Source organism: Salmo salar, chromosome ssa01 (genome assembly GCF_905237065.1).
Source record: "Salmo salar chromosome ssa01, Ssal_v3.1, whole genome shotgun sequence".
In the NCBI taxonomy this organism is placed as follows: domain Eukaryota; kingdom Metazoa; phylum Chordata; class Actinopteri; order Salmoniformes; family Salmonidae; genus Salmo; species Salmo salar.
This window is the reverse complement of record NC_059442.1, coordinates 161,632,805-161,700,370: the sequence shown is the minus strand read 5'-3', so window position 1 is coordinate 161,700,370 and position 67,566 is coordinate 161,632,805. Positions and strand designations below refer to the sequence as shown.

At 42.1% G+C, this 67,566-nt stretch overlaps 1 protein-coding gene, 1 long non-coding RNA gene and 1 pseudogene across 3 annotated transcripts; 1 reads left to right on the top strand and 2 right to left on the bottom strand.

Annotated features, from left to right (window-relative positions):
- Positions 1-20,743: 20,743 nt before the first annotated feature.
- On the bottom strand, positions 20,744-23,623 carry LOC123726235 (uncharacterized). The gene is made up of 2 exons (XR_006758613.1): positions 21,011-23,623; positions 20,744-20,803 (listed from the first exon to the last, which is right to left on the bottom strand). It is a non-coding gene; the product is annotated as an uncharacterized lncRNA (long non-coding RNA).
- Positions 23,624-26,848: 3,225 nt separating this feature from the next.
- On the bottom strand, positions 26,849-41,537 carry LOC106571116 (zinc finger protein 665). Of its 2 annotated transcripts, XM_014143800.2 has the most exons (4): positions 41,343-41,537; positions 40,453-40,744; positions 40,004-40,099; positions 26,849-28,920 (listed from the first exon to the last, which is right to left on the bottom strand). In XM_014143800.2, exons 1-4 carry the CDS (start codon positions 41,511-41,513, stop codon positions 27,167-27,169), a joined length of 2,313 nt encoding a protein of 770 aa, XP_013999275.2. In that variant the 5' UTR covers positions 41,514-41,537; the 3' UTR covers positions 26,849-27,166. The 2 variants fall into 2 exon arrangements, with proteins under 2 accessions (XP_013999275.2, XP_013999283.2); XM_014143808.2 differs by lacking the exon at positions 40,004-40,099.
- Positions 41,538-46,963: 5,426 nt separating this feature from the next.
- LOC106571101 (GTPase IMAP family member 7-like) lies at positions 46,964-49,638 on the top strand (annotated as a pseudogene).
- The last annotated feature ends 17,928 nt before the right edge of the window (positions 49,639-67,566 follow it).

Sequence of the window (67,566 nt, the reverse complement as noted above, 5' to 3'; positions counted from 1 at the left end):
ACACACTGGTGGACGAGTGCGGGGAGCCGGCACAGGATGTACCGGGCTGGGGAGGCTCTCTGGAGGCCTGGTGCGTGGAGCCGGCACAGGTTGCACTGGACTGATGACACGCTCCTCAAAACGCCTGAGCTGCAGGATACGCCTAGCCAACATCTCTCTCCGATATCCCTCCTCAAACTGCTCCATCGACTCCCAGACGGTCTCTGGCTCTCTCCTCGGCTCGGCCAACCGCCCCTTGACCGTCGTATAAATAATTGGACCAAGGCGCAGCGTGAGTGGAGTTCCACATTTTATTGATAGTGAAACTTCCAAAACAACAAAGATATAACGATCGTGAAATACGTAGCGCACATAGGCACTCATACCAAAACAATATCCCACATAGCAGGTGGGAAAAAGGACACACTAAGTATGATCCCCAATTAGAGGCAACGATATTCAGCTGCCTCTAATTGGGAACCATACACACACCAACATAGAAATATAATACCTAGAAACCCCCCTAGTCACACCCTGACCTAAAACACCATAGAGAACCCTGAGGGCTCCCAATGGTCAGGGCGTGACAGGTGCTGCTACTGGCATCCCCACAATGAGACTGTGATACCGACTCACGTCTACTACACCTACTGTTGCAAAATATTTAAATACAGTATTATTTCATACAGTACAATGACCCTTTTTGATCACAAAAACATAATATTCAGCAATATTTATTCAACAAACCAATATCCTCAGAATGATCTGTTTTCTTCATCCATCTGATGTTCCAGAGACAGTTTATCAAAAGTACAGTAGATGGTGATATTGTATCTTATATATTTGCACAATGACCTGTAATACTGTAACAAGACAAGACTTGTTCTCAACTTTTAACATATCTAATTGGAGGTTATGCACATAAGAGAAAGCCTATTACTAACTTAATACAATCCCACTCACTTTCAAATGTCTCATTTGGGAGTATCAAAACCAACTGTTTTCGCAATGCCCTAGTTTAGCTCCCCTGTCAGAATCATAACTACGGAGTCCACCCACTCTGCCCTTACGTTATAAAATACATTTTACTGGAGGAAAGGAAAAACCCACACTCACTGAAATATTATTGAAGTATTATTGTCTTATTCTTTATAGCAGAGGTCAAAACAAACTGACGCGTTTTGGCGGCAGCCTTCGTTAGCATTTGGAGAACAATAGACATCCACCCATATATATAGAGGATGGCACATTGTAGTACTGCATCTTTCTTTTTTCTCAATCATTATTTACGTTAATTTTCTGTTTCCCATAAGAGCTTAACAATAAATAATAAGCAAAGAAAAAGCTCACCTGTTGTTCACAGGAAGCAAACTAACAGGAGTTCTAAGGCCTCTAGGGCTCTCTGTAAGGCATGGATATAATATGACACTCTGTAACAGCAACTGTTCTCTATCACCTCCTCTGTTAAGTGGGTGTACAACTTCTAAGCCCTGGAACCTGTTGGCACACAGGTGCGACTGCCTTAAAATGTCTGGCTACAGGGGACTTATCTCACCAGTTCTGATGTTGCTCTTGTGTTCTGTAATACGAACTTTTATTGGATAATTGTGTTTCTAAAGTACGTAATGTTACACAGGACAGCTTATTGACCCCTAAACCTATCCCTCCTAATGATCAACCTACTGTATTTGTGTCCACTAAAAAGCATTGGTATGTTCTGTTTCCGGACCCCTCTGCAAGCAGGGCTTTTCAGAATATCACTCCAGTCGATTTTGAACGTGCTAGAAACCTATTTTACCGTATGTGTACATTAGTATGCGGTAAAATTGCCACGTACTGCTCCGGCCGCCCAGAGTGGTTCGCCTGTGGGTGGGCTGGCAGCATATAGCAGCACGTTCGATTAGGCATAAAAAATTCAACATAACAATGAAGTATATAAAGGTCTGGTTATTAAATTGGTAAATTGTTTAATCCAGTCTCCATTTCATGAATTTATTCACAGGTAAATAGTAATATGCTCTAACATTTCTAAAAACCAGTGTTTTTCTTTGTCATTATGGGGTATTGTGTATAGATTTAGCTCAATCTACACACATTACCCCACAATGACAAAGCAATTTATATCGCACATTTCTAAAATAAAAATAAATAAAAAATGAAATATTAAATTTACATAAGTATTCAGACTCTTTACTCAGTACTTTGTTGAATTACCTTTGGCAGTAATTATAGCTTTGAAGCTTCTTGGGTATGACGCTACAAGCTTGGCACACCTGTATCGGGTTCAAATTTGGGGAGTTTCTCCCATTCTTCTCTGCAGATCCTCTCAAGCTCTGTCAGGTTGGAAGGGAAGCGTTGCTGCACAGCTATTTTCAGGTCTCTCCAGAGATGTTTGATCTGGTTCAAGTCCGGGCTCTGGCTGGGCCACTCAAGGACATTCAGAGACTTGTCCCAGAGCCACTCCTGTGTTGTCTTGGCTGTGTGCTTAGGGTCGTTGTCCTGTTGCAAAGTGAACCTTCGCCCCAGTCTGAGATCTGGAGCAGGTTTTCATTGAGTATCTCACTGTATTTTGCTCCATTCATCTTTCCCTCGATCCTGACTAATCTCCCAGTCCCTGCAGCTGAAAAACTTCCCCACAGCATGATGCTGCCACCACCATGCTTGGCATTCAGGCCAAATAGTTCAATCTTGGTTTCACCTGAAAGTCTTTAGGTGCCTTTTGGTAAACTCCAAGCGGGCTGTTATGTGCATCTTACTGAGGAGTGGCTTCCATATGCCCACTCTACCATAAAGGCCTGATTGGTGGAGTGCTGCAGAGATGGTTGTCCTACCGGAAGGTTCTCCCATCTCCAAAGAGGAACTCTGGAGCTCTGTCAGAGTGACCATCAGGTTCTTGATCACCTCCCTGAACAAGGCCCTTCTCCCCTAATTGCTCAGTTTGGCCGAGCGGCCAGCACTGGGAAGCGTCTTGGTGGTTCCAAACTTCTTCAATTTAAGAATGATGGAGGTCACTGTGTCTTGGGGACTGTCAATGCTGAAGAAATGTTTTGGTACCCTTCCCCAGATCTGTGCCTCGACACAATCCTGTCTCGGAGCTCTACGGACAATTCCTTCAACCTCATGGCTTGGTTTTTGTCATGTCCAATCAATTGAATTTACCACAGGTGGACTACAATCAAGTTATAGAAACATCAAGAATTCTCAATGGAAAAAGGATGCAGCTGAGCTCAATTTAGAGTCTCATCGCAAAGGGTCTGAATACTTATGTAAATAAGGTATTTCTAAATAGCTGTTTTCACTTTGACATTGTGGGTATTGCATGTAGATTGATGAGGAAAAACATTTATTTAATCAATTTCTGAATAAGCCTGTAACGTAACAAAATGTGGAAAAAGTGAAGGGGTCTGAATACTTTCCAAAGGCACTGTACATGCAGACACAGCAGCATTCAAAGACTGGTGTTTGATACTCCTGGTATTGGATATGACTGAAAAAGAATGTCTCACAGACATTCATACCTGAACCGCACCTTTATTCGCCAAGGTAGGATACATGATCAGTGAATATATTCAATGTACTGGCTACAATGTGGGGATCTCATTCTTGGTAATAACTACATGTATATACAACTCGCATCCTTGGCACAATAAAGTTATATTATATTCTACTCAATCCATTGGCTTCATGGATGCCATTCAGACTGTTTTGAAGTCGATACAACCGGCTATGAGAGCTGAGGTTCATAGCTAGATTCTGAACTAATATTTATACCAAACATTTTAGGGTCCCTACACAGATTGGCTACATAGCCAGCTACACATCCATACGCATACAGTTATTTTAATCCTCCACTACACAATAAGTAAGAAAATAGTTAGTTAGCTACGTTACTTCAGCTGCATTGCATGGCAAGTATCAGCAAAGCAAGCTTACAAAATTGTATGCAATTTCAGTAAATGCTTTAGCTAGCTAGATTCTTTACATCCACTGTTTAACAAGACAACCTGGTTTGGTGGTTTTCTCAGGAATCCCGAAAACATTAAACAACACAAATTACAATTTCATAACCTACTCAATGCCCATCAAGCTAGCTAGCTAGCTGGCTAATGTTAGCTAGTCAGCTAGCTTGCTAAATAGCGATTTTCGTAACTTAACTTTATAACAAAAAAATATAAATAATTGTTTGTCTCTACATTAACAAACATATTCCTCTCGACTGTAAATGTTTAGCACGATTCCTTATTTAAGTGATAATGCCCGAGAAGCCGGTGTTTGGAGGATAAATTGGTACGGGTTCGTCTCGGGCCAGCAAACCGTGCCAATATATCCTCCAAACACTGGCTTTGAGGGCATTATCACTTTTAAACAACGGGTTACCAACATATTCAAATAAGGATTGATATATTTTCATAATTTTAAAAATTTTGATTAATTTAATCATACAATTTCATCCTTCCACAAAATGTAATCCCGACAAAAATCTAGGGTTGCTAGAGATGAGACTATTTTTTCCATTGCCATACTGGCTGGCAACGTTCTTATCCCTTGCTTACTAGCTAGCCAACTACGGCTAACTTAGTCATCAAAATAACAGCCAGAATAACAGCAAAGTAGCAGTATTTGCATAACCTGTTTTCTAGTGACATTTATGAGGGATTATGCAACTTCGGGCACTTTGGCCTTGCAAACTTTCAGAAATTAAAACTTATTCATACACCATTTTACCAGTTTTGGACTTGTCTTTGACTTGTCTAGAAACTATATCTGATAATGGCTGCGATTGTACTATTCAGGAATGTATATATTTTTGTCATTTTTCCCAGACAGCCATAGACAAATGTCATTTCCATCACGTCATTAAACATCCATTTTAGTTGAAAATGAAATATCATACAATTGATTTATAACGGATGTCTTATACATTTGTACATGAACTTGTATTGAATATTATTTAAAAGAGATTTTTAAGGTTTTCCTAATATTAATAATTCAACACGATGCGTGAATGTATAAACTTGCATTGGTGACAGCTGAAAACATTTATTTATCATGAAAAATAAAAATAAGATATTTCCACCCAACCTTTTTGTGAGATTATGATAACCATATGATTTCCATATCGAAAAAACAAATAAATGTATGTAAATTATACATAATATATTCATTTACCTAAAAAATATGGGTTGTGATGGAAATTACAAGGTGTGGTGGAAATGACAAGGTGTGGTGGAAATGACAAGGTGTGGTGGAAATGACATCTATGTAAAAAAAAAACGTATGAAAACAATATTTTATTGCAAACATTTTGAACAACAACCATTGTTAAACATTTCATTAATATAAGACAAAGTAAGATTCCAAAACACTGGAACTTGCTCTTGAGAACAATGTGTTACAGATGCTACAAATATAAATTCTAGCACATATATGAAGGGAAGAGTTAATTGAGAGCTACACATGTTTTATTTAATGTAGGATTTTATGCCCTGCTTTGTATGTACTGTATAGTGAGTTTCCAAGTGTATCTAAGGCTTAGAAAGTTAGAAAGTTTCTCCCAGACCAAGGCATCCAGCTCCATGTGCCGTTTGGTCACTGGATGGGGCTCAGGGACTAGTCCAAGCACATGCTGTGGTCTGTACCATATGATGTCGTCTCTCATTGGACAAAAAAAAACGGTTGGGGCCAATGCGACTCATGGTTTTCACAAAAGCACCACTCTCTGCGTGAACGTCTTGCACAATACCAGGGTAAACGTCCTGATCATACTCAACCACACACCACTTTCCAATCAATGCTTCACTTAGATCTTCAAATGGGCTGGACGGTGCTTTGAGATGAGTTGAATTTTCCATCTTGGTCTGCCTCAGTTTTTTCAACCAGAGTCACAGTCTGTGGGTTGAAACAGCTGCAGTGATGTGGAAAGGAACAGAAGCAACTGAGTATTCTCCAAGTTATCTCCCCTGGACTGTCGGTGACGATCTGGAAACACAGGAAATTCAAAAGGTTATGCACATTCGGAATATGTAATCATAGCACAGTCTAGTGATACATAGTGTAGTGATAATATGTTTGTATAACAAATGTGAAATTCGACATAAAATAACCCACAATTATTACCTGGTGTATCTTCATTGTCCCACGGATTGTCTCCAGGTGATCCGGTAGGAGGGCCTCGATGCTCTCTATCTCCTCCTCTGAGATATATAAGAGCTTGATAGCTGACTGATCTTTTGACAGTTCCTCAAATACAGTTTTTCCATTTGGGAGGTCCTTGCCTTGTGCCACAATTTCATCCGCTCTTCGTTTCACAGCCGCAACTACCCCATCAGCAGGGCCTTTTCCATGTCCGGCTTCTAGGAAATTCCATGTAACTCTCTGGAAGCCCATTTCAAAGGGAAGGGTGGAGAGATAGTAAAAAGTATTTTTAGACCTATACTGGGTTGTAGGCCCATCACTCACAAAGTGTACAGCAGTAGCCGATGGGCAGAGCTCAAGGAAGTAGCCCAGTGTTTTTGAGAGATGGGCCCAGATAGCAGAGGAATCATGCCGCATAGAAGAGCTCAGTGAGCAAAGTGAAACTGTATCATTTGTGGTATATCCAACACAGGTGTGGAGGGTCACCTGCTTGTGAGAATCACCAAAGTGAACCTCCTGGATTTCACTGGTGTATTTACACAGGTAGTTCTCTGCAAAGTCAATATGCACAATGATCTCCTCTTTCCCCAGATTCTCTTTTAATTCTCTCAGTTTGGAGTATTGATGTCAAATGTTGTACACGTGTTTCCCCAACTTCACTTTCAATCCTTTGGAAAAGTCCTCCAGTAGAATCTGCAGTGTGCTACATACCTTTTATTTTACTGTCAAGTGCACAGTGAACTTCTCCATGTTTCCCTCTTTGTTTTTCTTCTCTCTCTCTTCAGCTTTGTTTTTCCACTCAAACCACCATGTCTGCTCACCAGCATCAAAGTCAGATGTTTTAAGCTCTTTTGCTTGACAAAGGGAGCACTCTCTATAAATGAGCTCTTTCTTCAGGTTCTCACAGCACAAAGACTCAAAAACGTTCTCAATGTTGCTGCAGCTGATCACTTTGTGATGCTGTAGTTTGTCTGCCATGAACTGGAGGTTGGCGTGGGTTTTGCAGAGACATGTGTCCCTTTCCTGGACTGTTGGCTTCACAACCCAAAAAGGACGTCTTTTGCAGAAATCACAGTAGGACATTTGAATTTCTGAATATTCCCTCTTAAACTTCTGATAAAGGTTCTGAATTGTGCCATTCAAGAAGCGCTTCTGCTTTTTCTTCTTGTCCCTCGTTAGTGTGTCTTTTTCCCCTATTGTTGCTCTGCTGTTGTCATCACGTTCATAGAATGTAGTGATTTTCTCTTCTGTGGCAGTGCTAATTCTGTTACACTGATTTTTCCTGGAGTATTGAAGACTTGATGGCCTGTTTTCATTGGCCCTCATTGCTTTTGCTGAAAATCCAAATTCTCTGTTTGCGGCTTTGACCAGGCCATACTTTCTCAGGATCTTGCCTCTGAGCATTTTTAAAGCCACTTGTTTGTCCTTGGCACTGCACATTTTTTATAATACTTTTGTTTTAACTCTGCAATGATGGCATTTTGAAACAATAAAATCCTTCTCAAGTTATTCGGCATTCCCTTCATTTGCTGTTTTGTCTTTGTCTTTGGGGAATCTTGTCTCTTAATTTTGTTCATCAGTCAATCATACCTTTTTTTGTATTTCTCAGCTTTCCGTAAAGCATGATCAAGTTTGACATATTGTCATACTAAGATCTCTGTATGCTTTTGAGCGACCTCTTCCAACCTTTTTTCTTCCAGCAAGTATTCGACTTCTCATTCCTGTTGCAGACGATGAGGAAGGGGTATCAGGATGTGCATCAGGGGCAGGTAAGTTAGGGGCAGATATGTTAGCCTCATGTTCTGGTTGCAAGTCATCTGGTGACTGAGGTGTTGTGTTGCCTGATAGATAGGTCTCCATTGCAACTGTTCTCTTTAAAGTCTGTCTTCTATTCCGTTGGTTACATTTCCATTGCCATCTCTTGTTTCTCTGTTCTCGCTATGTAAGCTCAGAGATAGATTTCACTTCTCCCTTCTCTTTTTTCTTCCAGTATCTCTCCCTGTCTTTTTGCAGATGTTCCTGGTATCGTATAGGATCATTTTTTATTTTGTTTCTATATGTCTGTCACGTCCTGACCATAGAAAGATGTTATTTTATATGGTAGTAGGTCAGGGCGTGACAGGTTTTTTTCCCCCCATGTTTTCTATTTCTATGTTTAGGTTCTAGTTTTGTATTTCTATGTTGGGGTTTTGTTTGGGATGATCTCCAATTAGAGGCAGCTGGTCCTCGTTGTCTCTAATTGGAAATCATACTTAAGTTGGGGTTTTTCCACCTGGGTTTTGTGGATGATTAATTTTGAGTTGTGTATGTGTTCATCTCTGCGTCACGGTTTGTTGTTTTTTCATTCAGTATATTTATGTATTGCATAGTTTCACAGTATAAATAAAATGTGGAACGACACACACGCTGCACTTTGGTCCTCTTCTCCTTTCGACAGCCGTGACAATGTCTGTGACCTCTGTGCTGTTTTATGTGGCATCTTCTAAGAATAAAAACAAATACTACTTAGTTTTCAACTTGTGCACGCACACCTTGGAGCATTTTCTAGATTAAATTAATTTAAAACATGATTAAATAAGCCTAAAGTTAATAAAAAACCGTAAAGTAAAAACGAATAAGATAATGAATATGTGTTTCCACCACTTTCTGTCATTTCCACCACACTTAAATTTGTGATGGAAATTATATTTCTACAGTTTCTGGAGAAAATTTACAGACAGCTTAGCATGCTTTGATTAGTATTACAGCTAGCATATCGTTTACACTAAATACATAAAAAAATAGAAAAAAATATAAAGTTCTACCACAAATGAAAGAAATTATAGCCTGTTTGGAAATGACTGACAATTAAAATATTCTCTACACAAGCAATATTTACCTACATTGTTCTTCAACTTCTGGACATCACATCTGGAACAACTGTTCACTGCAGCCATGTGCTTCAGTGTCACAATATATTTCCATGGTAACTAAATTAACATTCTCTTGAAAAAACGTTATTAATTACGAATTTGTCCTCAGTGGTGGAAATGACACCACTCCCAAAGGACAGGTATATTTTGTGTAAAAAACAATATAAAGGGCATACTCACAATAAATCTTGATATAGATTTTATTTAATTGACTCTTTCTGTAGTACATAACATTATATAATGTGTAATTATGAATGTTTTCTCACAGAAAAACATAGTAGAAGCTTGAAAGTGTGGGTAAGGGACAAGGGCAAAATAGTGAAATTGAGTTATAAATGCATCTGAAAAGTAGCTAAAATACTTGATAGAGAGGTGTTTAAAAAAAGTATGGGGTGATTCCAGTGTGAACTTAACATACAAGTATTTGTTTTATTTTTTCATAAAATCCCCAAAATTGACCCGAGGACATGGAAGTGCCCGTAGTTGCAGAATCACCCTTATTTGGATACATCCATAACAATGAGCTAATGAGGCGCAATTTCGCCTGGCATAGAAAATGTGCTCACTCGTCAGAGGAGCTAGCCAACAACACAGCTAGAGTAACACAATCACTTCAAACTGAAGAAAGACTGCAAATTAGCTGCGTTTCGTTTTACCTTTTTTCAATTGACCTTTTTTGTACATATCCATAAAAATTAAGCCAGTTGATTCATGATTTCGACTGGCTAAGAAATGCTGCCTGCCTGTCTGTCTGTCTCGTCCCAACTCCCGGCACGTTCTTTAATACAACAGGAGATCGAATTTCAATATTGAAACAATGTTGCAAATGTCAGAGAGACAGACAGAAAGGTTTATACAAATGTCTGCTGTTGAAATCTAAATATTAGTCTAAAAGAAATGTGAGATAATGTCTAGATGCTTTTTATAGTGGAGATCAAGTTTATAAATTGCCTGGCTGGGCTGATAAGACAGTGGATTGCACAGTCAGACGGAACAGAGTAATTAGGCATTTTCAATGTCATAGATTTAGCCAGTGGCAACTGGTGGAATAGACAACGGCTGGAATGCGGTTTTAACCAATCAGCATTCAGGATTAGACCCAGCTGTTGTATAAGATGTTATAATTACTAATATTTGCTTCCATCCTAGTATTTTTGTCAGCTATCTTTGCTAAAGAAAGTCTCCAGTGTTGGGTCGCATAGCGTCAAATTCATCATGGGAACCACTCAATATGATTGGTCATTGCCCAGCGGTCGCTGCTGGTGATTTGCATAAAGCTGGGAAATGCTGAACTTTTTCAGTGGTGTAAAGTACTTAAGTAAAAATACTTGAAAGTAATACTTAAGTCGTTTTTGTTTTGGGTTATTTATATTTGACAACTTTTAGTTTTACTTCATTACATTCCTAAAGAAAATTCTGTACATTTTGTTTTGTTTGTTCCTTGTATAATAACAAACCGGGCGTAGGTTTAACATTTAATAAACAGATACTTCAGCTAGTAATATCCTTGTATAGCCATGTAAGGCATACTTCAACTCCCCCACCCTCACATAGCTTGCTGGGTAATGTAGTCTTAATGTTATTAACACATCTTCCTTCCTATAAAAGAAAACATATTTTTCTCTGTAACTAAACATGTCACATATCAAATCTCACATTTGTTTACTCAACCTGAAAATATGCAATTTTCAATAAACACATTTCTTTCCCCTTTTTTTTATAAATGTTTTATCGCTCTTTATCACTTAAGTGGCAAGAAACATATTTTGAGTGTGTTTATCTATTTTTTTTTACTAAATGCAGTCTCTGTCCAACAGTAATCTATTGTGGCTCTATTTGTTTACACATAAACAAAAACATTCAGTCCAGGTGCTTTTTTTGTTGTTGCAATTATCAATAAGCCTTTCAGGGGCTCTGACAGTCCTTTTTGGTCTTTCTGCTGCTTACTGGAGCAGTTGGAGAGTGTTCATTGTCAGTCAGGGTGTTCTGACTGAATTATCGATTGCTAAAGGCATTTGACGCTTCAGCAGTATCCTCCTGATGAACCTCAATCCCTTGAGTGAATGACTGAAGCCTTAGATCCACTCGGTTTTGTTTCAGTTGTGATCCATGCTCCATTTGGATCTCACAGGGTCGTGGTGCAACTTCTCTCTGCACGCGCCCTTGCTGCATCCAGGTTCCTGTAGTGATGTCTCGGAGTTGTACATGATTTCCAGGTTTCAGTTCAGGTAAGTTGCACTGTTGTCCTGTCTCCGTTTTTGTTTGTCTTTCTGTTTTTCCTTTGCGAGTTTGACTTTTGGGTGTTAGCTTTTGTTCCTTTGCGAGTTTGTGAAAACCTCTGGGTGTTAGCAAGTCCTCATGGATGGGTAGGTTGGTTCGTTCCAATGCAACGTCCCATTAACATTTGTGCAGGTGAAAGTCCATTCTGCAGCGGTGCGCTGAAGTAGATCAGACTTTTCAGGAAATCCTCCTTTCCATCGTGTGCCTTTTTCCATCAGACCTTTGACAATTGTGGCTGAACTCTCCGCTAAGCCATTGGACCTTGGGTAGTTGGGGCTAGGGGTGTTGTGTTGGAATCCCCAGTCGTTAGCAAATGATCTGCGGGCCATTGTCCGAGTACAGTTCAGATGCAACCCCATGTCTTACGAAGACTGATTTCAGGTAGGTGATTACAGCTTTGCTGGAGGTAGTTGGCAGTGTTGCTACTTCAGGGTAGTTTGAGTAGTAGTTGGTCAAAATAATGTGACTTTTGCCATTGCAGTCAAAAAGGTAAACTCCAAATTTGTAGTAGGGTTGTTTGGGTACTGGATGAGGCATTAGGGGCTCTGCTTGCTGCTTTGGCCTGTACAATTGTGGCCAAAAGTTTTGAGAATGACACAAATATACATTTTCAAAGTCTGCTGCCTCAGTTTGTATGATGGCAATTTGCATATACTCCAGAATGTTATGAAAAGTGATCAGATGAATTGCAATTAATTGCAAAGTCCCTATTTGCCATGCAAATTAACTGAATCCCCCAAAACATTTCCACTGCATTTCAGCCCTGCCACAAAAGGACCAGCTAACATGATGTCAGTGATTCTCTCGTTAACACAGGTGTGAGTGTTGACGAGGACAAGGCTGGAGATCACTCTGTCATGCTGATTGAGTTCGAATAACAGACTGGAAGCTTCAAAAGGAGGGTGGTGCTTGGAATCATTGTTCTTCCTCTGTCATCCATGGTTACCCGCAAGTAGACACGTGCCGTCATCATTGCTTTGCACAAAAAGGGCTTCACAGGCAAGGATATTGCTGCCAGTAAGATTGCACCTAAATCAACCATTTATTGGATCGTCAAGAACTTCAAGGAGAACGGTTCAATTGTTGTGTAGAAGGCTTCAGGGCGCCCAAGAAAGTCCAGCAAGCGCCAGGACGTCTCCTAAAGTTGATTCAGCTGCGGGATCGGGGCACCACCAGTACAGAGCTTGCTCAGGAATGGCAGCAGGCAGGTGTGAGTGCATCTGCACGCACAGTGAGGTGAAGACTTTTGGAGGATGGCCTGGTGTGAAGAAGGGCAGCAAAGAAGCCACTTCTCTCCAGGAAAAACATCAGGGACAGACTGACATTCTGCAAAAGGTACAGGGATTGGACTGCTGAGGACTGGGGTAAAGTCATTTTCTCTGATGAATCACCTTTTCCGATTGTTTTGGGCATCCAAAAAAGCTTGTCGCGAGAAGACAAGGTGAGCGTTACCATCAGTCCTGTGTCATGCCAACAGTAAAGCATCCTGAGACCATTCATGTGTGGGGTTGCATCTCAGCCAAAGGAGTGGGCTCACTCACAATTTTGCCTAAGAACACAGCCATGAATAAAGAATGGTACCAACACATCCTCCGAGAGCAACTTCTCCCAATCATCCAGGTACAGTTTGGTGATGAACAATGCCTTTTCCAGCATGATGGAGCACCTCGCCATAAGGCAAAAGTGATAACTAAGTGGCTCGGGGAACAAAACATCGATATTTTGGGTCCATGACCAGGAAACTCCCCGGATCATAATCCCATTGAGAACTTGTGGTCAATCCTCAAGAGGCGGGTGGACAAACAAAAACTCACAAATTGTGACAAACTCCAAGCATTGATTATGCAAGAATGGGCTGCCATCAGTCAGGATGTGGCCCAGAAGTTAATTGACAGCATGCCAGGGTGGATTGCAGAGGTCGTGTAAAAAGAAGGGTTAACACTGCAAATATTGACTCTTTGCATCAACTTCATGTAATTGTCAATAAAAGCCTTTGACACTTATGAAATGCTTGTAATTATACTTCAGAATTCCATAGTAACATCTGACAAATATATCTAAAGACACTGAAGCAGCAAACTTTGTGGTAATTAATATTTGTGTCATTCTCAAAACTTTTGGTCACGACTCAATCAAATCAAATCAAATTTATTTTTATATAGCCCTTCGTACATCAGCTGATATTCTCAAAGTGCTGTACAGAAACCCAGCCTAAAACCCCAAACAGCAAGCAAAGCATGTGAAAGAAGCACGGTGGCTAGGAAAAACTCCCTAGGAAAAACTCCCTAGAAAGGCCAAAAACCTAGGAAGAAACCTAGAGAGGAACCAGGCTATGAGGGGTGGCCAGTCCTCTTCTGGCTGTGCAGGGTGGATATTATAACAGAACATGGTCAAAATGTTAAAATGTTAAAATGTTCATAAATGACCAGCATGGTCAAATAATAATAATCATAGTAGTTGTCGAGGGTGCAACAAGCACGTCCGGTGAACAGGTCAGGGTTCCATAGCCGCAGGCAGAACAGTTGAAACTGGAGCAGCAGCACGGCCAGGTGGACTGGGGACAGCAAGGAGTCATCATACCAGGTAGTCCTGAGGCATGGTCCTAGGGCTCAGGTCCTCCGAGAGAAAGACAGAAAGAGAGAAAGAGAGAATTAGAGAGAGCATATTTAAATACACACAGGACACCGGATAAGACAAGAGAAATACTCCAGATGTAACAGACTGACCCTAGCCCCCGACACATAAACTACTGCAGCATAAATACTGGAGGCTGAGACAGGAGGGATCAGAAGACACTGTGGCCCCATCCGATGATACCCCGGACAGGGCCAAACAGGCAGGATATAACCCCACCCACTTTGCCAAAGCACAGCCCCCACACCACTAGAGGGATGTCTCCAACCACCAATTTACCGTCCTAAGACAAGGCCGAGTATAGCCCACAACGATCTCCGCCATGGCACAACCCAGGGGGGGGGCGCCAACCCAGACAGGAAGACCACGTCAGTGACTCAACCCACTTAAGTGACGCACCCCTCCCATGGACGGCATGGAAGAACACCAGTAGGCCAGTGACTCAGCCCCTGTAAAAGGGTTAGAGGCAGAGAATCCCAATGGAAAGAGGGGAACCGGCAAGGCAGAGACAGCAAGGGCGGTTCGTTGCTCCAGCCTTTCCGTTCACCTTCACACTCCTGGGCCAGACTATACTTAATCATAGGACCTACTGAAGAGATAAGTCTTCAGTAAAGACTTAAAGGTTGAGACAGAGTCTGCGTCTCTCACATTGGTAGGCAGACCATTCCATAATAATGGAGCTCTATAGGAGAAAGCCCTACCTCCAGCCGTTTGCTTAGAAATTCTAGGGACAATTAGGAGGCCTGCGTCTTGTGACCGTAGCGTACGTGTAGGTATGTACGGCAGGACCAAATCGGAAAGATAGGTAGGAGCAAGCCCATGTAATGCTTTGTAGGTTAGCAGTAAAACCTTGAAATCAGCCCTTGCCTTAACAGGAAGCCAGTGTAGGGAGGCTAGCACTGGAGTAATATGATCAATTTTTTGGTTCTAGTCAGGATTCTAGCAGCCGTATTTAGCACTAATGATTTTTGCAATGTTACGTAGATGGAAAAAAGCTGTCCTTGAAACAGTCTTGATATGTTCTTCAAAAGAGTGATCAGGGTCCAGAGTAACGCCGAGGTCCTTCACAGTTTTATTTGAGACGACTGTACAACCATCCAGATTAATTGTCAGATTCAACAGAAGATCTCTTTGTTTCTTGGGACCTAGAACAAGCATCTCTGTTTTGTCCGAGTTTAAAAGTAGAAAGTTTGCAGCCATCCACTTCTTTATGTCTGAAACACAGGCTTCTAGCGAGGGCAATTTTGGGGCTTCACCATGTTTCATTGAAATGTACAGCTGTGTGTCGTCCGCATAGCAGTGAAATTTAACATTATGTTTTCGAATGACATCCCCAAGAGGTAAAATATATAGTGAAAACAATAGTGGTCCTAAAACCGAACCTTGAGGAACACCGAAATTTACAATTGATTTGTCAGAGGACAAACCATTCACAGAGACAAACTGATATCTTTCCGACAGATAAGATCTAAACCAGGCCAGAACTTGTCCATGTAGACCAATTTGGGTTTCCAATCTCTCCAAAAGAATGTGGTGATCGATGGTATCAAAAGCGGCACTAAGATCTAGGAGCACGAGGACAGATGCAGAGCCTCGGTCTGACGTCATTAAAAGGTCATTTACCACCTTCACAAGTGCAGTCTCAGTGCTATGATGGGGTCTAAAACCAGACTGAAGCGTTTCGTATACATTGTTTGTCTTCAGGAAGGCAGTGAGTTGCTGTGCAACAGCTTTTTCTAAAATGTTTGAGAGGAATGGAAGATTCGATATAGGCCCATAGTTTTTTATAATTTCTGGATCAAGATTCGGCTTTTTCAAGAGAGGCTTTATTACTGCCACTTTTAGTGAGCTTGGTACACATCCGGTGGATAGAGAGCCGTTTATTATGTTCAACATAGGAGGGCCAAGCACAGGAAGCAGCTCTTTCAATAGTTTAGTTGGAATAGGGTCCAGTATGCAGCTTGAGGGTTTGGAGGCCATGATTATTTTCATCATTGCGTCAAGAGATATAGTACTAAAACACTTTAGTATCTCCCTTGATCCTAGGTCCTGGCAGAGTTGTGCAGACTCAGGACAATGGAGCTTTGGAGGAATACCCAGATTTAAAGAGGAGTCTGTAATTTGCTTTCTAATGATCATGATCTTTTCCTCAAAGAAGTTCATAAATTTATTACTGCTGAAGTGAAAGCCATCCTCCATTTGCGAAGGCTGCTTTTTAGTTAGCTTTGCGACAGTATCAAAAAGAAATTTCGGATTGTTCTTATTTTCCTCAATTAAGTTGGAAAAATAGGATGATCGAGCAGCAGTAAGGGCTCTTCGATACTGCACGGTACTGTCTTTCCAAGCTAGTCGGAAGACTTCCAGTTTGGTGTGGCGCCATTTCCGTTCCAATTTTCTGGAAGCTTGCTTCAGAGCTCGTGTATTTTCTGTATACCAGGGAGCTAGTTTCTTATGACAGATGTTTTTAGTTTTTAGGGGTGCAACTGCATCTAGGGTATTGCGCAAGGTTAAATTGAGTTCCTCGGTTAGGTGGTTAACTGATTTTTGTCCTCTGACGTCCTTGGGTAGGCAGAGGCAGTCTGGAAGGGCATCAAGGAATCTTTGGGTTGTCTGAGAATTTATAGCACGACTTTTAATGCTCCTTGGTTGGGGTCTGAGCAGATTATTTGTTGCAATTGCAAACGTAATAAAATGGTGGTCCGATAGTCCAGGATTATGAGGAAAAACATTTAGATCCACAACATTTATTCCATGGGACAAAACTAGGTCCAGAGTATGACTGTGGCAGTGAGTAGGTCCAGAGACATGTTGGACAAAACCCACTGAGTCGATGATGGCTCCGAAAGCCTTTTGGAGTGGGTCTGTGGACTTTTCCATGTGAATGTTAAAGTCACCAAAAATTAGAATATTATCTGCTATGACTACAAGATCCGATAGGAATTCAGGGAACTCAGTGAGGAACACTGCATATGGCCCAGGAGGCCTATAAACAGTAGCTATAAAAAGTGAGTGAGTAGGCTGCATAGATTTCATGACTAGAAGCTCAAAAGACGAAAACGTCATTGTTGTTTTTTTTTTGTAAATTGAAATTTGCTATCGTAAATGTTAGCAACACCTCCGCCTTTGCCGGATGCACGGGGTGTATGGTCACTAATGTAACCAGGGGGTGAGGCCTCATTTAACACAGTAAATTCATCAGGCTTAAGCCATGTTTCAGTCAGGCCAATCACATCAAGATTATTATCAGTGATTAGTTCATTGACTATAACTGCCTTGGAAGTGAGGGATCTAACATTAAGTAACCCAATTTTGAGATGTGAGGTATCACAATCTCTTTCAATAATGGCAGGAATGGAGGAGGTCTTTATACTAGTGAGATTGCTAAAGCGAACACCGCCATTTTTAATTTTGCCCAACCTAGATCGAGGCACAGACACGGTCTCAATGGGGAAAGCTGAGCTGACTACGCTGACTGTGCTAGTGGCAGACTCCACTAAGCTGGCAGGCTGGCTAACAGCCTGCTGCCTGGCCTGCACCCTATTTCATTGTGGAGCTAGAGGAGTTAGAGCCCTGTCTATGTTCGTAGATAAGATGAGAGCACCCCTCCAGCTAGGATGGAGTCCGTCACTCCTCAACAGGCCAGGCTTGGTCCTGTTTGTGGGTGAGTCCCAGAAAGAGGGCCAATTATCTACAAATTCTATCTTTTGGGAGGGGCAGAAAACAGTTTTCAACCAGCGATTGAGTTGTGAGACTCTGCTGTAGAGCTCATCACTCCCCCTAACTGGGAGGGGGCCAGAGACAATTAATCGATGCCGACACATCTTTCTAGCTGATTTACACGCTGAAGCTATGTTGCGCTTGGTGACCTCTGACTGTTTCATCCTAACATCGTTGGTGCCGACGTGGATAACAATATCTCTATACTCTCTACACTCGCCAGTTTTAGCTTTAGCCAGCACCGTCTTTAGATTAGCCTTAACGTCGGTAGCCCTGCCCCCTGGTAAACAGTGTATGATCGCTGGATGATTAGTTTTAAGTCTAATACTGCGGGTAATGGAGTCGCCAATGACTAGGGTTTTCAATTTGTCAGAGCTAATGGTGGGAGCCGTCGGCGTCTCAGACCCCACAACGGGAGGAGTAGAGACCAGAGAAGTCTCGGCCTCCGACTCGCTTAATGGGGAGAACCGGTTGAAAGTTTCTGTCGGCTGAATAAGCGACACCGGTTGAGCATTCCTACAGCGTTTCCCTCCAGAAGCCATGAGAAAGATGTCCGGCTGCGGGGACCGTGCGAGGGGGTTTATACTAACGTTACTATCTGTACTTACTGGTGGCACAGACGCTGTTTCATCCTTTCCTACACTGAAATTAGCCTTGCCTAACGATCGCGTCTGAAGCTGGGCTTGCAGCACAGCTATCCTTGCCGTAAGGCGATCGTTCTCCTGTATATTATAAGTACAACGACTGCAATTAGAAGGCATCATGTTAATGTTACTTAGCTTCGGCTGTTTGAAGTCCTGACAAACCATGTCCAGATAAAACCTCCGGGGTGAAAAAGTTGAATGAAAAAAGTTGAGTGAGGGAAAAAGTAAAAATATACGGTAATGAAAAAGTAAAAAACCGTCAGGTATCAAAGTAAGATCGGCAACAAAAACGCACAGCAGCGTAAACAAGTCTGCAAGTTGTGACCAGAAACACGGAAACAGGAAACACGGAATGAGGTGGAAGTTAGGATTCACCCGTAGGTAAACTGTAGGTAAACTGTAGGTAAACACATTTCACATAAAGCAGTGGTCTGGCAGATTTTCCTGGTTCATTATTGACCAGTACATTACTTCTCGTGCTGGTCATTTGTATTTTTCCTCACCCAAGTGGCCCACCTTTCTTTTTATTTTATTTTTTTGCATTTCTTTGCGTAGTGTCATGGGAATGACAATCTCTTTGCCTTTGAACACTATGTCATTCACAACGGTGAGCTCCGCTCTGCACATCCAGTAATCCTGTATTCTCCTTGGACAGTTGTTTTTCTGTGCGGGCCATCCTATCAGTATTGTTTCTTTCAACTCTGTCATTGTTTGGTCAGCTGCGGTCTCTCTTTTGATCTGCTCCATTCTCTCAGAAGACACAGGAAGTGATGCTACGATCATGTTGACGTAGGCCTGAATCTCAGTGTTTCTGTGTGTCGGCGCTCTCTTTTTTGTCGACTGCTCGAGAAAGAGTGTCAGTGGTGAACATGAACTTTCCCGGGGTGTAGATCATCTTCACATCATACTTTTGCAGTCTGATCAACATTTTCTGGATTCTCATTGGACAATCATTCAGTGGCTTAGACATGATAGACACCAATGGTTTGTGGTCTGTTTCTACTTCGAAGGCTTGTCCATAGACGTATTGAGTGTAACCTTTCACACGCGTATGTGCTCGCCAGTTGTTCTTTCTCTATTTGTGCATACCTTATTTCTGCGCCTGTCAAGGCTCTGGACACATAAGCGACAGGTTGCCATGTGTCGTCATGCTGTTGCAGAAGAACTGCTCCCAGGCCAAACTGTGACGCATCTGCAGAAATCCTTGTTCTTTTCTCTGGATCATAGAACCTGAGCGCAGGCTCTTCTGTGATTGTCTTCAGATTTTTTTAGCAGTTTTCCTGCTCATGGAACCACTCAGATGTCTTCTGTTCCAGAAGACATCTGAGTGGAGTGGACTGTGCTTTGCAAGGTACGTGATCATGCCCATGAAGCGTCTCACGTCTTCCTTGTTCTTCGGGTGCTCTGTGTTGTTGATGGCTGATGTTTTCCTCGGGTCTGGTTTGACTCCATCCTCTGAAAATACGTCTCCCACGAAGGTCAGTGTTTTCACACCAAACTCGCATTTTTCCTTGTTTAGTTTCAGGTTGACTTTCCGTGTCAGGTCCAGCACTTCTCTCACTCTTGCATCGTGTTCTTCTTTTGTGAACCCCCAGACAATGATGTTGTCCATCGTGGTCTCTACTCCTGAAATATGCTCAAAGATCATGAGGATTGTCTTGTTTTAGACCTCTAGCCCTGAGAGAATCCCATATGGTAGACGAAGAAATCTGAAACCTGCTTGAGCTTTTTCCTCAGTATAAATGGAACTTTTCTGCACGCATGCACAACTGGAGTAATTTTGTCATCTGTACATATTTTGTCTTCTCCAGGTAAACATCGGAGACACTCAAACACATCCTCGTACTCAGTCAGTAGTGATTCTTGGTCATTTTCAGTCTGTGATGGAACTACATAAACTCTTTTCACCATATTGAGCTTTTCATATGCACTGATTCCAAGGATAGACTGCACCCTCTTTTGCACGATCAGCAGCTGCGCTTTGAACTGTTTTCCTTTGTGCTGTAAAGTTACTATGCTGCTTCCTTTGACTGGGACATTCTCCCCAGTATAACCAGTAACCTTGATTTACACAGGGTGTGTTTTGCTCTTCACTTTCAGTGTTTTGTAGTCATCCAGCGACAACAGGTTTACCTGAGCTCCAGTATCGTGCTTGAATGGTATTATAGTTTAATTCACAGTCAATGGTATTGTCATAGCATTTGCTGTCATTAAATGTGAAGGCTGTAATATTATCAAATCAATTCACTATGTGTAATTATTCCATGATTAAACGAATCACGGAATAGTAATCAAGTAGGAAGTCGGGGCACCACGGGAAAATGTTGTTTATAGAGTTGAAATTTCCCGAATATAACTCTTCAGATATTCTATTATCTTATCGATTACGTCTTTTATTAATGTATTGTAACTCCGTCCAGTAACCACGAGCACAACCGTTCCTTGATTTTAACTGGCGGCTTTATTCTGTAGTTTAGTCAGAATTATCACCTTCCGTGAGAACTATAAAGTAAATGAAAATACAGTTTAAGCACACTCTTACACCTTCTTGTCTTATGAGTGACTTATTAGCTTGGTATAACTCTGAAGTAATTACATACATAAACAGTGACTTATTAGCTTGGTATAACTGAAGTAATTACATACATAAACAGTTTAGCCGGAGCTATAACAGTATCAGATTGAGCACACGAATAAAGGAAAAAATACCTCATTGGCTGCTTATTACAGAAGGGAGGAAATCAAACTTCACACTTATATTCCTGGCATGAATTCACGCTTCATCCTAACATACACATATCAACCTTTATGAACTACACCCGGTAACATGAAAACTTAGCTAACATCGCGCGGGAAAGCCTTCACCCCCAAAGATGTGTTGCTACGATAATGATCCCCGTTACAACAGTTATTAGCCACGTAGTTCCACCTGTCTTATCATTTCCCCCGTATAGCGAACACGTAAACAATTCAACAAAAAAAACAACGACATAGACTTACAGATTAACTGTCAGTTACATGTATTATTACCTCATCAGTCTCATTCCTGAATGTTGCAAATCCTTGGATAGCTGCACAAACCCGAGCATCATAAATCATGAACCAGCGATATACAAATTGTCTTAATTATTTATTTACTAACCAACTAATCAATCACAGAATTACATAAAAACACACAATAGGTCATACATTGGCTACTAACATGATAGAAAGGAAAAGTCCCTAGTGGACGAAACCGATATGACGGCTTGGTAGACAAAGGACAGGGGTGGGGACAGTTCAAGGGCGGGAAACTCAGATACATACAGTTGACTACTAATGGCTAATGGAAATGTTAATAATTTGAACATTCGAAAAGAAATTGCAATTGACATATTTACGAGTGTATGCCTTTGTTGTCTCTCTCTGTAGTCACCGGTCCATCTGCTGGATAGAATCTCTGGTTGCATTCCCCAGAAGTCCCAAAGTCTTTTGTGGTTGTAGTTTTCTCAGCGGGCTCTGGAAAGTGTCTGTTGTAATGAATGTCAGACGTACTATTCGGTCTTTCGATCGGTTGCGTTTACCAGACTAAAGTACTTAAACAGCTGCAGCCTGAATAATTGCTCTTTAGTTTGTAGATTTCTTAACCATTTCAGCGTGGGGATGACCTCCGTGTTCTCTGGTCTTGTATTTTTGGTAGAGTTGCCAACCATTTCAACATGTAGCGACAGCTGCCATGTTTTCTGCTCTAATCTAAATTTTGTCACGGGTGGTTTTATACATGAGTAGAAAAGGGGGCGTTCCATGATGCCGTGTAATGTCTGTGTTCACAGGGGCGTGGCCACTGACTGATCATAAGTTACTATGAAAAAACATTCTCATTTAGAAGACTAAGATCACATTGTTCTCGCTCCAAAAAGTATTCTTATGCTTAATCATTTATTTTATACAACATTCAAACTCCATAATTGAGAAGTGTATATAAACAAAGAAACAGTGTGTCTCCTGTCCTTCGTGAGGTCATCAAATGAAACAAACTCGACATGACTGTTCCTTAAGTGTGCACGGACCACCCCAACTGCTTGGAATACAGAAATACTGTTCAATTATTCAACCTTTTGATGTCCAAGTGTCTCTCTGTGTTCCACAGTCACATTCCAATCTCAAATACTACAGAGCCCAGAAGCAGAGTATTTTATGACCGCCATAAAGCGGCGCCCTCCACCTATGCGGGAGAGAGGGCGCTGTAGAACGGACCCACTGTAACCTGATCCTTCAGATCTTCACAGGAGAGTTATGACAGTATTATAGTTTCATTCACAGTCAATGGTATTATAGTTTCATTCACAGTCAATGGCACAATCCCATTCACCTTTTACTGCATTCCATATTTCCACAGAATCAACAAATAATTCTTCAGAACCTATTCCTTTGTAGCCTCAGCTTTGCAGTATTTTGAGAAATTATATATTTTTCCCCCAGTTGTTACACGATTTTCCATATGCAGAGCAATTTTTTGGCTTGTGGATAACTCCACATTTTCCACGTTAGTTTTTTTATTTCTCTTTTGCTTGTTTTTGTTTTGTAAGGCGTTGTGTGTGGTGCTCCTCTCTTTTTATTGCATTCGCTGATGTCTCATCCATGCGCAGCTCTTTAGCTTGTGCTCTGATGGTTTCAGCTGCTCAACACATTAACTGCTTTATCCAAAGTTAAATTTAGCTCACGCAGCAATTGCTACAGGAGTCCATTATAAAGCATGCCACACTGTCCTTTTTTTCATTAGTTTGTCTTTCAGATTTTCAAATGTAGCCATGAGCACAGTCAATGTCAAGTTTGCCTCGTCTAGCTGAAAGATACTGTAAAATGTCCAATGCATCCTCTCCAATAGCACGCAGAAAATGGAAGCTTTCAAATCTCCCCCTGCTCCACTGGCTGCGAGGTAGATATTGAATCTCTGCTTGAAACTGTTGGGTTTTATTTCACTTATTAGATGTGATGCATTACCATTTACAGTAGATGTAGGCCTAAGTATGAATGGACTGTAATGCACTAAGAGGTTTATATTGTATTAACATAGATTGAGCAACATATAATAGACATGACTAACTGGAGGGTTGCTGGCTAGTAGGAGTGAAGGCTGAGTAGACTCTTGACACACACACACACAATGCCTGGTTGTGGGGCCGCTCAAGGACAGGTGTACGGGAGGGGTTGGTAGAATGGAAGATGGCTGTAGCACAAAAGCAGAAACTGTCCTAACTGTAGCATAAAAACAGGCACTGTCCTTGGGTGTCTGACTCTCGGGTACACACATGAAGAAAAGCTAGAAGACAACTATGCTTGGCAACAAAGATGCGTCTAGAGGCTGGGACCAGCCTGCACGCCAACGATAGGATGAGTAAGTTTAAACCACGCTCATCCTCCCTCTGACAGGCCAGCAGTGAGCGGGAACTATCTCTGTCAGAGTATTTAATGAAGAACTTATGTCATTTTCAGTTCTCTGTCTGCCCTGCGAGGTGTTACAGAGAGCCCGTATATACGAGCCACATATTTACCATTCAAGTGTTTGCATTAATTAAAGTACAAAGAAATCAGAAGTTACTATGTGCTGACTATTTTGTTCTGATACCAGATTCGAATTGACGCAACTTAACAAAACGTTTCCAATTGTCGGCTAGATTGCCTGTTAACTGCACAGGAGTAGGAGAACTAAGCCTGTTTCCAGTCATGGATACGTGGGGAACAGGTAGTTTCGATTTCTTACTTCAGTAGGTTGCTCAATAACTTGCTCGTCAACAAATTCCAATGAAGCCTCGCGCTCTCTGCTGTGGCTTTTGGCATCGCTCTTGCTAGCTAGCATCGACTACTCACGTCAGTTACTACTTTCTTTTCTGTCTCGTCATAGCGACTACCAATCTGACACCATGTTGTTTGTTCCTTGTATAATGGCAAACCGGAGTGTAGGTTTAATTACTTTTAATAAACAGATACTTCAGCTAGCGTCATCCTTATGCAGCCATATAAAATATTTTTCTTTGTTTAACAATTTTTTGGTTACTACATGATTCCATGTGTTATTTCATAGTTTTGATGTCTTCACCATTATTCTACAATGTAGAAAAGTCATAAAATAAAAACCCTGGAATGAGTAGGTGTCCAAACTTGACAGGTAGTGTAAATAATTATAAATGCATTAATTGTAAATGTAATAATTATAAAAGTAGAACTGATGCATGGTTTTTGTTGAGGTCAGAATTAAAAAATTATCCTGGATTCCCAAATTGATTCCAAATTCCCAATTTCAATTAAACAAGCACCAAAAGACAGTGAGTGATGCCATTGAACATCAGTGTGTACAAAAAATAAAAGGGCGTCAGGTGCATTAATGCCAAGAGATCTATCTATATAGTGAACAAAAATAAACAACATGCAACAATATCACATTTTACTGTGTTACAGTTCATAAGGAAATCAGTCAATTGAGATGAATTCATTAGCCCCTAATCTATGGCTTTCACATGACTGGGCAGGGGTGCAGCCAGGGGTGCAGCCAGGGGTGGGCACTGGGGAGCCAGGCCCAGCCAATCAGAATACGTTTTTCCCCACAAAATGGCTTTATTACAGCCTGAAACACTCAGTTTCATCAGCTGTCCAGGTGGCTGGTATCAGACGATCCCGCAGGTGAAGAAGCCGGATGTGGAGGTCCTGGGCTGGCGTGGTTACACGTGGTCTGTGGTTGTGAGGCCGGTTGGACGTACTGCCAAATTCTCCAAAACAAAGTTGGAGGCAGCTTATGGTAGAGAAATTAACATTCAATTCTCTGGCAACAGCTTTGGTGGATATTCCTGCAGTCAGCATGCCAATTGCATGCTCCCTCAAAACTTGTGAAAACTGTAGCATTGTGTTGTGTGACAAAACTGCGGGACACACTGCCAACAGCCAGTGAAATAGCAGGGCGGCAAATTCAAAACAAAAATCTCATAATTCAAATCTCTCAAACATACAACTATTATATCCCATTTTAAAGATAATCTTCTCGTTAATCCAACCACATTGTCCGATTTCAAAAAGGCTTTACGGCGAAAGCATAACAGATTATGTTAGGACAGCGCTGAGACAAGAAAAACCACAGCCATTTTCCAAGCAAGGAGAGGCGTCACAAAAACCAGAAATACAGCTAAAATGAATCACTAACCTTTGATGATCTTCATCAGATGACACTCCCAGGACTCAATGTTACACAATACATGTATGTTTTGTTCGATAAAGTTCATATTTATATCCATAAACCCCATTTTACATTGGCGCGTGATGTTCAGAAATGCTTTGCCTCCCAAAACTTCCAGTGAATGAGCACATCAATTTACAAAAATACTCATCATAAACATTGATAAAATTTACAAGTTATTGAAAGAGTTATAGATACACTTCTCCTTAATGCAACCGCTGTGTCATATTTCAAAATAGCTTTACGGCGAAAGCACATTGTTCAATATTCTGAGTACAGAGCTCAGCCATCAAAGCAAGCTATACAGTTACCCGCCAAGTTCTGGAGTCAACTAAACTCAGAAATAGTATTATAAATCTTCACTTACCTTTGCTGATCTTTGTCGGAATACACTCCCAGGACTCCCACAAGAAATGTTCGTTTTGTTCGATAAACTCCATATTTATGTCCAAATACCTTCGTTTTGTTCGCGCGTTCAGATCACTAATCCAAAAGGCATAATGCGTGAGCGCAAAACCCGGGACGAAAAGTCAAATAGTTCCATTACCGTTCGTAGACACATGTCAAACGATGTTTACAATCAATCCTTAGGGTCTTTTTAATATAAATCTTTGATAATATTCCAACCGGACAATAGTGTATTCATTACAGAGGAAAAATAAGGAACGGCGCACCTGCGTGCCCACGCAGTAAACAACTCACTGGTCCCAGGCTCGAGACAGCTTATTCTCTCCCCAGTGACAGTAGAAGCATGAAACAAGGTTCTAAAGACTGCTGACATCTAGTGGAAGCCTTAGGAAGTGCAAAAATGACCCCACAGACACTGTAGTTTGGAAAGGCAATCAGTTGGAAAAACTACAAACCACTTCCTGGTTGGATTTTTTTCTCAGGTTCTTGCATGCCATATGAGTTCTGTTATACTCACAGACATCATTCAAACAGTTTTAGAAACTTCAGAATGTTTTCTATCCAAATCTACTCATAATATGCATATCCTACCTTCTGGGCCCGAGTAGCAGATAGTTTAATTTGGGCACGTCATTCATCTGAATTTCCGAGTACTGCCCCGTCACTAAAACGTTAATCAGTTTCTTGACATGCCTCAGCTGTCAGGTGGATGGATTATCTTGGCAAAGGAGAAATGTTCACTAAAAAGGGATGTAAAAAAAAAATTCTGGCCAAAATTTGAGAAATAAGTACACTTTACATGTTGCATTTATTTTTGTTCATATATATATATATATATATATAAAATAAAAAGTATGTATAGCTAAAACAGAAGTCCTATGGATTATCTTGGCAAAGGAGACAAAATGACAGAAAATGTGAATGACTCGTTCTGATATTTTCACATGAATTAGGTGTTTAATGATTTACACAATAGAAAGAAAAAAAACATCGTAAATGATTCAGCAGTCAGAAATAAACGTGTCCATGATAATGTGGGCTAATGAACATTGACCCTTAAACTTACAACAATTTCTCCAAGCATGACAGCAGGCACTCATCTAATTTCCTAAAGCACACATTCATTTCCTATGAGGCTTTCCAGAAACCCATCCCAGAACTTTTAACCCTACAGATACATCCCCGTTGTTCCTGATGTCTGAAAGCAGGAAGTTGCCCCACTGTGAATGACAGAGACTATATCACTGAGTCTACATCACAGCAGCATTATGGCAAGCACTGCTGTCTTCACCTCCTTTCTTATTTCTGAAAGAGCGGTCTGAAGATTTACGAGACCGATCACGTGTCGCTGCCACACCATTACAGCTATGGTTTTTGTAGTGTCTTATGTCAGAAAAGCCCTTTCCACATCTCTTGCAATAATAAGGCCTAACTCCAGTGTGGACCTGCATGTGGGCTTTGACATTGTTAGCTTGGCTGAAACCTCTACCACAGACGTCACATTTGAATGGCTTCTCTCCCGTGTGGACTCGCTCATGCCTTTTGAGATTGGTGTTGACTGAGAAAGTCTTGTCACAATAACTGCATTTGAAGGGCTTTTCACCTGTATGGATTCGCTCATGTCCTTCGAGAGCTTGCTTAAGAACAAATTTCTTTTCACAGTATTTACAAGCATAGGGCTTCACTCCACTGTGAAGTCTCATGTGATAGTCCAAAGTATTTTTATAGGCAAAGGTCTTTCCACAAATGGAACAAGAGTATTGCTTTAGTCCTGTGTGACTTCGTTGATGGTTTTTCAGAGTTAGCATGGAGCTGAAGCCATTCAAACACACGTCGCAACTGAATGGCTTTGTTGAGGTTCCCGCTCTCCTGGCGGTTCTCTCTCTCGTTCTCTCTCTTCTCTGTCGTTCCCTCTGCTTCTCTCCTTCAGCTGTGTGCCATTTTAGATTGTGTCGTCTCATTTGAAAATTGTACATAAAAGTCTTTCCACATAGGTCACACATAAATGGTTTGGTTGCCCCATGACGGTGCATGTGAGCTTTTAGGTCGGTGGACTGAAGGTAGCTTTTCCCACACACTTTACATTTGTACGGTCTCTCCCCTGTGTGAAGAACTTGGTGTCTCTGAAGGTTGGCTTTATGGCCGAAAGCAGCTCCACATGTCTCACATTTAAATGCCTTCTCCCCTGTATGAACAACCATGTGATTTTTGAGGCTGCTGCTTGTCATAAATCCCTTACCACACTCAGAACATGAGTGTGGACGTACACCTGTATGTGTTCGCATATGAATATTTAGGCCACCATGCTGTCTGTAACTCTTTCCACATACAGAACAGCTGTACGGTTTTTCACCGGTGTGGATTCTCTCGTGCTCGATAAGCAGTTTCCTTGATGTGAAACCCTTGTCACAAGTCAGGCACTTGAACGGTCTCTCCACTGCATGAACAAGCTGATGTCGTTTCAGATCCTTCTTGGTAGACAAAACATTTCCACAAATTTTGCAACTGAATGTTTTTTCTCTGTAACGCAACATGTGATGTTCGAGCTGCTTGGACATTCTGAATGTTTTGCCACATTGACCACAAGTGAATGGCCTTTCTTCTGTGTGAATTAGCATCTGATGTACCAGTGTGTGAATTAGCTTGTGAGCTTCCAGTGACCCCTTCCTGCTGAAGGTCTTTTCACAAACATCACACTTGAAGGGTCTTGTGTGAGTTAGCTTGTGTTGTACCAGTAGGTTGTTCCTGCTGAAGGTCTTCTCACAAATATCACACTTGAAGCATTTGGTTTCTTTGGATCGTATCCTTTTAGTAGTATTGCTGTTTTTCTGGCTTTCATGGCTGTCTCTCCCGTTGCCCTCAGGCAGAGCAGCTCTCATATGCTCAACGTTGGATTCAGTGTCTCTTGGGGAGGGGTCTGTATTCAGTCCATCTGTGTCTCCCAGAGAAGAGTCACACTCCAATGAAGAAGTTTCTGTGGGTTTACTGCAAACCATTGCAGGACCTAAAGACAAAAAGGATTATGAGTATACATATATACACAAACACATAAAAAACTATAAATTAAGCAGGTTTTACAAATGAGGATTATACAAAACGAATTTAATTAAAAATAAGTAGCCTTGTCCGAGCTAGAACGGCCCATATAACCGGAGCCTATAGATCTTCTGTTTATGTAGCATGAGGCATCTTGATGATGTACAAATAAAGCAGCTGGACAGGATGCTAGTCTGAATCTTTTTTTTACATTAGCATTAAAATAAACATACGTTTACCTGCCTGTGAATTGTTTTCAAACAACTGGGCCATATTCATTAGTGCACACTGTAGCAAAACGTTTTGCAAAGGAAAGTGAAAACAAACATTCAGGTAGTCCCTTCCCCATAGACAGCGCATCCAATAGGTTAGCTAAGCTTCCCCCTAAGTCAATTTAATTACATTTGCCCATATTATGTAAATTACTCCTGTCTTTATAGAAATCAAATGATTCAAAATACTAAACCAGAGAGCATGATATAGCCACAGAGGATCATTAGTGTCTCCCAAAAAATAATTGCGGATGGTTTTAAAATCACAAACGCATAGCCTAAAGTTGGGAAGCGTGCAATTTCAGCAGCTTGGCAAATGCTCCGAATGTGTGCAAAGAAAAAGAAAAGCATTGTTCAGAATGTTATTTTTTGCAAATAGAGTTATTATAATCTTAAATTTATGACTACCCAATTAGGTCTTCATGGGTACAAAAAGTTGGACCCCTTCCAAAATGGACCTGGGGCTTTCCCACCCGGACCCGATATACACTACCATTCAAAAGTTTGGGGTCACTTAAAAATGTCCTCGTTTTTGAAAGAAAAGCAATTTTTTTGTCCATTAAAATAACATCAAATTGATCAGAAATACAGTGTAGACATTGTTAATGTTGTAAATGACTATTGTAGCTGGAAACTGGATTTTTAATGGGATATCTACATAGGCGTACAGAGGCCCATTATCAGCAACCATCACTCCTGTGTTCCAATGACACTGTGTTAGGTAAGTTTATCATTTTAAAAAGGCTATTTGATCATTAGAAAACCCTTTTCTAATTATGTTAGCACAGCTGAAAACTGTTATTCTGATTAAAGAAGCAATAAAACTGGCCTTCTTCAGACTAGTTGAGTATCTGGAGCGTAAGCATTTGTGGGTTCGATTACAGGCTCAAAATGGCCAGAAACAAATTCCTTTCTTCTGAAACGCATCAGTCTATTCTTGTTCTGAGAAATGAAGGCTATTCCATGTAAGAAATTGAAGATCTCGTACAACGCTGTGTACTATGTTACGTACGTAACATAATGGGGGCTCATCCGGGATAATCCATTAAACCCACCGGACGCTGCAACACTGAGCTCTCTGTGGTAGGTAATTGAGGTGTGATGGTAGGTTGTGAGTTTGGACGACTTGTTTAGTTAGCGTGTATTCGGAAAGCTGCAATGTACAAAATGGCTGCCTCAGCCATTTAAGTTTTTTGAAGCGCCCTCTATTGATTGTTTGGTGGGGTTGCGGAAAGTAGACCTTTTCGCTATAGCTGACCATTATGGACTCTTCGTCCCTGAGAAAGCCCTAAAGGCTGAGCTTTTGGTGCTAGTCAGGGAGGATTTAGTGAGAGAACGAATTCTCTCGTTGAAAGAGGATGAGGGGGAGGCTTCAGGAGAGGAGAAGTGTAGACCTTCCGATGCCAAGTCGGAGGACGGTGCGGAGGAAGGGGTTGCTCGTACCCCCTTTACATTGCCCCGATTTGACTCTTTATCTTCTGCTTCGGGTCATTCAGACGGGACCGCTAGGCTGAAGGTGAGGCTGGCCCGTTTAGAAATGAAGCAAAAAGATAGAGACAAATGTAATTTGATCTACAAATTAGGAAAACGGAAATCGACAAGGTGAGGATCTGACAACTGGAGCAAAGATGCTGGCTCCAGTGTGACTCCACACCCTGCTCATCATGAAGCCCACTTTGACATGAGTAAAAATATAGCTTTAGTCCCTCCATTCTGGGAGTTGGAAGTTGATTCCTATTTCTCTGCTTTTGAGCATGTGGCCGCTGCGCTGCATTGGCCACTCAAGGTTTGGCCGCTCCTGTTACAATGTAAATTGTCTGGGAAAGCCCAGGAAGTAGTAGCTGCTCTCTCCCTGGAAGACAGTTCACACTATGATACAGTTAAAACTACCGTGTTGCGGTGCCTGAAGCTTATAGGCAGCGCTTCAGGAACCACAAGAAACCCTCTCACCGTACGTTTGTCGAGTTTGCAAGGGACAAAGAGTCTCTGTTTAATCGCTGGTGTTCAGCCAGCAAAGCTAACACCTTTGCTGATATTCGGGAGTTGATGCTGTTGGAGGATTTTTAAAGCAACCTTCCTGATAGAATTGTAGTTAATTTAAGTGAACAGAAAGTGGTGACATTGGCCCAGGCAGCAGTGTTGGCAGATGAGTACGCTGACACACAAGACTGTCTTTGGTGCACCTCGTTTTGAAGGCTGAACAATTACGTCATCAGTGCCTTGTTCAGGTCGCTTTTCCTCTGACAACCCTAAGCCTTTTCATGAAATCCGTGAATGTTTTTACTGTCACCAAAAGGGTCACGTGATTGCGGACTGCCCGGTTTTGAAAAATAAACCGAAACAGTCCCCGTCACCGTCCCCAAAAATGAAAAGTGTGGGTTTAGTCAAGTCTTTGGCTCGTCCGTGGGGCAGAGTTATTGATTCAGCATTTGGGAAACTGGATCCTATCTATGCTCCGTTTATCTCTGCCGGTTGTGTTTTCTTAACTGGAGAACAAGCGGATCAAAACCCATACAAATCTTACGAGACACCGGGGCGGCGCAGTCAGTAATCGTTACTGATGCTTTACCCTGGTCCTCTGAAACGTATTGTGGCTCTCATGTCATATTACAGGGGATAGAGACAAAAACAGTACCTGTACCATTACACTGGGTCCACTTAGTGTCAGACTTGGTATCAGGACGTTTCCGTGTCGGTGTAGTGTCTACACTGCCAGTAAAAGGAGTCACATTGCTACTAGGGAATGATATCGCTGGTGGTAACGTCACTCCTGTGTTTCAGTGGTAGTAAACAACCCAGAAATCAAAACAGCAAATGATAAATTGGTTCAAGCATTTCCCCATGTTTTTCCTGCTTGTGTATTAACGAAGGCACAATCTCGAAAGCTAGGAGATGTGGTGGATTTGGCTAGTTCCATTTTTGAGAATGTTGAAGTAGAAGACAAAGCACCGGGTATTCCTTCTGTAAAGCCGACGGTTTTTACCCCCATAAAAACTAAGGCAGGGGAAAGCGAAATTGCGCCCCAATTACAAGACATTCTTTTGTCTGTCACGAGAAGGTGATTGAATGTCAAAAAGGAGACACCAATTATGTGATAAAGACCCCAGACCGAAGGCGTTCTTCCCGTGCGAGTCATGTTAATATGCTTAAAGCATATTATATACACGTGACTCTCCAGACAGCTCCTCAAGTAAGACGGTCCAGCCCGCCGTCTCCAGTGTGGCTGCGGTGGTGCTGAAGCCTGGCTGGGACCTAGAGGAGGATAAGGAGGACGGGTTGAAGTTACGCCATACGTTACAGCAGTGTGAACGCTTATGTAATTCGTAAAATGCTGAAAAAAAGTTACCCTCTCAAATGGAACATTTGGATAACGATCAAACTAATGATCTTATACTATACGCTGCTCCTATACGTCAGCATCCGTACCGGGTTAATGCTGAGAAAAGGTCTTATTACAGAATGACATGGCAAAACCCAGTAACAGCTCCTGGAGTTCCCCCGTGTATTCTTGTTCCTAAGCCTGACGGTACGTCTCGCTTATGTATGGACTATCGTCGTGTAAATGCAGTTACAAAGTCTGATTCTTTTCCTCTACCTCGCTTAGATGACTGCATTGATAGAATTGGCTCTGCTGCTTACGTTAGTAAGTTAAATTTGCTAAAAGGTTATTGGCAGGTGCCGCTGACCTCTCAAGCTTCTGACATCCTGGCTTTCGTTACACCTGATAACTTCGTACAATACACTGATGCCCTTTGGAATGTGTAATGCACCTGCTACTTTTCAGCGCCTAGTTAATATTGTGTTTGCGGATGTGCCAAATTGTACGGCTTACCTTGATGTGGTGATTAATTCGTCTACTTGGTCTGATCATCTCTCCACCTTAAAGTGTGTTTCAGCGGTTGGAGAATGCTTCTTTAACCCTCAATTTGGCCAAGTGTGAGTTTGGGAAGGCTACTGCGACTTACTTAGGGAAGCAAGTGGGACAAGGTCAAGTGCGCCCAGTAACTGGCAAAGTGGAAGCAATTGTTGCTTTTCCTGCTCCCACGACTGGCTGCCAGTTGCGCAGATTCCTGGGGATGGTAGGGTACTATCGTACATTCTGTAAGAATTTCTCGACAGTAGTAGCTCCCCTTACATCTCTGCTTAGTCCTAAAGAACCATTTAAGTGGTCCAAGGACTGTAACTATGCTTTTGAGTCCGCCAAAGCGCTACTTTGCAGTGCCACCGTGCTTGCCGCCCCCAACTTTGACAAACCTTTTAAGTTGGAGGTAGACGCTAGTATAGTGGGTTGGGTGCGGTTCTCTTGCAGGAAGATGAAGAGGGAGTGGATCGACCCGTCAGTTTCTTCTCCCTTAAGTTCAACTCGTGTCAGTCAAGGTACTCCACCATTGAACAAGAGACACTGGCTTTATTGCTAGCCTTACAGTTCTTTGAAGTATATGTGGGCTCTAGTGCCTTGCCACTACTAGTCTTCACGGACCATAATCCTTTGGTGTTTTTGAAGCAAATGTACAAATCAGAACCGCCACCTTATGAGGTGGGCTCTGATTGTACAAGGATACAATGTACAGATGGCCTATGTGAAGAGCATCGGCAACCACATTCGCCGAGCCCTATCACGGGTTTAGTAACTAGGGAAGCGTTAGGTTTTGTTATTGCAAACTCTTATGTTTGCATGTTTTGTGGTGGGCGTGTTACGTTCCCCAGTTTCTGTGTTGTGGTTTTGTTTGTAAGTGTGTGTTTCAGGATGGCTTCCTGAAATTCCTTTAAGCAGCTGATTGGTCGGCCACATCGATGATTGGAGAGCTGACCCCGCCCCCTCGTCAGGATACAGCTGTATCCAATTACAGACTCCTTCTCCAGCTTTAAAAACCAGTGTTCCTTTGTAAGAGAAGAGAGCTGAGGGTTATATCTTATGTTGGTTGTTTCCCAGAAAGCGATTTGGTATGTACTATGTTAGTTGTTGCTGAGAGAGCTGATTGTTATGTTCACGGACAAGAGGCCCGCGGGCATAGCTAACCCGTAGTATTCACTGTCTATGCACACTAGGTAAGACCTGGGCGGACCACCCCCTGTATTTTGGTTAGCGCACCAGGTGGTGCTAAGTATAGGTAAGTAGTGGATAGGCAGGTAAGGTAGGAGGGGGCTTTGACATTTACTTTCTTTGCTTTGGTTCCGTTCAGCCCCTTTTCCCCAAATTTACCGTGTGAAGAAATAAATTCCCAGTAAACGGTAAATTCTCTGCCTTTGTCATCCTTACTTGCACCTACAGTCCCATACCTCTTTCACTGCAAGGGGAGTTGAGTTGTAGCAGGGTGTTCCGTTCCCTCTTCCTAGAGGCGTACGTAACATCCCTTCACAGAACAGCGCAAACTGGCTCTAACCAGAATAGAAAGAGGAGTGGGAGGCCCCGGTGCACAACTGAGCAGGAGGACAAGTACATTAGAGTGTCTAGTTTGAGAAACAGACACCTCACAAGTCCTCAACTGGCAGCTTCATTAAATAGTACCTGCAAAACACCAATCTCAACGTTCACAGTGAAGAGGTGACTCCGGGATGCTGGCCTTCTAGGCAGAGTTCCTCTATCCAGTGTCTGTTCTTTTGTCTTCTATTTTTATTGGCCAGTCTGAGATATGGCTCTGCCTAGAAGGCCAGCATCGAGAAGTCACCTCTTCACTGTTGACGTTGAGACTGGTGTTTTGCGAGTACTATTTAATGAACTTACCAATGAGCTGGGCTTTACGGGAGTATCCGGAAACCATGTCTCGGTCCCAAAATGTAGCTACTAACCTTGTACGACAGCATGCCTTTTAATTTTGGATATTCACAGTTATGAAAACTGGTTGTTTTGCAAATGTTGAACTTATATGGCTACTAATACTTGGAAAGCTAAGTCAAAGTCCAAGTATACAGACTTGACGATATTCTTGCAGAAAAATGGAATATGAATGAGAATGTCTCTTTCACGATTTGCCCAAATGTAACTGGGGACTTCACACTAAAAGTCCTGTTGTTTAGTTATCCGTCTGAATCTTTGCACATACACTGCTGCCATCTTGTGGACACTATCATAATTACAACCAGAGTGATGGCTATAACTATGACCTTTCTCTTGCATTTCAAAGATGGTGGTATTTTCTTCTACCAGATCTATCGTGTTATATTCTCCTACATTCAATTCACATTTCCACAAACTTCAAAGTGTTTCCTTTCAAATGGTACCAAGAATATGCATATCCTTGCTTCTGGGCCTGAGCTACAGGCAGTTCGATTTTGGTATGTTTAGGCGAAAATTGGAAAAAAAAGGGGGCTATCCAAATTTTTGTTGGCTTTTCTTTAAAAAAAACTTAATTTCTAAGTGACCCCAAACTTTTGAACGGTAGTGTACATAAAACATTTTAATATAGAGAGACCTGTTCCATTTGGACAGGTAGGATCCAAACCCAGTCCGATTTGAATGAAGGTAGCAGAAGATTTTTTTTTTAAGCTACTTTATTAACCATGGCTGCGCCACAGTAGGGAGAGAGGTGCCTCTCTAGCAAGCAGGGGAGGGGCATTACTGTGACCAAGTGATGCAGTGAGCGAGAGACAGCAACCAACCAAGCTGACTCGTGCTATAGATGGGTTAGCTGTCAATGTCACAAAAAAACTAGGCACATGGTTCAATAGGGCAGAAGTCTGAGTTGTGTATTCTGGATGGCCAGATAGCTACCAACAATGACAAGAAACTGCCATTGTGGGGAATCGTGACTCGTTTCAGTTTTCATGATTGTCAACATCATGATCTGTATCTAAGTGACTAGTTTGAAGTTCCATAATGATCTTGTTTTCATCAATTGAGTCCACTTTGATAGACAAAGGTATTTCATCCATCGACATGGTTTCCAAGACCACTGATTCAGAATCTTTTGTTTTAGCTTGACCATTATCTTGCATTCATCTAGATTCAGGTAACAGGTTGCTGTAACACCCCCCCTTTGACTTCGACAACTTCTATAGTTTAAAAACAGTACAGAAGCAAACGTGTGGATATGAACATTATCTTCAAAACATGTTTAAATCCTGTTTTGTTAAGAGTTGATAGTAGTTAAAAACCATAACTTCCAGCAAAATTACTCAATGACACCAACAGATCTTTCAGTCGGCTTGGGGATTGGAAACAGCAACCTTTCACTTACAGGCCCAACACTTAACCGCTAGGCCTGCCCTAGTGTCTTCCTTTTTTATGACGGTATAATATACCATCATTTACTGATAACTTGACACTCCCATCCTCTATATCTGAGCTACACTATACATATCAAAGTATGTGGACAACACTTAAAATTTGTGGATTCGGCTATTTCAGCTTCACCCGTTGCTGACCGGTGTAAAAAACAGAGCACACATCCATGCAGTCTCCATGCCTCACCCAATGTGGTACGGATCTGTTATTTTTTTTTAATTCCTTATAGCTGGAACTTCCATCAGGAGCTAGCCAGCTAACTAGCTGCTAGTCTTTGTTAGCCACGGCTAGCGGTCCTCGCCTTTTTCCCCCCCGGAATCAGCCAGCCTTAGCTCGGACAATCACCTGCCAGTCTGCACAGCGCGATATCAACCCAGAGCATATTGGACTGCCTCTCTCCACCATATCACCGGATTCCTGCCACTCTGGATCATTACACCGGATCATCGCAGCTAGCTAGCTGCAAACGAGTGGCTACTGTTAGCTAATGCCTCTGTCCCGAAGCAAGCACCAGCTAGCCTTGAGCTAGGCCCATATACCAGCTAATTCTAGGGCTACAATACCTCCTTTGCCAGTTGGCCTGGACCCTTTATTATCAACACAGAGCCCCGCCAATCCATCACGACTGGACTGCCGACGTGATTTCCCGATGTTGTCTCAACAGGCTATTCTGTTACGATATCGCAGCAGAACCATCTACTAGCCCCGGGCCGCTAGCTTTTTCTGAACGCTGTGTCCCCTGCTTGCCCACCGTAGTTGTGACTACCGAACAGCACCCTGACTCACCTATTGCTACTCGTTTGACCCTATGATCACTCGGCTACACAGCTGATGCACCCTGGACTGTTTCAATAACACGGTACCTCATTATGTTTACCTGTCGGCCCCAGCCTCGAACTCAGGTCCTGTATGTATCTAACTGACCCGCTCTGCCCATTCATCGCCATTTACCCGTTGTTGTCTTAGCTGTCCTGATCAACACCTGTGATTGCTTTATGACTCTCTAATGTCAATATGCCTTGTTTACTGCTGCCTTGGCTAGTTTTTATTGTTTTATTTCACTGTAGCGCCCTCAGTCCCGCTCAAAATGTCTTAGTTCTTTCGGCCCATCCCACACATATGCGGAGACCTCACCTACGTTAATTGATGCGTGACGATGAGAGAGGTTTCATCTCTAGAGGCAACGCATAGGTTTACCTCCACTGTACTCACATCATACCATATCCTTGTCTGTACATCATGCCTTGAATCTATTCTACCACGCCCAGAAATCTGCTCCTTTTATTCTCTGTCCCCAACGCACTAGACGACCAGTTCTTATAGCCTTTAGCCATACCCTCATCCTACTCCTCCTCTGGTGATGTAGAGGTTAACCCAGGACCTGTAGCCCCCAGTTCCACTCCTATTCCCCAGGCGCTATCATTTGTTGACTTCTGTAACCGTAAAAGCCTTGGTTTCATGCATGTTAACATTAGAAGCCTCCTCCCTAAGTTTGTTTTATTCACTGCTTTAGCACACTCCACCAACCCGGATGTCCTAGCCGTGTCTGGATCCTGGCTTAGGAAGGCCACCAAAAATTCTGAAATTTCCATTCCCAACTACAACATTTTCCACCAAGATAGAACTGCCAAAGGGGGTGGAGTTGCAATCTACTGCAGAGACAGCCTGCAGAGTTGTCACGCTTTCCAGGTCTGTGCCCAAACAATTTGAACTTATACTTTTAAAAATCCACCTTCCCAGAAATGTCTCTCACTGTTGTCGCTTGTTACAGACCCCCCTCAGCCCCCAGCTGTGCCCTGGACACCATATGTGAATTAATTGCCCCCCCATTTATCTTCAGAGTTTGTACTGTTAGGTGACCTAAACTGGGATATGCTTAACACCCCGGCCATCCTACAATCTAAGCTAGATGCCCTCAATCTCACACAAATGATCATGGAACCTACCAGGTACAACCCCAAATCCGTAAACACAGGCACCCTCATAGATATCATCCTGACCAACCTGCCCTCTAAATACACCTCTGCTGTCTTCAACCAGGATCTCAGCGATCACTGCCTCATTGCCTGCGTCCGTAACAGGTCCGCGGTCAAACGACCACCCCTCATCGCGGTCAAACGCTCCCTAAAACACTTCAGCGAGCAGGTCTTTCTAATCGACCTGGAAGGATATTGACCTCATTCCGTCAGTAGAGGATGCCTGGTTATTCTTTACAAGTGCCTTCCTCACCATCTTAAATAAGCATGCCCCATTCAAAAAATGTAGAACCAGGAACAGATATAGCCCTTGGTTCTCTCCAGACCTGATTGCCCTTGACCAGCACAAAAACATCCTGTGGCCTACTGCATTACCATCGAATAGCCCCCGCGATATGCAACTTTTCAGGGAAGTTAGGAAACAATATCCACAGGCAGTTAGGAAAGCAAAGGCTAGCTTTTTTAAACAGAAATTTGCATCCTGTAGCACAAACTCCAAAAAGTTCTGGGACACTGTAAAGTCCATGGAGAATAAGAGCACCTCCTCCCAGCTGCCCACTGCACTGAGGCTAGGAAACACTATCACCACCGATAAATCCACAATAATTGAGAATTTCAATAAGCATTTCTCTACAGCTAGCCATGCTTTCCACCTGGCTACCCCTACCCCGGTCAACAGCTCTGCCCCCCCCACAGCAACTTTCCCAAGCCTCCCCCATTTCTCCTTCACCCAAATCCAGATAGCTGATGTTCTGAAAGAGCTGCAAAATGTGAAGCCCCCCAAAAAAAAAAATCAGCTGGGCTAGACAATCTGGACCCTCTCTTTCTAAAATTATCTGCCGCAATTGTTGCAACCCCTATTACTAGCCTGTTCAACCTCTTTCGTATCGTCTGAGATCCGCAAAGATTGGAAAGCTGCCGCGGTCATCCCCCTCTTCAAAGGGGGAGACACTAGACCCAAACTGTTACAGACCTATATCTATCCTACCCTGCCTACGAAAGCTAAGTTAACAAACAGATCACCGACCATTTTGAATCCCACCATACCTTCGCCGCTATGCTTTCCGAGCTGGTCATGGGTGCACCTCACGCTCAAGGCCCTAAACGATATCATAACTGCCATTGATAAAAGACAATACTGTGCAGCCGTATTCATCAATCTGGCCAAGGCTTTCGACTCTGTCAATCACCACATTCTTATCGGCAGACTCAACGGCCTTGGTTTCTCAAATGACTGCCTCGCCTGGTTTACCAACTACTTCTCTGATCGATTTGACACACTGAACTCTGAGGGCCTGCTGTCCGGACCTCTGGCAGTCTCTATTGGGGTGCCACAGGGTTCAATTCTCGAGCAGACTTTTCTCTGTATACATCAGTGATGTCGCTCTTGCTGATGGTGATTCTCTGATCCACCTCTACGCAGACGACACCATTCTGTACACCACTCACTGGTGGTGACACCACTCAGTGGCTGCCTATGACCTTCCCGTTTTGGCCCATTTGCTTCTGTTTGGTTCCTAGTGATTAAGACTTTGGTTTGCTAACCATTATTCAAAATAACACAATTTGAAGGATTACCTGCACAGACTGACATCGCGTTAGTGACAGTGTTTGCTTGACTGACATTCCCTGGCAATGTTGAAGCCGCTGTCATTCCAGAGAACATTGAGAGACCTAAAACATAACAAGCATAATTACCTTTAACACACATTCACCTTTCCCTTTCTTCCCACAAAATTGTGTGATTTAGGCCTAAATGTATTTGAAAATAAATGATCACCAATAACTAGCTTTAGCTAAAGCCTAGGCAGGTAGCCTAGTGGTTAGAGCATTGGGCCAGTAACAGAAAGGTTGCCAGATCGAATCCCAGAGCTGCCAAAGTAAAAATCTGTTGTTCTGCCCCTGAACAAGGCAGTTAACCCACTGTTCCTAAGACGTCATTGTAAATAAGAATTTGTTCTTAACTGACTTGCCTAGTTAAATAAAAAAATGACTATTGGCTAGCTAGCTAGGTCTATGACACTCACCAACTGGTGGAATTGCAAAAATCATTCCATTGAGCAGAATATGTGTGGGTCCTTTCGGTTCTGCTTGTGCCTGCATTTTAGCCAGTGATGCTCTATAATTTTCAGCCTTCTCAGTCAATGCCTTCATATCTTCATTCATCTGCTCCACCTTGGTTTTCAGAACTTCCTCCATCTGCTCCACCTTGGTCTTCAGTTTATCGTTCTCATTTTGTGAACTTGAGGAGACCACTAGGAATAGTTGGCAAATTTTACGAATAGCCTCCTCTGTCACCAGATTCATAATTGTGCACAGCTGTGAAGAGAAATTGAAAAAAAATGTTACCTAAATAGTGAACTGTGCAGTCAGCTACGCTCCAAAGAAAATGATGTGAAACCACTAAGTTAACGCGGCAGGTAGCCTAGTGGTTAGAGCGTTGGTCCAGTAACCCGAAAGGTTACTAGATCGAATCCCCAAGCTGACAAGGTGAAAATCTGGCGTTCTGCCCCTGAACAAGGCAGTCTTCAAGCCGTCATTGTAAATAATTATTTATTCTTAGGTGACCTGCCTAGTTAAAAAGGTAAAAAAATTACAATAAAAAAAAAAAAAAAAAAAAATCACACTAAGCTAACGGCTAGCAGTTAGCTAACTAGCTAGCGCAACTACCGTAGATAAGGAAATTGCAGGAAGCTGGCTAATTTAGCCATAGTTACACCAAATATTCGTATAGTGGTTACACAACGTTGGATAAACTACTAGACAACGTATCTTTAGCTAGTTAGATAACGTTACGCGTTAACAGTACCATACGTTGCCACAGATAGAACAATGAGGCAGATATTTTTCCGGATGTATAACTAATTGGGTTACTTTAAAAACATATTTGACGCAGTTAGCTTAACTCTGTTCTCACCTCGCTCTCCGGATTGCAAACGTAAGAGTTTGGCACGGTGGTCAAAAATTTGCCAATTTCTGTCATTGCCGTCTCGACGACAACGGCCATAATAGATGTTGTTTCTAACTGAAACATTTTGTAAGCTGTAGCCATTTTGCCCTCACACTCACTCACATAACAGCTAGCCATCTGTCACTTAGCATCGGCAGTTCCTTCCTGTACGCCGAATTTTCAAAATAAAAGTACTCCTGACTTTTACTTGACATTGTTTTCTGGATAAAAAAATTATCATAAAATTATACTTTGAACTTACTTAAACATACATTTATTGAAAATGCAAACAAGTCATTATAGAATTCAATTAGAACGAAGTTAACTTTAAATAAAGTTTTTAACTGTACTATTACATTTTAAAAACTATATTGGTGATGCTTTTCATTATAATCCCCTATGAAAAACAACAATAATAACACAATACCAACACTGTTGCTGGAAGTTTTAATGATTTTTAACTGATGTCAACTCTAAACCTTCAAGCTGCATACTGGACCTTGTTCCAACTACACTACTGAAAGAGCTGCTTCCAATGTTTGGCCCTCCTATATTGAACATAATAAACGGCTCGCTATCCACCAGATGTGTACCAAACTCACCAGTGGCAGTAATAAAACCTCAATTGAAAAACCTAAACCTTGACCCTGAAAATGTAAAAAACTATTGGCCTATATCAAATCACCCATTCCTCTAAAAAAAAAAAGCTGTTGCGCAGCAACTCACTACCTTCCTGAAGACAAATAATATATACGAAACGCTTCAGTCTGGTTTTAAACATTCGTGAAGGTGTTACATTACCTTTTAATAGTATCAGACCAAGGCTCTGCATTTTTTTCTCGTGCTCCTAGACCTTAGTGCTGCTTTTGACACTATGTATTACACCAAGGTAAAGTTGGTTTTATATTCACACATTCACATTCACATTCAACAGACATTCAACAGACATTCAACAGACATTCAACAGACATTCAACAGACATTTGCCAAAATCCATTTACAAATGTAAAAATCAATAACTAATTCATTGATTGTCACAGAAACATAAAAATAGATATGGTTTATTCTATAACTGTCTAGCATACTTTTAAAACCTTTGTTTTGAATACAGATTCCAATTTTGATTTGATAGAAATACATAAAATCTGTCAAATGCAATTTAAAGCTGATATAAATCGATAACTAATTCACCGTTTGTCACAGAAACATTAAACTAGATGTGATTTATTCTATAAATGTCTAGCATGCTTTAACAACCTTTGTTTTGAATAAAAAAATCCAGTTTTGATTTGATGGAAATACTTAAACTCTTTCAAATGCAATTTAAAGCTGTATAAATCAATAACTAATTCATAGTTTGTCACAGAATCATCAAACTAGATATGATTTATTCTATATTCTTACAACCTTTGTTTTGAATACAATTTCCACTTTTGGCGAATGTCTGTTGAATGTCCGAATGTGTGAATATAAAACCAACTATACCTCGGTATCGAACACCACATTCTTTTGGAGAGATTGGAAACCCTAATTGGTCTAAATGGACAAGTTCTTGCCTGGTTTAGATCTTATCTGTCGGAAAGATATCAGTTTGTCTCTGCGGATGGTTTTTCCTCTGACAAATCAATTGTAAGTTTCGGTGTTCCTCAAGGTTCCTTTTTAGAACCACTATTGTTATTACTATATATTCTACCTCTTGGTGATGTACCATAATGTTGACTTTCATTGCTAAATCAAATCAAATCAAATTTGATTGGTCACATACACATGGTTAGCAGATGTTGCCCACCCTGGAAGCCTGTGTTTCAACTCAGACAAAACAGAGATTCTCGTTCTAGGTCCCAAGAAACAAAGTGATCTCCTGTTGGATCTGACAATTAATCTTGATCTTACAGTCGTCTCAAATTAAACTGTGAAGGACCTTGGCAATAACTCTGGACCCTGATCTCTCTTTTGACAAACATATTAAGAATATTTCAAGGACAGCTTTCTTCAATCTTCGTAACATTGCAAAAATCCGAAACTTGTTGTCCAGAAATGATTATCCATGTGAGAGACTCAGACTCAGTCTCAAACTTTAAGTCTTTATCGAAGACTCATCTCTTCAGTAGGTCCTATGATTGAGTGTAGTCTGGCCCAGGGGTGCGAAGGTGAGTTGAAATGCACTGGAGCGACGAACCGCCCTTACTGTCTCTGCCTGACAGGCTTCCCTCTCTCCGCTGGGATTCTCTGCCTCTGACCCTATTACGGGGGCTGAGTCACTGGCTTACTAGAGTTCTTCCATGCCGTCCCTACGAGGGGTGCGTCACTTGAGTGGGTTGAGTCACAGACATGATCTTCTTGTCCAGGTTGGTGCCCCCTCGGGCTCGTGCGGTGAAGGTGATCTTTGTGGGCTATACTCAGCCTTGTCTCAGGGTAGTAAGTTGGTGGTCTGCGGATATCCCTCTAGTGGTGTGGGGGCTGTGCTTTGGCAATGTGGGTGGGGATTATATCCTGCCTGGTTGGCCCTGTCCGGGGGTATCGTCGGATGGGGCCACAGTGTCTCCCGACCCCTCCTGTCTCAGCCTTCAGTATCTATGCTGCAATAGTTTATGTGTCAGAGGGCTAGGATCAGTCTGTTATATCTGGTGTAATTATCCTGTCTTATCCAGTGATTCTGCATTTCTGTATAGCCCTTTGTGACATCTACTGGTGTAAAAAGGGCTTTATGAATACATTTGATTGATTGGTTGATTTAACAAAACAGTATTTTAACATGTTTTGAAGAGAAAATGTTTCTTTCCACATGTTAGCTTTGGTACCGTTTTAAAATATAGACGTTTTTAAAGTGAAAGGGAAGTGTTTCAGAATCATCACACCGTCTACTAATAGGATCCAGTGTCATACCATGAAAGTTTGCGTCATTGAGACGTTTTTATAGGGTACAGACACTGTCACCTGTTACCTGAATCTAGGGGAATGCAGGATGATGATCAAGCTAAAACAAATTATTCTGAATCAATGGTCTTGGAAACCATGACAATGGAGGAAATTGATTTTCAGCCCATCAAAGTGGAATCAATTAAAATAAAAAACCTACAAAAATATGATGTAGAACATTCTGTCAATAACAAACGTACCACATTGGGTGAGGCATGGAGACTCCATGGATGTGTGCTCTGTTTTATACACCGGTCAGCAACGGGTGAAGCTGAAATAGCCGAATCCACTAATTTTAAGTGATGTCCACATACTTTGATATGTATAGTGTAGCTCAGATATAGAGGATGGGAGTGTCAAGTTATCAGTAAATGTTGAAATGAAACAAATGCAACATTCTAAATCAATTAACTTTGAAACCATGATGTCTATCGAAATTGAATCAATAGAGGATATATTGCTTCAGGGCAAATGAATAAAATATATTTTCTCAGGTAAAGCAACAATTTTCAGAATCAGTCCCAGATAATTCAAATGTTACAAGAACTGAGGACATGATGGTCTAAATTATACCATCATAAAAAAGGAAGACACTAGGGCGGCAGGTAGCCTAGTGGTTAAGAGTGTTGGGCCTGTAAGTGAAAGGTTGCTGTTTCCAATCCCCGAGCCGACTATGTGAAAAATCTGTCTGTGCCCTTGAGCAAGGCACTTAACCCTAATTGCTCTGGATAAGAGTGTCTGCTAAATGACGAAAATTAAAAAAAAAGAGAATGCACTAGAAATTGAATCCTTACTAAAAAACCATCAATGCAGTGTTGCAAATAACAGGAGATCCAATGCACCCTTCCTTAAGATAAAAGGTTATTGCTCCCAGAAATCATTTGAAATGGAAGGACTGTAACCGAAAAATGTATAGACATCATTCAGAAGTCTCTTACAAAGGAAAAATAGTACACCAAGGGGACAGATTAAAGGCTACCCACTGAGCACAGATGTCAGATCAATGTCTAGTTTTGATTTACATTTGGTTGAGTTGTCAACTAACCGTGAATTCAACGTGAAATCAACAACGAATGTCACCATGTCATTGGATTTAGGTTAAAAGTTTGGTGAAAAAAATACAGAATGCCCTTACGTTGATTACTTTTTGCAAGTCCAATCAGTTTTCCACGTTGATTGAACTTCATCACATTGATTTCATTGGTTGAAATGATGTGGAAACAACGCTGATTCAACCAGTTTTTGCCCAGTGAGTAGGCCCTTTAAGGGACCTGAGCGAAAGGTGGTAGCTGAAAAGATGAAAAACATAAAAGCTTTTAAATATTACAATGAGGCACTTTCCAGTGCAATTAAAGAGTCACTGTCTGCTTTTAACCAGAATGGAGTAGGTTCTAGCATTGATGTGCTGCGCAAAATGTAAACTTAACGGTCGGAACCTCGAACTTCCAATAATTTAGACAGCATAAATTATAAGCCATGCTGAACAAACAGTTTTTTAATGTGGAAACATTACTGTCATGTACAGTATGTGGTGCTGCATCAAAAAGGCAGACAGTGTGCAACACATTCCCACATATTTTGTTAATTAGACTTTCGAGAGCACAATTAAGTGAATTGAACAGCAATTAGAACCCCAAAAATTGCATCTACCTTCTTCTCATGGAGAAAGGGAATACAAAATATGATCAATTATCTTCCAAAAATGTCAAACAAGATTGGAGGACACTACTGGGCTGTATCATTTGACATTTTAAATAACAAGCAAATGACTAACTAAAGCAAAGGGTTACCCAGGGTGCTTTGCGAACCATCCTGGCAAAAGTTGTGAGCCAAAAATACTAAGAAGGAAGTTAATTTAAGTAAAAGATTTTGCAGAATTCGATTTTTTTGTGATCACGCTAAAAGGTTATTGTAGGCCTGTATGTCATGGGCTGGATCTGAACTCTGGTCTCCCATGGGAGAAACCAATTCCCTCTTGGCCCAAGGTTGACACTGATGCTGAAGTCGCAGGGAGGACTAACTTTATACATCAAACCAAAAGAAGTTCATACTTAGAATTATCTGTTTTATTCATCCATCTGAGACAGTTTATCAATAGTCCAGCAGATGGTGACCTTGTATGTTATATATTTGCACCCTGACCTGTAATACTGTAACATGACAAGACTTGTTTTCAACTTTTAACATAACATATTGTAGCTTACATACATATAAGAAAGCCTACTAACTTAGTTCGCTTTCAAACGTCTCATTTGGAAAAGGCCCACAGGATTGATTGTATGTAGAGTATCAAACTCACTGTTTTCACAACTCCATATGTGTAGTTCCCTATCAGAATCATAACTCAAATAATGTAATCAGAGTTTAGTATTAAACAAATAACAGTTATAGAAACACAGACATGTTTAAGACTCTTGAAATGAACCATTGGATTAAATAGTTTTTTGGCAAAATGAAATTGACAAGCCTATTCAAACTGATTATTGATTAGGCCTATTGAAATTCTGTAGGCTGTTAGAAAGGAGGGAGGGGATACCTAGTCAGTTACACAACTGAATGCATTCAACTGAAATGAGTCATCCCCATTTAACCCAACCCCTCTGAGGGGAGGTGTTTTACGCTGAGTTGCAACATGCAATCATCCAACCAAAATGTGTTTAGGGCCCTCATGGCTAGAGCACGCCCATCACACAAGGCTATAGAGACAGTAATGATTCGTTAGATCACTCTAAAATCAAACAAACACAGCACATGACAGACGGCACAGCTCAAACATGAGTTCCCTGGATAATCAGATGGGTAAGTACACTCAGTTAATAGTATATTAACGTTCTTGTTGTATATATGATACTTGTATGAAAGGAAGTTAAATGTAATAATATCGTCAACTAGAATTGGTATTTATATCAGTAGACTACTGTAGTGCAAACCCATCAGGTCAATGCAATAATACTTTATATATTTTGTTCAGTTATCGTTAAACGGGTCAATGTACACAAAGTATGCTCCTTTATACTAACTTTTAATTCAACTAACAGTAAACATGTAGAAATACTGCTGTCAAACATACAGTATATTAAGTATATCCAATTTAGCTAAATTCAAATTACTTTATTGTGAAATGCCAGATCTTCTTTTGTGGTTGACACAATCAATAACAAATACAGAGATAAATACAGAGCCAGTACCCAGTTGACAGCTTTTCATTGTTTTTCTCTTTTTTCTAAGTAAATGTGTCGGGGTAAAAAGGACACCATCAGCTGCATGTTTAATTAGCACAGGTCTCTTAGTTTCCTGCACATTTGTTTTTCTGCATATGTATTGAATTTTGGCAGTACCTGCCCTGCTTGTAATTTCATGTTGATGGTTGGAGAATTTAAAAAAAAAAGTGTCTCTTAAAAACTATTCTATGATTTTTAAGAAGATGTTGAGACACTTTTTAAAACATACAATAAAGAGCATTTTTGATAGTGCAAAATGATTTTATTGGACATGTCATGTGATTGAGTGGGATCTCCATGGAATATCAGAAGAATAATATGACTCAAAGTAACATCACATGAATCTATGGTCAATAAAATATACCGTAGCCAAAAGGACAATTCAAATGAATCGAAATCTTGAAAAGGGGCAAACATTGCAAACATGCAAATCTGTGCCAATAGTGAAGAACTTGTCTTTGTCAACCAACAGAGCAGCCAAACCAAAAAGATGAGCTGAGGATTGTTTTGGTTGGGAAGACTGGAGTTGGGAAGAGTGCAGTAGGAAACACCACCCTGGGAGAAACCACTTTTACATCTAAGTTATCTTCCTCCTCTGTGACATTGGTGTGTGACAAAAACAAAAGGAATGTGGATGGGCAAATGGTTGCTGTCATCGACACTCCAGGCTTGTTCGACACCAAATCTACCCAAGAGGAGATACTGAACGAGATCAAAAAGTGCATCACTTTCTCTGCTCCTGGTCCCCATGCGTTCCTGATTGTGATCCAGCTGGGTAGATTCACAGACGAGGAGAAAGAGGCGGTGAACATCCTCCAGCAGATCTTTGGCAAAGAGGCAGAAAAGTACACCATCGTGCTTTTCACTCGTGAAGATGATCTACAGGGAGAAAGTATTAAATCATTCATTATGGGAAGTGAAGTTAGTGCAGATTTAAAAACCTTGGTCTTTGGAGCATGCCATGGGAGATATCATGCCTTCAACAACAGAGACCGCAATAATCGCTCTCAGGTCTCTGAGCTGCTTGAGAAGATCAACAACATGACCATAATGGATGGAAGACAGCACTACTACACCAACAAAATGTTCCAAGAGGCTGAGAGCGATTGAGGAGGAGAAAGATAGGATTCTGAAAGAGAAAGCAGACCAGACAAGGAGTGAAATGGAAGCACTGGAAATGAAATATGAAGGAACCGCTCTGGAGGAAGCGAAGAAGAAGCTGATGAGAGAAAAGGAGAGAGCTGCAAGAGATATAGCTGAAAGAAGAAATCGAGTTTTGAAAATAGCAGGCTTCACTCTTGCTGGAGCAGCTTCTGTTGGAGCAGCTGTGGTTGCCCTCAGGAAAGGGACCTGTGGAATACAATGACAGACAACAGTTTTGCCAGACTTTTAGTGTTTGCTGAAATGTTCAAACCATAATGATTAGGGGGAGCACATATTATACAGAAACACACTTATTTGGCATAACGTGTACATTTAAATAAACGGATGTGTTTAAAGATAAAAACATTTGAGGTGTTTGGTCTGAGGTACAGTTGATCCTAGGCTATGTAATTGTAGCATAATATCATACTTTATAAGTTTCACAGGTACTGTACATCCATATAATCAATATCCATTTTTCCCAATATACTTCAATACTTATTGTATTGTCATTTTTCACTTTACAGTTTAAATCTGAATGTTTTCCTCGATAAACTACCATTTAATACATTTTTTAAAAATGGTTGGAAAAACTTCAGTGAAGCCTATTGCATGCAGAAATATGTTTTTAAAATAAAAGTTTCAGTGAAATGGAACTGTAATAAAAAAGCTAAGACCAAAAAAATCTTGAATTTAGTTTGTTTATGGTTTAGAAATCATTTTGAAGTGGAAATGTTGTTGATTTTAATATGCAACATACAAAAAATGTGCTGTGTTGTCAATAATTTACTTAATAAATGAATAAATAAATCACAAAAATAAGAGTGAAAGGAGACTGAGAGGATATCAGTAATGGCAGTGAATACCGGTGTTACAAAAATATGGCACTGATCAGTAGCATGAACATGTTTGGTCTAAACACAGCTGTTCCGTCTGTCTGAAACTATAATTCACATTTCAGTATTTCATGACTGAACTCTTGCTTCAGGTGCTAACAGCAATGACCTGAGACTGGTGTTGGTCGGCCTGAGTGGAGTGGGGAAGAGTGCAGCTGGGAACACCATTCTGGGCCAAAAGGTGTTTGATTCCAGAATCAGCTTCAAACCAGTAACACTGAAGAGTGAGAGACAAGAAGGAGAGGTGTGTGGGAGGAGAGTGATAGTAGTGGACACTCCAGGTCTGTCCAAAAGTGACCTCTCTGAGGAGGAAGTGAGAGGGGAGATGAACAGGGCCATGACTCTGTGTGAACCAGGTCCCCATGCCTTCCTCCTGGTCATTCAGCTGGGTCGCTTCACAGAACAAGAGAAGAGCATAGTGGAGACACTCAAGGAGCTTTTACCTGCCAACATAGATGGAGACACAATGGTGCTCTTCACTTATGGGGAGAGACTGGAAGGCACAACTATAGATCAGTTCATCCGCGAGGATAGCAATCTGGAGAAGCTGGTTAAGAAATGCAGGGGTGGATACCATGTGTTTAAAAACAATGACACCAGCAACAACAATCAGGTTAGAGAGCTTTTAGAAAAAATAGAAACCAGACTACAGAAAAAGCAGAATAGCTGGTCATGGTGCTGGAAAGGGGCAGTTGGTTGCTTTATCGTCATTGCAGCAGTGATGATAGTAAAACTGTTGTTAAAAAGGTTACAAACACGTCCCCCACACATCCCTCCTGTCTCTTCCACCTGTCCTGTCCCTGGCATGGTCCCTCCTGTCTCTTCCACCTGTCCTGTTCCTGACATGGTTCCTCCTGTCCCTGACATGGTTCCTCCTGTCCCTGACATGATTCCTCCTGTCCCTGACATGGTTCCTCCTGTCCCTGACATGATCCCTCCTGTCCCTGACATGATCCCTCCTGTCCCTGACATGATCCCTCCTGTTCCTGACATGGTTCCTCCTGTCCCTGAAATGATCCCTCCTGTCCCTGTCCCAGCCACCAGTCCTGTCCATGACATGGTCCCTCCTGTCCCTGACATGGTTCCTCATGTCCCTGACATGGTTCCTCCTGTCCCTGCCACTGTCCCTCCTGTTCGTGAGTCATTTTGGGAAATGGTGACATCAAACAACATTATTTTCACAGCGGGAGTAGGACTGACTCTATTGGTCATCATAAGAAAAATAATTAGGAAATAATGAGAGGTTGGTTGGATGGGACAGAATTTCCCACATCTGTGAGTGCCAAATGAAATGAATACTACAATTATACACCTAGGTTTACTCTTTTTGAATTTTTAGAACATTTCTTATTGAATGTTAAGAGAATGGGTGACAGGTTGTGTTTGAAGAATATTAATAAAACAATATAAACATGCAAAAACTGATTTAGAAAGTCTGGGTTATTATTGCTGGATATTATGCATATAAGCTATTGTATGGTTTTCATAAGGTCTGTTGTCACAAGAAAAACAAGTGAGGTCATACCGATGTGCATGTATTGCTACTTTGCAAACATAATCTGGGCTTCTATTGTGAATATGATTCTAGCTTTAAAGATAAGAACGTTCCAATGTGGATAGGTTAGGGTGAGTAGCCTAATAAAATACCTGCAGCCAAGATGCATAACAGGCATTGTTAAAGACCTACACCCAAGTTCAAACTAGTTGAAGTGTCTTGGGGCATTGAGAGACATGGGTGTTGAGAGTGATGGCTTGTCTAAACCACCAGTGACTGTAACTATTCGCTCTTTGCCATCTGAAACCCTGCATTGGGTTCAGCTCCACATCCTCCTCATAACCAGAGTGAAACTATGCTGTAATTTAATCTGAACATACCAGTCCATGCCCTAAAAGAAAACAATGTTCAAGTAGTTCATTAGGAGGTATTATGTGCGTTGCTGGCCTCAGGTTGCTGGCCTCAGGTTGCTGGCCTCAGGTTGCTGGCCTGTCCTTGGTCTGTCTTTACACAGTAGTTATGATGCAAAACATTTACATTGCCACTATGACCAGTGGTTTGCTGTTGGGAGTTTTGGGCAGAGTTTAAGCATACTGTAATTGGACAAATGCATTTGTTAAAAGGTGAAATGCAAATACAAGTTGACTGGATTTTTTGATCGGTTGCTAGGCTAACAAACAATAAAGTTATATGCCCAAATTTGATGCAAGATTAAAATCCTTCACGTCAAAGTAGAATATAGAAGAAAACTTCTAATTGATAGTGTAACAAACAGATTGTTTTCAGATAGGCCAGACTTCAACTGTGTTGGGTATCATGGTATCATGGTAAGTAAACAGATCACAGATCATATTGTTTACTACAGTGTCATTACAATGTCAATAGTTCAAGCAGGGGGAAGCATGAAACATTCCATTGTTCATAATGTATTCTAGATTACAGTAGACAATTATTGCCCTTAAGTTGTAGGACACAGCACTCTGTTTAAGATATAATGTAGTGAAAGGCACAATATGATAACATCACAAAGGTAACTAAAGAGCAGCACAGCAAACAGTAATGGGCCACACCAAGCTACCAAGTTAACTACAACAAGTACAACTAGTCATAAGGGAGGCCTGAGTACATTATAGAATATCAAGTTTCCCCCTTTCAAAATAACAAATACGAACAAAGAAATGTTGTGCACTACCTGGCATTGCTCCAAGATGCCACATCTAAACACAAACCATTTTTGCTCTTACTTTAATAAATGTAACAATACACTCAACAACAATACTGTAAAATCCCCCGTGCACTGGCACCGCAGCTTGGAGTCCAGCAGTTACCTCTCCCTGATAGGGCTCGCGCCCAGAATGCACCGTGCTCCCCATTTAAAGGTGTGCGCAATCACCTCTTTAGCCCGGGAAGAAAGTAGACATAGTCAAGAACCGGGTTTCCACTAGTTACCACAGCCACAAAGTCCATATTGGCTATAATCGTAAAAAGTTCACCAAAACTAAAAATAGCCTTTTGGTCTTAATTTAACTTTAGGCAAAAGGATAGCATTGCGGTTAAGGTTAGCAGTGTGGTTAAGGTTAGGGTTATAATCACATTTAAAGAAGATCATTTGTAGAAATAGGCAGGTTTAAGATTTTGTGGTTGTGATAACTAGTGACGGCCAATATAACAAAACACATTTTCCATAATACCATGTAACCGTTTACACAGGCAATTCTGATATTTTTTCCACTCATTTCTTTTTAGATTTTTTTTTTTTTTTACATCTGATATTTTTCAGAGTTGATCTAAATGGTTAAAAGACCAATTAATTAATTTCAAGATCAGAATTGGGCTGCCTGTGTAAACGCAGCGAAGGAAATCTTGGCCCTGTTATAATAGTATTGCTGAAAATGTGCCTTCATATGCTCCAGCTACTTTATCTGCGACTGTTGAAAGTCATGCCATGTGGGCTTATATAGCACTTGTCTGAGAGGTAGGTTAAAGTATAAAGATCAATATTGTATATAGTAGTAAAACATATCATAGTAAAATGTGTTTACAAGAGTCCTATTCTCTAACTATGTGTCAAATGATTTCATGAGAAAATGTTTCTTCTGTTAGGGTGTGGCCGATATCCTTGGATGAATCTCAATAGTTGTATAAGAACTTGTTAGGCACTTTATTAGGCTACACCCTAACAGCATTGTTAATAAGCATTCTTAAAACACCGACACAAATGTTCCAACCCTGAATGATTGACTACTGGCTCTTTGCCACCTGAAACCACCTGCATCCTCCTCACAAACAGAGTGAAACTAGGCCTCCTCACAAACAGAGTGAAACGAGGCCTCCTCACAAACAGAGTGAAACGAGGCCTCCTCACAAACAGAGTGAAACGAGGCCTCCTCACAAACAGAGTGAAACGAGGCCTCCTCACAAACAGAGTGAAACGAGGCCTCCTCACAAACAGAGTGAAACGAGGCCTCCTCACAAACAGAGTGAAACGAGGCCTCCTCACAAACAGAGTGAAACGAGGCCTCCTCACAAACAGAGTGAAACGAGGCCTCCTCACAAACAGAGTGAAACGAGGCCTCCTCACAAACAGAGTGAAACGAGGCCTCCTCACAAACAGAGTGAAACGAGGCCTCCTCACTAACAGAATGAAACTAGGCCTCCTCACAAACAGAGTGAAACTAGGCCTCCTCACAAACAGAGTGAAACGAGGCCTCCTCACAAACAGAGTGAAACGAGGCCTCCTCACAAACAGAATGAAACGAGGCCTCCTCACAAACAGAATGAAACTAGGCCTCCTCACAAACAGAGTGAAACTAGGCCGATGCTTGAAAGGGCTGAATACGTGTTTTCACAGCAGCTATGAAGCAGACATTGGCTAGCTAGCCACCTCCAATAATTAACATAATGTCATGCCAAATAATGACAGTTGCTGTTTTGCATGACAGGCCCTCAGGATCAGCGGCGATTTTAGCATGTAAATCCTGGCCAGCAAAGACACTACACAACACTAAGCAATACATCAATTGCACTACAACGGTGACAAACGGTGCACAGTGGTGGAAAAAGTACTCAATTGTCACACTTGACTAAAAGTAAGGATATGTTAATAGAAAATGACTCAAGTAAAAGTGAAAGTCACCCAGTAAAATACTACTTGAGTAAAATTCTTAAAGTATTTGGTTTTAAATCTTCTCAAGTTTCAAAAGTAAATATAATTGGTCAAATGTACTTAAGTATCAAAAGTAAAAATCATTTCATATTCCTTATATTAAGCAAACCAGACGGCATCATTTTCTTTTTTTGATTTAGCCAGGGGCACACTCCAACACTCAGACATAATTTACATTTGTGTTTAGTGAGTTCACCAGATCAGAGGCAGTAGGGATGACCAGGTATGTCCAGGGCCCATCGAGCTTGCCTAGAGTTGAGGCGCTTGGCAGTGCGGAGATATTCCAGGTCCTTGTGATCAGTCCACACTAGGAAGGGACGTTCTGCCACCTCTAACCAGTGCCTTCACACCTCCAACTCCATCTTCGTGTAACGCCTGTCGTTAGAATTAGACCAAGGTGCAGCAGAGGATGTGTATTCATTATTAACGATTTTAATGAACATAAACACTCTATACAAAACACGAAAAGAAACGACAGCATACAGTCCTGTCTGGTCCCAAAATGAACACCACAGAAAACAATCCCCCACAAAACCCAAAGGAAAAACATGCTCCTTATGTGTGACTCCCAATCAACAACAATGAACTTCAGCTGTGCCTGATTGGGAGCCACACACGGCCCAAAACAAATAAATACAAAAAACCTAGAAAAAGAACATAGAACGCCCACCCAATGTAACACCCTGGCCTAACCAAAATAAAGAACAAAAAACCCCTCTCTATGGCCAGGGCGTTACAGTACCCCCCCCCCCCCAAGGTGCGGACTCCGGCCGCAAAACCTGACTCTGAAGGGGAGGGTCCGGGTGGGCCTTCTTACGGCGGCGGCTCAGGTGCGGGACGTGGCCTCTGCTCCACCCTCGGCGTCGCCCTCTTAGGTGGCGCACCTGGCCGCGCCAAAGGTCTGAACCAGGTCCCCATGCCTTCCTCCTGGTCATTCAGCTGGGTCGCTTCACAGAACAAGAGAAGAGCATAGTGGAGACACTCAATGAGCTTTTACCTGCCAACATAGATAGAGACACAATGGTGCTCTTCACTTATGGGGAGAGACTGGAAGACACAACTATAGATCAGTTCATCCGCGAGGATAGCAATCTGGAGAAGCTGGTTAAGAAATGCAGGGGTGGATACCATGTGTTTAAAAACAATGACACCAGCAACAACAATCAGGTTAGAGAGCTTTTAGAAAAAATAGAAAGCAGACTACAGAAAAAGCAGAATAGCTGGTCATGGTGCTGGAAAGGGGCAGTTGGTTGCTTTATCGTCATTGCAGCAGTGATGATAGTAAAACTGTTGTTAAAAAGGTTACGAACACGTCCCCCACACATCCCTCCTGTCTCTTTCACCTGTCCTGTTCCTGACATGGTTCCCTCCTGTCCCAGCCACCTGTCTTGTTCCTGACATGGTCAATTCTGTCCCTGACATGGTCCCTCCTGTCCCTGCTACCTGTCCTGTTCCTGACATGGTTCCCTCCTGTCCCAGCCACCTGTCTTGTTCCTGACATGGTCAATTCTGTCCCTGACATGGTCCCTCATGTCCCTGCTACCTGTCCTGTTCCTGACATGGTTCCCTCCTGTCCCAGCCACCTGTCTTGTTCCTGACATGGTCCTTCCTGTCCCAGTCACCTGTCCTGTTCCTGACATGGTCCCTTCTGTCCCTGACATGGTCCCTCATATCCCTGCTACCTGTCCTGTTCCTGACATGGTCCCTTCTGTTCCTGACATGGTCCCTCATGTCCCTGACATGGTCCCTTCTGTCCCTGACATAGTCCCTTCTGTCCTTGACATGGTCCCTCCTGTCCCAGCCACCTGTCCTGTTCCTGACATGGTCAATTCTGTCCCTGACATGGTCCCTCATGTCCCTGCTACCTGTCCTGTTCCTGACATGGTTCCCTCCTGTCCCAGCCACCTGTCTTGTTCCTGACATGGTCCTTCCTGTCCCAGTCACCTGTCCTGTTCCTGACATGGTCCCTTCTGTCCCTGACATGGTCCCTCATGTCCCTGCTACCTGTCCTGTTCCTGACATGGTCCCTTCTGTTCCTGACATGGTCCCTCCTGTCCCTGCTACCTGTCCTGTTCCTGACATGGTCCCTTCTGTCCCTGACATAGTCCCTTCTGTCCCTGACATGGTCCCTCCTGTCCCAGCCAACTGTCCTGTTCCTGACATGGTCCCTTCTGTCCCTGACATGGTCCCTCATGTCCCTGCTACCTGTCCTGTTCCTGACATGGTCCCTTCTGTCCCTGACATGGTCCCTCCTGTGATGACGTTGGCCTCTTTGAGTACAGGGAGGACAGTTGACCCCCTCCCCCCTTGCACCATCCCCCAAACTACCTTCCCCCACCCACGCCCTGTGTGAAAGGGTTGTAAAAACTCTAAGAGGAGAATCTCTTGCCACATGGCCCATAGAGAGACACAGGAAATTCTTCCAACTCACAGAATTGGGGAGCCAAGTCGAACATACCTTTCTAGGTTCTTCCAACTAAATGAGACAACTTAAACTTTGCATATTAACCTTGATGAAGCAACCTCTCAGGTAATTCAAAGTTAATTCCCAGATAGCCTATACAGGTTTGATATATCATAAATAGATTAATCAGTAAAATCTGCTTTAGCAAAGCACTGTCACCAAACCCATTACTCACGGGAGTGAATCCCATGTGGCTTCAGCCCCAGGGAGGAGCGTACCCTAGTGGTGAAGGGTCCCAACATTTGACCTACGGTTTACACTTATGATATCCAATCAATGGAGATTGTATGGATTATCGTCTCATTCAATTTAATAAGTTAAATTGTCGAACATACCTTTCTAGGTTCTTCCAATTAAATGAGACAACTTAAACTTTGCATATTAACCTGGATGAAGCAACCTCTCAGGTAATTCAAGTTTAATACCCAGATAGCCTACCCAGGTAGGACTAATCATTGGCATTGATTAATTCAATTTGCTTTTGCAAATTCATTCACGTCCAACTTCCACAGTACTGTACAGTACTGATGGTTCATTAACGTCTATAAATAGATTAAAATCGTCTTTGCAGCTCCCCACATTCCAAAACCAAATTTTGGAAAATTAGGAAAAACATTTTTCCTTTCAAATGTTCGAATAATGTGCAAGCTATCAGAGGGGGTGGTCCCCACTCGCCTGCTAATTAGTGAACCTCCACCCGTAAATGGATTGATCTCTGACCTCAGCAGCGATAACAACCCTAATTATGCCATTAGTGGAAAAGCAGACAACAATGTTTTCCAAAATCAACCATCGGGGCCTCGTAAAGGTTCTCTCCAGTCTAGCTCTGATGTCTTGCCATCCGAGATTGCCATCTGTCCAATACCGCAGTGCACAGCTGAAGCACGAGCAAGTAACGGTAGACATAAAGGGACAGGTGGAGAGAACCGGGAAACCAATGACCAATGCAGACAAGGGAAAAATTCTGCTAGCTATGGAACTGAGTTCGAAAACTGAACAATTAAATGTAATTGCAAAAACGTATGACGATGAACAAGCACAAGCTCTTCAACAAAATCGTTTTCTACAGGAACAAAATCATATGCTACAGGAACAACTCGATTTAGCCAAAACTAAATACGATGATGTCCACGCCAAACTAGATAAATCTGAAGAGTTATCTACAAACAGGAGCGCTCAACTTGACAACATGCATGCTGTTTTGTTGAATGTTACTCAAAATAACACGGTTCTCCTCAAAGCGCTGCAGACCAAAGACGATCAGTTAATGAACAAATTGACAAAGTTGGATGATAAATCAGCAGAACTTATTGAAGTCGCTGACCAAATGAATGATGAGAGAACTCAGGTGATGAGGATGGAAATATTGATTTCTAAGCAAGCAGAGGAAATCTCATCACTGAATCTCTCACTCCGTACTCAAGACCTCTATCTGCAAACCATGACAGATAAGTTTGAGACCGAAAGGAGCAGGTGTGACACTCACGTGTCCAAAATCGGTATTCTAAGCGCTCAAGTGGACTCTGCAATGCAGCAGAATTCCACCCTTAGGTACCATCTGGAGGAAATCCAGAATGGTCACGCTCTACAGCGCGACTACCCATCCAAGCAACCGGAGCCCTGTACTCACAGGAGTGAAGACAATAGGTTTCAGACCTTGCCTCCCTCATGTGTCCCTCAGTCTTCTCCTCTTGGCCCTTCGGCACTGAGTAATATGGCGCCTCTTGGCCAACAACAACAAGGCTTGGCTTCTTCTCTTGGCCTTTCGGCCCCAATCTCTCCACAGGATGAAGCCAACCCTCTCCGCCCGCTTGGCGCGGAATACCTTGACAAACTCGTCAAGATTTTCCCCACCTTTGACCCCGTTCCAGGTCAGCCAAACGATACTGAGACGTTCCTAACTGACATAGAGGATGCGTTAGATGGCTACCCGAACGCTACGGGTTCTGACAGGGTTTACCTGTTGAAGCGAACGTCGAATAGACACGTGACGAGGTTCATTCGTCTACAACAGCAACACGTGCTAAATGACTACGCTAAACTTGCCACAGCTTTGAAATTAGAATTCAGTGGTTCTGCGACTCGCAAACACGATAGCTCACTGGCTAACACCGTCAAACAAGCTCGGAACGAACACCCACAAGCTTTCTATCATAGGCTTCGTTCAGCTTACTTTGGCCTACTCACAGAAACAGGAATGGAAGAGCTGTTACCATTCAAACAAATGTTTCTGTCGAACATGTATCCCACCTTCATTACCTACTTGGGCCCTGCCGCCCACGTTGGCTTGCCTATCTTACAACTCAGAGAGCTTGCAAGCACAGCTTTTGAGGCATCAATTGTTCACAATGCTAAGATCCCTGACCACTCGGTTTTGAAGTTTGACCAGGAGCACTCACTCCAGTTAGAGGGTGCATTATCAGGTATTGGAGCGTCGAGAGATGACCCACAACAACAGTTTCTACCACGAAACCATGGTTCCAATAACCTCCGCGGTCGAAATAACTGTAAAGTACGTAGCCATCAACATCACTACCGCTACAATCGACCCGTTCGCTACGGTCCTGCACCCAACGCACAAAAAGTGTCAGAGCACAAGGGTAACAAAGGGTTGAAGGACGATCAAAACGTAGACCAATGTTCTCCAGAAGTCCCACTACGGGAAGAACTTAAGCGAGAACAATTTGAGAAAAGGGTAAAAGATAAGTCACAAGGACTAAACGGGGAATTACCGGACACCAGGTCCGCTGGAATTAACACCCATGGCATGGACATTAAAGTTCAAATTTCTCCCGCTCTCATTCAAGACCCTATCCAGGGCCCGCTTGATCAAGAAACAAGCCCCCGGGCTCTGTCTATAGACTCTGATACAAAAGTTGCGAAGAAAAAGGTCAAACGCTTCGTTAAAGCCAAGCCCACTCAAAATCGGAAAAGTCAATCTGCTTCCATCTTGAACAGACATGGCACATCACGTCATTGCGAACGACCACTCCACTTTGTGGGGAATATGTCCACTAACCACGAATCTAAACGGCCATACCTGGAAACAGTCCTGGAGGACTGCTTAGCTTGTCATGCACTAATTGATTTGGGTGCGACAATATCACTCATCTCTCAAACATTGTTTGATGATCTCAAAAGGGCTTTGAAGCCAACTGGTTAAAAGTGGAACGATGCGACACTAAACTTCGAGGGGTCACTCAGACTACCTCGCCTCTCACATTGAGAGTCATGCTGAAACTACACTTCCAGGACGTATCGCTCGTTCACCCTGTGTATGTTACCAGCCTCGAAACTGTAACCCTGCTACTTGGAGCAGACTTGATGGATCGGTTACTTCCATTGATGGATTGGAAAACCAACCAGGTATGGTCACAGGCCACAGTGCCTTCTCCACTGACCACACTGTCTCCCCCTAACGCTAGCTGCAACGCAGTCCTTCACGAGGGGTATCTGTCGAAAGCACCCCTTGGGAAAAAGACGTTTAGAAACCTCTTGGTACAGAATCTGATCCACGGAGATAGTACGACATCTCAACACATTCCATCAGCCAACCTGATTGACCATTATTTTCATGATTTCGAGCCAGCTGTGTCTGTGAATAAGCAACTTCCCTCCTCCTTGCAGTCGTGCAATACGATAGTTGAGATGAACTTCTCTTGCCCTTCGGACACTTCCGCAAGCACTGCGGCCGTCTCAGCAAGAAAAACATTGATGCGCAGAGTATACTCTGTTTCCGATGATACACCTTCCGCTTTGTTGGGGACTGTCACCCCTTACAATGACACTAATGGCGTCAGTCCAGCAACTGACCCGATGACTCCCACTGGTGAAACACTTTGCGATATCACAGACCGATATCCTCGTCTCAGTTCGCAGGTAATGAAGAGGTTGCCACACGCGGACGCGGTGGTGACTGACATGCCTCGACAGCCACTGAGCGTTTTGAAGCACGAACACCAGGAGATTTGGTTGAAAGGTTACAGCCATTCTCATAACAACGCGGCCGCTGAAAACTCGTACGTAGGGTCCGATCTTCTCGTTTGCGCATCGGACACCAACACCACCCGCTGGTGGGGGGTCCCGAGGCACAAAGGGGGGGAATAGTAGCCCAGACCCATGATGAGCCTCATCGAGGCCGGTTGGGGGGTCAAGACTACGGACAACACCGTACGAGGCCGCCAGAGCATAAATCAAATCTAGTTGTAAACTCTCCTATGAGTACAGTGAGGAGCAGACAGGCCCCTAGACGGGGATTATCTTAGAACACATCTAAGATAGTACTGAGGTGTACCACACTGGTCGTAAAGGAAGTCCAGTGGACTTGTCCACCTCCAAAACAAATGGCATCAACAGTCATTCCTTGCCATGTGTAGGTTCAACTACAATACAACTAGAATAATGCTCCAATCATGTGTTCCGGTAGATAATATTTCAGAATAAATCGGTAGGATAACTGGTCCCCTTGAGTACCAGTACCAATACTAGCAACAGTCAGTCCCGCTACAATCAGAAAGAAGGTTAGAGACCTAACCAATCAAATTACCATTGACAACATGGTAATTTGCACTCTTCCATAGGAGTCACTCAGAGTGCAACACGTGGAGGGGAATCTCCAGTGCACTCTTCCAATGGTTAACACACATGTCACTAATAAATAGGACCCTCCATTCAGGAGGAAAATTATTAGAAGTCATGAACCATGATCACACCACGTATGACTGGTCCAATACTTAAAGAGTACTTCCGTCGTGAGGTTAGCTCCTCCGTGGATAACATAGCTATGAAATAGACTTCATACCTATCGCCACTACAATAGTGGAAGACACAGTGACTTGTAGAAAAACTACTACAGACTCCCTTGACACCAATTCTGACTGGCCTCCAGGCATTGACCTGAAAATTACCTGACTACGTCAGACTCATTCTGAACAAGTTGTAATCTGCCCGGATACTTGGTTTTCTTCCCTTGACATGCGCGCTTGTGTAAGCATAAGCGCACATGCACAACGGAACATCCAATTAGGATTTATGCTAGGACCACTTAAGGGCCCAAGCAATATACCAGCCTTAGTAAAGTTGAACATTTACTTCTAGGCCTTTGACTCTACAGCACTCACCAGTTTTCTTCCCAGAAGTCCATAGGTCATCCCTGTAGACTGCCCAAAACTAGTGCATTACAGCTGTAGACTTATCATATAGGTATCAACTTAGGATAGCGCCTAAGCAACACACCAAGTAGGAAAAACCCTAGATATGGCATTAGAGACAATGCCATGATAATCATTTTGCCAGAACATTGGACGTATATAGAATACAGTCCAATTAGATGATTTTTTTTTTGTGTGAGAACTATATTTTGTATACTTTTTTGTTTGTTTATGCTTTCATTCCTTTTCGGTTCAGTTCCTTTGACACTTAGGAAGTGATAGAGCCATAAACAAAGTCCCCATACAACCATCACTTAGTGCCACAACGCCGCTCATTGGGGAATGAATGTAATTATATATATTTCATGAGTGTGTGTGCGTTGTTAACATCTGCCTAAGTTACTGCCCAGATCTTCCAGTCTGGACGATGGGTCCGGAACGGCGACCCCAAATCCGGACACCCACGGCCTATCCTTGTGGCGGCATGCCCGCTGTCAGAGAGCCTACCAAGGTAAACCACCAGAGGGGGGGACCGCAACGGCGATCACCAACCAGGACATCCCTTGGCCCTTCCTGGGGTACTTTGCATCTTCCAGGGAACCTACCAAGGTACACCACTAGAGGAGACCGCAACGGCGACCACCAACCGGACATCAACTGCCCATCCTTGTGGTGGACTGCTCCGCTTCCAGAGAGCCTATAACAGTTCAACCACCAGAGGGGACTGCAACGATGATCTACCAACGGGACATCACGTGGTCATGATTTTATGTTGATTTGTAACTTGCAGGATAAACAAGATCCAAACCACCAGGGGGGGGGTATGTCATGACGTTGGCCTCTTTGAGTACAGGGAGGACAGTTGACCCCCTCCCCCTTGCACCATCCCCCCAACCTACCTTCCCCCACCCAGGCCCTGTGTGAAAGGGTTGTAAAAACTCTAAGAGGAGAATCTCTTGCCACATGGCCCATAGAGAGACACAGGAAATTCTTCCAACTCACAGAATTGGGGAGCCAAGCGACCTTTGTGTTCTGGAGAAGGTATGGAAGATTGGTGAAGAATCCAGCTACGAACTGGTCCGCTTGGTACAATTTTGTGATACTCAGAAGAGACAATATATTACCATAAAACTGTTTATATAATAGCGTCAGTGATGAGAGTTGCATCCACATGGTTGTATAGAATGTATTAATAAGGATAAAGCTTTTGTAATACATTGAGATGCTATGTACTGATGTTAATGTGATAGAATTGTATTCCTGTACCAAGCTTAACTCAGTCATCGGCACGCCCCCAGGGACACAGACAGGACCAGGCGTCATGTTCTATGTTCACTATAAAACCCCCCCTGACTTACTAGTCTAACAGACCAGGCCTCCACTCCATTGCGAGAAGTTGGCCAATAGGTTTGACCATCCAATCCATCTACTGAAAGTGAACCATACCACGTGGTTAACTTTTAGACTATTGATACCGACAGAATAAGAACAAGTCTTTGATATTAATTATTAGTCTGCAGCTAAGTAAATTATATCATTGAACGTGAAGACCAACGAAACATCCATTCTATGACGACATTAATGAATGTCGCTTTGAAAGATCCATTCTAACCGAGAGAGAGAGCGAGAGAGAGAGAGAGAGAACTCTCCATCAGAACGACGCTCCAACAAGGATCCCGACGACACACTGAACGTAAATATATATTGATTGCAATTGTTCCCGAATGAGTGAGCGTTCAATTGTCAATTGTTAATATTAATGAACTCTGTGTACCTCCTCAGCTGACCGTTTATGACCCATTGTCTAACAGACCAGCCATGCCTGTTTAGACCACTAGGGCACATTACTCTACCAATTCTTTGTGACGATAATTACTGTTTGTATACTTTCTGTGAATTAATTAGTTTAGTAAATAAATGATTTTAAGACAATTGATGTATGGATGATTTTAGTAAAGACTGGGTTCGTGCAGATACAACAATTTACGACGTTTGGAATGAGACTGGACACGAGGTAAAATACACCATTTAAACCAGAAGATAATCGGCCTATACTATAATAGAATATAATATATAATGTTATAATATAGGAAAGTTATTAGGAAAATTATAGCTTTGTGATCTGAATATTTTCCTTGGTGCCCCGATCTCCTAGTTAATTACAATTAAACGATTAATCTGTTTAATCGCGTGATAATAATTACAGGGAGTTAATTGATAAACATGTCTTCAGTTTAATGGTACCCCAAAGACACGACACTCCTGTCCCTGCTACCTGTCCTGTTCCTGACATGGTCCCTTCTGTTCCTGACATGGTCCATCCTGTCCCTGCTACCTGTCCTGTCCCTGACATGGTCCCTCATGTCCCTGACATGGTCCCTCCTGTCTCTTCCACCTGTTCTGTTCCTGACATGGTCCCTTCTGTCCCTGACATGGTCCCTCATGTCCCTGCTACCTGTCCTGTTCCTGACATGGTCCCTTCTGTCCCTGACATGGTCCCTCATGTCCCTGACATGGTGCATCATGTCCCTGACATGGTTCCTCCTGTTCCTGACATGGTCCCTCATGTCCCTGACATGGTTCCTCCTGTCCCTGACATGGTTCCTCCTGTCCCTGACATGGTCCCTCCTGTTCCTGACATGGTCCCTCATGTCCCTGACATGGTTCCTCCTGTCCCTGACATGGTCCCTCCTGTTCCTGACATGGTCCCTCCTGTCCCTGACATGGTCCCTCCTGTCCCTGACATGGTTCCTCCTGTTCCTGACATGGTCCCTCATGTCCCTGACATGGTTCCTCCTGTCCCTGACATGGTCCCTCATGTCCCTGACATGGTTCCTCCTGTCCCTGCCACTGTCCCTCCTGTTCGTGAGTCATTTTGGGAAATGGTGACATCAAACAACATTATTTTCACAGCGGGAGTAGGACTGACTCTATTGGTCATCATAAGAAAAATAATTAGGAAATAATGAGAGGTTGGTTGGATGGGACAGAATTTCCCACATCTGTGAGTGCCAAATGAAATGAATACTACAATTATACACCTAGGTTTACTCTTTTTGAATTTTTAGAACATTTCTTATTGAATGTTAAGAGAATGGGTGACAGGTTGTGTTTGAAGAATATTAATAAAACAATATAAACATGCAAAAACTGATTTAGAAAGTCTGGGTTATTATTGCTGGATATTATGCATATAAGCTATTGTATGGTTTTCATAAGGTCTGTTGTCACAAGAAAAACAAGTGAGGTCATACCGATGTGCATGTATTGCTACTTTGCAAACATAATCTGGGCTTCTATTGTGAATATGATTCTAGCTTTAAAGATAAGAACGTTCCAATGTGGATAGGTTAGGGTGAGTAGCCTAATAAAATACCTGCAGCCAAGATGCATAACAGGCATTGTTAAAAGACCTACACCCAAGTTCAAACTAGTTGAAGTGTCTTGGGGCATTGAGAGACATGGGTGTTGAGAGTGATGGCTTGTCTAAACCACCAGTGACTGTAACTATTCGCTCTTTGCCATCTGAAACCCTGCATTGGGTTCAGCTCCACATCCTCCTCATAACCAGAGTGAAACTATGCTGTAATTTAATCTGAACATACCAGTCCATGCCCTAAAAGAAAACAATGTTCAAGTAGTTCATTAGGAGGTATTATGTGCGTTGCTGGCCTCAGGTTGCTGGCCTCAGGTTGCTGGCCTCAGGTTGCTGGCCTGTCCTTGGTCTGTCTTTACACAGTAGTTATGATGCAAAACATTTACATTGCCACTATGACCAGTGGTTTGCTGTTGGGAGTTTTGGGCAGAGTTTAAGCATACTGTAATTGGACAAATGCATTTGTTAAAAGGTGAAATGCAAATACAAGTTGACTGGATTTTTTGATCGGTTGCTAGGCTAACAAACAATAAAGTTATATGCCCAAATTTGATGCAAGATTAAAATCCTTCACGTCAAAGTAGAATATAGAAGAAAACTTCTAATTGATAGTGTAACAAACAGATTGTTTTCAGATAGGCCAGACTTCAACTGTGTTGGGTATCATGGTATCATGGTAAGTAAACAGATCACAGATCATATTGTTTACTACAGTGTCATTACAATGTCAATAGTTCAAGCAGGGGGAAGCATGAAACATTCCATTGTTCATAATGTATTCTAGATTACAGTAGACAATTATTGCCCTTAAGTTGTAGGACACAGCACTCTGTTTAAGATATAATGTAGTGAAAGGCACAATATGATAACATCACAAAGGTAACTAAAGAGCAGCACAGCAAACAGTAATGGGCCACACCAAGCTACCAAGTTAACTACAACAAGTACAACTAGTCATAAGGGAGGCCTGAGTACATTATAGAATATCAAGTTTCCCCCTTTCAAAATAACAAATACGAACAATGAAATGTTGTGCAGTACCTGGCATTGCTCCAAGATGCCACATCTAAACACAAACCATTTTTGCTCTTACTTTAATAAATGTAACAATACACTCAACAACAATACTGTAAAATCCCCCGTGCACTGGCACCGCAGCTTGGAGTCCAGCAGTTACCTCTCCCTGATAGGGCTCGCGCCCAGAATGCACCGTGCTCCCCATTTAAAGGTGTGCGCAATCACCTCTTTAGCCCGGGAAGAAAGTAGACATAGTCAAGAACCGGGTTTCCACTAGTTACCACAGCCACAAAGTCCATATTGGCTATAATCGTAAAAAGTTCACCAAAACTAAAAATAGCCTTTTGGTCTTAATTTAAGTTTAGGCAAAAGGATAGCATTGCGGTTAAGGTTAGCAGTGTGGTTAAGGTTAGTGTTATAATCACATTTAAAGAAGATCATTTGTAGAAATAGGCAGGTTTAAGATTTTGTGGTTGTGATAACTAGTGACGGCCAATATAACAAAACACATTTTCCATAATACCATGTAACCGTTTACACAGGCAATTCTGATATTTTTTCCACTCATTTCTTTTTAGATTTTTTTTTTTTTTACATCTGATATTTTTCAGAGTTGATCTAAATGGTTAAAAGACCAATTAATTAATTTCAAGATCAGAATTGGGCTGCCTGTGTAAACGCAGCGAAGGAAATCTTGGCCCTGTTATAATAGTATTGCTGAAAATGTGCCTTCATATGCTCCAGCTACTTTATCTGCGACTGTTGAAAGTCATGCCATGTGGGCTTATATAGCACTTGTCTGAGAGGTAGGTTAAAGTATAAAGATCAATATTGTATATAGTAGTAAAACATATCATAGTAAAATGTGTTTACAAGAGTCCTATTCTCTAACTATGTGTCAAATGATTTCATGAGAAAATGTTTCTTCTGTTAGGGTGTGGCCGATATCCTTGGATGAATCTCAATAGTTGTATAAGAACTTGTTAGGCACTTTATTAGGCTACACCCTAACAGCATTGTTAATAAGCATTCTTAAAACACCGACACAAATGTTCCAACCCTGAATGATTGACTACTGGCTCTTTGCCACCTGAAACCACCTGCATCCTCCTCACAAACAGAGTGAAACTAGGCCTCCTCACAAACAGAGTGAAACGAGGCCTCCTCACAAACAGAGTGAAACGAGGCCTCCTCACAAACAGAGTGAAACGAGGCCTCCTCACAAACAGAGTGAAACGAGGCCTCCTCACAAACAGAGTGAAACGAGGCCTCCTCACAAACAGAGTGAAACGAGGCCTCCTCACAAACAGAGTGAAACGAGGCCTCCTCACAAACAGAGTGAAAC

Excerpts from the sequence above, each read along its gene's own strand:
- LOC106571116 (XM_014143800.2), bottom strand. The coding sequence starts at position 41,513 with ATGGCTAGCTGTTATGTGAGTGAGTGTGAGGGCAAAATGGCTACAGCT. Across the intron at positions 40,100-40,452 it reads TTTTGCAATTCCACCAGTTG|GTCTCTCAATGTTCTCTGGA; the intron begins GTGAGTGTCATA and ends GTTATGTTTTAG. Across the intron at positions 28,921-40,003 it reads CGCGATGTCAGTCTGTGCAG|GTCCTGCAATGGTTTGCAGT; the intron begins GTAATCCTTCAA and ends TTTTGTCTTTAG.